At 42.6% G+C, this 64834-nt stretch overlaps 1 non-coding gene across 1 annotated transcript; it reads left to right on the forward strand.

Moving 5' to 3' along the window:
- Window positions 1-14849: 14849 nt before the first annotated feature.
- Window positions 14850-14956, forward strand: LOC138790407 (U6 spliceosomal RNA). The gene has a single exon (XR_011363065.1). It is a non-coding gene; the product is annotated as a U6 spliceosomal RNA (small nuclear RNA).
- Window positions 14957-64834: the final 49878 nt, after the last annotated feature.

Consider the following 64834-nt stretch of genomic DNA (forward strand, 5'->3'; position numbering starts at 1 on the left):
AGATGGGGCGTCTTCAGGTTTAGTGCCTAGGGCAGCAACAGCTGTTAATATAGCCCTGTCAACAACCTCTGTCTACTCTCAGTATCAGCGATGGTGTTAGTCAATATGTGGTGGTGTTATTCAGTAGCAGTGGTGGTTTTAATCAGTATGTGGTGGTATTAATCAGTAGTAGTGGTGGTGTTATTCATTTGCAGCGGTGGTGTTAGTCAGTATGTGGTGGTATTAGTATCAGCAGTGGTGTTAGTATGTGGTGGTGTTATTCATTAGCAGCAGTGGTGTTAGTCAGTATGTGGTGGTATTAGTAGCAGTGGTGGTGTTAGTCAATATGTGGTGGTGTTATTCAGTAGCAGTGGAGGTTTTAATCAGTATGTAGTGGTATTAATCAGTAATAGCGGTGGTGTTATTCAGTAGCAACGGTGGTGTTAGTCAGTATGGTGTGGTGTTTGTCAGTATCAGCAGTGGTGTTAGTATGTGGTGGTGTTATTCATTAGCAGCAGTGGTGTTAGTCAGTATGTGGTGGTATTAGTCAGTAGCAGTGGTGGTGTTAGTCAATATGTGGTGGTGTTATTCAGTAGCAGCGGTGGTGTTAGTCAATATGGTGTGGTGTTATTCAGTAGCAGCGGTGGTGTTAGTTAGTATGGTGTGGTGGTATTATTTGTTACTTATCTGGTACTGTGTTTTATTGGATTTAGTAAACTGGATTTAGTCAATAACAGTATGGTGGTGATGGTTGTGGTGTGGCGGTAATATTTTCCCCCTTGTGTACTGGTATTATTGGTCATAGTACACAGGATCTGGTTAGTAACAGTATGGCGGTAATGTGTATGGTGATAATATTTCCCTCCTATATACTGGTATTATTGGTAATAGTCTTGGTATACTGTATTTGGTCAGTAATAGTATGGCGGTAATATGTGTCGGAATATTTGCTCTTTATATACTGGTGTTATTGGTGGCTGTATGACCTATGTATCTAAGTATACAGTGTTATGCAAAAAAAATTGTCTTATAGCCCAATTACACAGGCCAATTATCAGTAACAAGCGCTCCCAGGAAGCCCCATGTAAAAGTGCCAGAGATCAGCTGACAAGCAAATGCCTCATAGTCGGCTGATTTGATCTTTTGTGCATCTGTAAAAATCATTGCTGTCGGCCGCACATCTCTGTGTATTCCTGCCCTGCTGATTAGCAATCGTTTGCAGCCCTATGCTGCCCCATATCACGCCGTGTTACTGGACTCTTATTAAAGGGGTAGTGCGTTGTAAAGCATTTATTCACTAAATAACACACATGTAATGTGTGTTATTTAGTGAATAAATGCTTTACACCTCACTACCCCTTTAATGTTACCATAGATAAGTATGGTGACTGAAGGGTAAGCCCCAAGAATGATGTTCCCTGGTGGGCCCAAGGCACTCCAGTCTGACACTGATCAGGGGTGACTGTTCTTTACCTAGTCCGGACGTTTCAAGCAAAAAAAGTTTTGTTTGCAGTGGAGAAAAGTGCGACTAAGCCATCTCGGGGAAACTTCAGCGGCTAGCTTTGCCAGGTTATGCAATCCTGGGGTATGTACTACCAGCTCTGGCACTCCATGATCTCTGTGCCAAAGGGAGGTATCTCCTAAACTGTGAGTACGACTACCTTCTATCAAGATTCCTACAAGTCAAGTCATTGTGGCAGTGTACGGTTACTAATTAGACAAGGCCCCTTAGTAGCCTCCCAAGTCAAGACAATCCTAAATGCGCCTAACTTAACCTCCTCAAGCCTAATTAAACCCAAAGTATACAGTACTGAGTTGTCCACTAAAGGAAGGACAATTGTTCCCTGTACATATCTTTTTGCACTTTACTGATAACTATTGTATTTTTTGTAACCTGTTCAATTGGGTTAAAGTGACTCTGTACCCACAATCTGACCCCCCACAAACCGCTTGTACCTTCGGATAGCTGCTTTTAATCCAAGATCTGTCATGGTGTCCGTTCGGCAGGTGATGCAGTTATTGTCCTAAAAACTACTTTTAAACTTGCAGCCCTGTGCCAAACTGGCATGGCCTAGAGTATCTGTGCCCTAACTTTGCACCACCCCTCGGTCCCTCCTTCCCACCCTCTTCATCATTAGGAATGCCACTGGCAGGAGTTTTCCTATTCCTCTGCAGTGAACACTGCACCGGTGCCTTAACGATTCAGCCCATGTGCCGTGTTCTCACAGCTGATTAATATGAGAATACCTGCCTGGAGCATTCCTAATGATAGAGAGGGTAGGGAGGAGGGATGGAGAGATTGTGCGAGTCTAATGCACAGACACTCTAGGCCACGCCAGTTTGACACAGAGCTGCAAGTTTAAAAGTTGTTTTTAAGGACAATAACTGCATCACCTGCCGAACGGACCCCAGGACAGATCTTGGATTAAAAGCAGCTATCCAAAGGTACAAGTGGTTTGGGGGGTTCAGAGTTGCTTTAAGTTCTGGACTTTGTGGTTACTTCGCACCTGCACCTACACCAGTCCTAGCCTTACAAAGCCTAGTGTCTGTGCACCCAGGGGTGGGCATACCACTCCTGGCTACCGTGACAAGTGCCTAGTTGGTACCATTCAAATGGAAAAGAGCACTGGGCGCTCCCAGAGCATTGGGTTGTTTTTTCCTTCTCACTTTTATAAGTGGATCTTATCTGTAAAACCAGCATCCATAATTTAGTGATTTTGAGACACCATGAATCAGAAAAAATGAAAAGATCATATTGAGAGATCATGTGCCAGAATACAACACTCTGCCCCAAACTATATTTAGATCAGATGATAAAATATTTAATCAAATGCAACATTCAATAAAATGTAAAATTAGACCACTCAAGGGCATCAAAACCTCAATCCAGTAAAACTGCATGCTGGAAATACATGTTTATCTTGATGATGCCCTTTTCATAAGGATTAATAGCACAATGTGGAAGTCAAACAGCCCAGATACAGCTGAGAACAGACCTTGACATATGAACACAAAGCAGAGCTTTGCAATAATATTTCTGCCCACATAAACACAATGTATTGTAGGTTAACACAGATTAGTTTCATAATGCTGTTATATTTGAAGCATCCACATGGGCATACGTTTAAGCAGGGCCGGCTCCAGGTTTTTGTAGGCCCTTGGTCTAGAGTGCCTCAGTAGGCTCCTTTGTATAGCAAATTATGTTGCATCATTGTTAGAGGGTATCAGGTCTCTATCTCTCGATTCTGCATATTATATACTTATTATTCTCCTCCTGTATGAGTGTGTATATATCTCTCCATTCTGTGTAGGTATACAGCAGTGTATTATATACTTATTACCCTCCTGTATGAGAGTGTATACATCTCTCCATTCTGTGTAGGTGATCAGCAGTGTATTATATACTTATTATGCCCCTGTATCTGTGTGTATATATCCATCTCTCCATTCTGTGTAGGGGATCAGCAATGTATTATATACTTATTATCCTCCTGTATGAGGCTATGTTCACACTACGTAAAACTACGGCCGTAGTTCTCGCCACAGAACTACGGCCGTAGTTTTGAGGAGTTGAACAATGCCTTATTTGCAATGGGATCCCGGCAGGAGCGTACACACATCGTATGCGCTCCGGCCAGGATCCCATGCGGTGCCGGAAAAACCTGACATGTCAGTTTTCTGCGGCCGGAATTCAGTGAATTCCGGCCGCAGAAAGACCTGTCAGTTCACACAGTAAAGCAAGCGGCTCCGGCCGCTTGCTTCACTGTGGGCTATGGGAAGCTCTGATGCGGGCGCGCACTGATGCGCCTGCGCTGGGCACTCCGCTGAGAGTAGTGGTAGGTGGTAGTACCGGGTAGGATCCCGGCAGCTGCCTGCCAGATGTTAGGTCACGGTTATGGCACCAGGGGATGCAGCTAACCAGCAGGAACCTGACCATGCGGAGCCCGAGCAATTCTTTGTTGTTCTTAGTCAGGGCACCAATAATTACACCAATGCCAAGGTTCAGAAACAACAGTAGTTGTGTATTTATTATAATGGTGGTAACTAGTAGCAACAGTCTCTCCGGATGAAACCGGGTATAAGGCAGACTTGGATAAGGCAGAGTAATGGGTGATGCTGCAATAGGCTGTGATGATAGTGTACTGAATGATGGGAGTAGTAGTGAGATTGAAGTTGAGATGTTGGGCGGAATGAAACTGAGATGAATACTTGCTGTTGAAGATTAGAGAAGATGATGAGAGGAATGACTGAAGAACGGCGCCCAGATCTTGTGGTTAGGATGAGAATCTTGAGAACTTGAGAATAGAACACAGCCAGGAACACTTCTTGTGGAACTGGAGCAGCAGAGCACACGTATCTCTCTCCTGACAGGGGAGAGAGGACACACACACAACCTGTCCCCCTGAAGGTGGAAGACAAGACTGAGGCAGACAGGAAGTCACATGGTATCCTCAGCCAAAGCTCGATGGCCATTGGGGTTACCATGGAAGCAGGGGCAGTCACGTGACATCCAGCCATTGCATCATCACACCATTAGGACATATAGGACCAAATATACATGAGAAGTACCATACTTGAACACTTGGGGGCGACATAATACCCTTAGGCACTGATAACTGAATATGCATACAAGAAATGAATGGAATAGCAGACCTGAATAATGAGAGAGGTGACACGATACACACAGTTTGCAGTGGACCATAGCTTTCCAGAACAGAACTGGCTACAATAAAGGTGCAGAGATAAAGTGACAAATAAATACTCTGTTCTGGGACACTGCACGCCCGCATCAGAGTCCCGCGGCCAGAAAGATCACCCGGCCGGTACTTAAGTACCGGCCGGGATGATCCGGGCTGAGACCGGCCATTCCGTTTCGTGTTCACGTAGTGTGAACATAGCCTGAGTGTGTATATATCTCTCCATTCTGTGTAGGTATACAGCAGTGTATTATATACTTAGTATCACTGTATCCTCCTGTAAAAGTATGTATATATCTATCTCTTGGGCATACAGTATATATATATATATATATATATATATATATATATATATACATATATATATATATATATATACACACTCTTACAGGAGGATAATACGTATATAATACACTGCTGTATACCTACACAGAATGCAGAGATATATACACACTTATACAGGAGGATAATAAGTATATAATGCACTGCTGTATACCTACACAGAATGCAGAGATATATACACACTTATACAGGAGGATAGTAAGTATGTAATACACTGCTGTGTACCTACACAAAATGGAGATATATATACACACTCATACAGGAGGAGGATAATAAGTGTATAATACACTGCTGTTCCCCTACACAGAATGGAGAGATGCTGTGAAGGGTCCTGGGGGATACTGGGGGAAAAAACGTAATTCAGTAACTCACAGGTGATGTCTTCTTTAATCTGAGGCGTTTGCTCTCCATTTCCTCTCCATCTTGCCCAGGCCTCCATGATGATTTCTTTAAGCTACAATTCTTCTCTTCAGAACCTGCCAGACAAACATCTTAAGCTCCGCACATTTTCAGCAACTTCCTTCCTACCCATAGGCTCCTATACCATAGTAATTTTGCTGCTTGGTGTCATGTACAGTAAAGTATGTGGGTCCCGTATGTAGGATCCTGTGCTGTGCCCCCAATATAGTAATAATGTCCCCTGCTGTGCCCTCCATATAGTAATAATGTCCCCATGTTGTGCCCTCCAAATAGTAATAATGTCCCCATGTTGTGCCCCCAATATAGTAATAATGTCTCCTGCTGTGCCCTCCATATAGTAAAAATGCCCTCTGTCCCAATAGTAAATGCCCCCTGCTCTGCCCCCATAGTAATGTCCCCTGCCCTGTCCCCATAGCAATGTCCCCTGCTCTGCCCCCATAGTAATGTCCCCTGTTCTTCCCTTATAGTAGAGTGGCATCCCGTCGCATCCCCTTCCCTGGGACTCAGGGTCGGCAGAACCCCCCGATGCTGACCCTAAGTCCCAGGGAGGTGATGCGACGCCACTCTCCTCCTCCATGACATCCTGGGCTAGACCTCCCTCCACAGCGCTGGATGGATGGGATCTCCTCAGCAGGCGCAGAGCATCTGCTGGAGGATCCATCCCCGTGGCGCAGCAGAGACGTCATGGAGGGGATGCGGCTAATCATTACTCGGGCAAGTACCCGAGTAAGCCGGGTGCTGATGCCGGCCCTGGGTTTAGGGTTTATATGGATTTTATTAAAGGAGAAGTCTGGGGCAAAGCTAATTTTTCAACAAGTGCTGGGGGGGGGGGGGGGAAGATAAAAGAAATAACGTGCTCTTACCTCCAGGTTAGCTCCAGGGCTGGTGGCTGCATACTGCTGCTTGGTCCCCGGCCGCTTCCTGGTCCGAGTCGTGACGTGTGCGGTCCACTCAGTGGCCAAGGCTACAGCTGCTGACAGGTTGAGTGGACCACACACGTTATGACCCCAGTCCCTGCTCAAGCAAGGAAGCAGCTGCTCTATAAGCATAACTTATAGAGGATTTGTGGCCTCTTCTGACATGCCTGTTTTAGCAAATACTTGTATTCTCTGTGAAATAACAATTCTGAATAGTCTAGTATGCCATTCCAATTATTTCTTTAAGAAATGTATGTGTACGTAGTCAGCTGGGTGTTACCAGTTATGGAGTGTTCTAGTTGTAGGAACACACTTCTAAATAGTAACTATTTAGATACATATTTCTAGTCAGAATAACAGATGAGTGGCACAACACAAAGCTATAAGAAAATATATTTCAGAGTTGCTATTCTCTAGGGAATGCATCTATTTACTAAAAGAGACCACTTTGGAGAGACCATAAGTGCACTGTAATATACCATATACTATATTGAAACATTAGCTTTGTGTTTTATAACTTAAAACTTTTTCTTTATTTATTTGAGCCTTTTATAGCTTGATTTTGAGGGTGGGTGATAGTGTTTGTTAGTACTTTTTTCGGGATACATACGACTTTTTCATCACTTTTTAATCCATTTGTATTGGGTGTCTAGGCTGGCCATGGAAAAAAAGATGGAACCCCACTCTTAAATTAAAAAAAATTATTTATGGGAAAAAAATAAGTGTTTCTATAACCATCCAGACACAAAACCATGCGGAAGGAGCCTTATACTACCAGGGTAGAAGGAGTCTGTTAGGTTACATTCACAGCGTGTCAGTACAGTAGCGTGAAGATTTAAATGGTTTTGGAGCTCCCGGCATCAATACGGAACATGCATGGAATGTGATAACAAGACCTTATATAAGCCAACCTAAGCCTAATACCTGCCTGCTACCGTCCAGTCCTGAACCACCACATTTTGATGGTACCGTGGTGCTTATTGGTTTTACAGGCTAACACTAAGCCCCAGCTCAATAATGTCCAATGCTAATAAGAAAAAAACAAAAATAAAACACATAAACACCAGATTTAAAACAACACCTGGTTTGGCAGATGTTCCATATTCAAAATGACACTTCTACCCAAGCTCCTCTACTCTTTCCAATGCATACCCGTAAACAGGGCCGTCTTATCCATTGGGCAGGGTAGGCGGCTGCCCGGGGGCCCTTGTGTCCTAGGGGGCCCCTGCCCTCTGGGACACACCTGTATTTTTAGCTTTATAAGACGCACTTATAAAACTAAGTGCGTCCTATAAAGCAAAGACGGCTTCCAAGCAGTGCTGAGCACCGCAAGGAAGCCGCCCCCTCTATTGCCGCTCACTATGCATATGCATAGTGAGCGGCCCTGAGCCACCCCCTCTATCGCTTCTCAGCTGACAGCCGATCAGAAGCCCAGGAAAGTGCAATGAGCAGCACTTTCCTGGGCTTCTGATCGGCTCAGCTAAGCGGCGATAGAAGGGGCGGGCAGTCCAGGAACTCACCCGTCCGGCGGCCCCAGCAGCTCCTCTCCCGGCAGCGCGTCACTCCCGACATCCTCCGGCACAGGCAGCGGGGTACAGAGACGCTGCCTGTGTCCTGGATGTATTGTGCAGCCAGACACTTCCGGCACAGGCAGTCTCTCTGTACCCCGCTGCGTGTACCGGAGGATGACGGGAGTGCGCGCTGCCGGGAGAGGAGCTGCTGGGGCCGTCGGACAGGTGAGCAACTGGTTTGTTGTTTTGGGGGGCACTGGCTACTATGGGGGAACTGGCTACTATGGGGGGCACTGGCTACTATGGGGGAACTGGCTACTATGGGGGCACTGGCTACTATGGGGGGGGGACTGGCTACTATGGGGGCACTGGCTACTATGGGGGGGGACTGGCTACTATGGGGGCACTGGCTACTATGGGGGGCACTGGCTACTATGGGGGCACTGGCTACTATGGAGGCACTGGCTACTATGGGGGCACTGGCTACTATGGGGGGCACTGGCTACTATGTGGGCCACTGGCTACTGTGGGGGGCACTGGCTACTATGGGGGGCACTGGCTACTATGGGGGCACTGGCTACTGTGGGGGGCACTGGCTACTGTGGGGGCACTGGCTACTATGGGGGCACTGGCTACTATGGGGGGCACTGGCTACTATGGGGGCACTGGCTACTATGGGGGGCACTGGCTACTATGGGGGGCACTGGCTACTATGGGGGGCACTGGCTACTGTGGGGGGCACTGGCTACTATGGGGGCACTGGCTACTGTGGGGGGCACTGGCTACTATGGGGGCACTGACTACTATGGGGGGCACTGGCTACTATGGGGGGCACTGGCTACTATGGGGGCACTGGCTACTATGGGGGGCACTGGCTACTATGAGGGGCACTCACTACTATGGGGGGCACTGGCTAGTATGGGGGCACTGGCTACTATGGGGGACACTGGCTACTAGGGGGGCACTGGCTACTATGTGGGCACTGGCTACTGTGGGGGGCACTGGCTACTATGGGGGCACTGGCTACTGTGGGGGGCACTGGCTACTATGGGGGGCACTGGCTACTATGGGGGCCACTGGCTACTATGGGGGGCAATGGCTACTATGAGGGGCACTGACTACTATGGGGGGCACTGGCTACTATGGGGTGCACTGGCTACTATGTGGGCACTGGCTACTATGGGGGGCACTATATGGGGGGATTGGCTACTATGGGGGGCACTATATGGGGGGGATTGGCTACTATGGGGGGATTGGCTACTATGGGGGGCACTTTATGCAAAGATGTGGGGGATTTGATGGTGGTGGTTGGGGGGGGCCAATTCGCACCTCTGCCCAGGGGCCCATAAAACTGTTAAGACGGCCCTGCCCGTAAAGATACCAAAGGCCTTCTTCAGGGCCTTGTCTTCGGTGCAGATCAAATTTGTGTGGGGCTCCAAACCTGCCTGATTGAAAAGGACTTTGCTATGTAGGACCAAGGCACAGGGAGGGGTGGCTCTCCCAGATATACAGAGTTATTACTTGGCAGCAACGCTAGTTAGAGCAATTGACTGGATGCGTCATGGTGCCCTCAAACAATGGGAGGGTATAGAGCAATCCTTCACCGACACCCCCCTGGGATGCATCCTACTTAAATGATCTCAGGCTCCATCCCTCTATTGGCCCTTTGATACTTGCCTGTAATGAAGCTATAGTCCACTCTCGTTTCCTCCCCTTCCTCTCGCCCATGCTGCCCATTCTGGGACACCCTGACTTCCCACCTGGTCTAACGGATCCCGTGTTTCGAGCCTGGCGTAGAGCTGGGAAGGGCGTGGCTTCCGAATTCATAGTCAATTCTGACTGGGCAAACCTGACTGATCTCCTGGCACGTTCCGAACCGGCGCCTTTGGGGCCTTGGCGTGCCAACCTCCTTGCTCACTATCTACGGTCCCTACCTCCACCAACCCAGATTCCCTCATCAAAGACACATTTTGAGGCAATGTGCTCCGGTGTGGGTGTCCTTCGACATTCTCTCTTGCTGATTTATGTGGACATGATGTTGCCGCCTGACCAAACCCACCCCCCTTCCTGACTAAATGGGAAGAGCATTTGCAGTTGTCGTTGACCCCGTCCCAGCGGACCGATATTCTCACGTTAGCAAATAAGTGCTCTATTAGTTCCCGCTTCCAGGAGGCAGGCTACAAGCTGACCTCCCGCTGGTACAGGGTCCCCGTTAAACTGCACGCAATTTGGCCAGATTCCAATCCTTCCTGTTGGCGATGCGGCACAGTGGAGGGCACATTCCTTCACATTTTTTGGTCCTGTCCCTCTCTTACCCCCTTCTGGGATAAGGTCCAAGAGATAGCCCGAAAAGTCTCCGAGGCCACAATAGCCTTCACCCCGGCGTTGTTTCTTCTCCATCACACCGAGATGTCCACCAAGAAATACCGGCGCTCTGTTTTGAGATTCCTGGTAATGACTGCCAGAGCATGCATTCCCTTGCATTGGAAGCGTACAGATGCTCCCCCTGTTGCACTCTGGATACGGAAGGTTAACGAGGTAATGAGAATGGAGGACATGACCTCCTTCCTCCATAATGCCAATGCCCGGTTTTACCGGACCTGGCTCCCATGGATGGAATTTCAGCAGACAGCAGAATATTCTGAATTGCTGGGTGGTGAAGCTACTCCTGATGTATGAGGGATACGCCTTTGGCCCCTCTGGATCGCTTTTGTCCCCTGGTGTCACCCCTCCCTGATGTCTCCTCTCCCTGTTCCCTTTCCCTCCCTCTTCTTATCCCTTCCCTTCTCCCCGCCCTTGCCTTTCCCTCTTCCCTCCTTCTCCTCTCTTTTATCCTGTGCTCTATGGCCCTATGGGCTTGGAGTGGGCTCTTCCAGCCTGCTTCCCTTTGTTCATTTTCTATTTGTAGGTTTTAAAGAAAACTGGAAAGTAGGAATTGGGGGTTGACGGGGGTTCCCTCAATGTCGCCTGCTTTTTCTTTTGACATTTACTTTCATTTGCTATTCGTATGAGGTTTAATTTATGTAAATGCATCCTGTTGTTCCATTTATTGCAGTGGCGGTTATGGGGTTGCAGCCCCTCTGTTTTACCTGCCAATTGTGTTGTTAAATAAAGATTTTATTTAAAAAAAAAAAAAACTATATAGAATTACCACAGAGCTAATAGTATAGATAACCATGGAAACTATACAAGAGAGTACACACATCTGTCCCCAAACTTGCAAAGTTTGCTTTGCCTCTAGGGCCTTAGGGTATTACTACATTGGCCAATGATGGCCCAATCAATACTGTAATCTGCTAGATCGGCGCTCTTTTATTGGGCCTATTACATGGCCTGATAATCGTTTAGCAAAGGCTGCACAGACATCGTGCCCCCGTGCCCAGTTTGGCAGGCAGCTTTAGAGCGGCCTGTCTGAGCCGACAGACCGCTCAGCCAATCACTGGCTGGAACCGCCGTGACCAACTGTTTGTTGAATCATCATCTGACAGCCGCGTATCGCTATTACATGTAGTGATGTGCGGTTGGCGAATTATGATTTTAGGTCAGGGCCTAAAGAAATAAATCGTTTCGTCAGCTGATCATTTTCATTATTACATGAAGTAACAATTGGTCAAATTGGGTGGATTTTCGTTCCGTGTAATAGGGCCTTTGGTTTCAAGGAACCTGCGGGACATACATATTCACAACCGCAAGGTCCATTTTAAAAGTCAGAATTCCCTTACAATCAATTGGTTTATTTTGAAGTTTTTGACTAAATAGGACTAGGTTGAAGAAAACATAAGACATGCATGTTGCTGTAGTTAGATTTCAGCCCACAATACCAGTTATACACAGCAGCATTGCTAATAACTTACCTGCTTTACTTACATTACACTCTGTGATTTTCAGTACTTTTTTTTCAGTAATAAAGTCAGGAGAAAAATAGGCTATAGAAATCATTGAACTGTGTCCTGGTGTACCAGACCTAGCAGAATGTACCTTAGAGAGACATCTAGTGGACAGTGAGGGGTACTTTCTAACATTATTGAAAAGTTAGAAGAGGAATCAGCACTGCACTGCTGCATACAGTATGTTGGTTATTTAGTCAGCTGCAATAAATAAAATATGCCCAGTGGGAAAATAAAGAGATATCTAGCCTATAATAATCTGGGAATTCTTCACAATGTATACAAAATGGAATATTACAAGTGTTAGAAAATAAACTCTATAATAAAAAAAAATTTCTAAAAATATTCTAAACTGATGTCAGTATAGGTAAGATGTATGTTGACTTTATCACAAGATTATTAAAAAGAAACCAACTAAGTAGAGAGAGTCATGTAAAATATTCTAGATTGCATCACTTACTATGGTGATCACCATGTGCAATGGCAGGTATCCCTTGAAGTACTTTAAAGCACTGGACTCTGGACCAGTAGAGGGATAATGGTATAAGGTTATTTTTCATGGCTTAGTATTGACCCCTCTCCAGTAAAGTGAATGGGAGCTGAGCTGCAGTAACCTGGTGTCACTACTACACATTCATTGTGTATGTGCTAGAATCATATCTTCCCCGAACAGCTGCGGATAGTCCATCAATGTATAATGCTGGAAATAGAAAACCCATTTAATTAGTGTTAATATGTTATTTTTGTGTTTTTTTGTGAGGTTTGGTTACTCTAATGTAAATACTGTATATTCCACTTGATCTAACCCATCCTAACCTGGCATTTTTTTATAACTATGTTTCTTTCCCTCCTCTTCTAAGAGACATGACTTTTTTATTTTTTGAGCTACAGAGTTATGAGAATTAGTTTTTTGAGGGACTTATTGTACTTTTTTTTTGCCCCCCCCCCTTTGATTTTACATTATAATGTATGGCAAAACAGAAAAAGTAATATTTGTGGGATGAAATAAAAAAAGTGTCTCTCTTTTTATTTTATTTGATTGCTCCTTTATTGGATTTAGCATTATTTTAACTTTAACTTGGACAAGGGAGATATAGTGCAGGAGATGTATTTAGTTTACAGGAGCAAGGGCATATGAAGTATGGAAATGGGAGAATATAAATGTAATATTATGGTTACTATTTTGCATATATTTACTTATTCTAAGAGCTTGGTTTTCGCCAGCTTCTCCAACAATAATGTCCTTTAAAAATATAGGCAACAAAGTGCATTTTATAAAGCAAAACAATGGTCTTGTCTTTCTGGGACAGAGATAGAGTGAATAAGATATTTGAGATTTTTTTGTACTGTTTTTTTGGAAATACAGTTTTTTCTTTGCTATGGAAAATTTAGTATTAAAAAATCCTAAATCTTAAATTCTAGATATTAAAGCCACTTTTTCTAAGTAATCCTTTTTCCATAATATATATTTTTGTAGCACTTTTCTGTAAAATTCTAGTCATCAACTAACATACATGATCACAGTTCTAATAAGATGTTTTTAAAAGGGGAAGTATTACAGACATCTTTGTACTCTACATCATTCTTTTCACTGTCTTGCTAACTGAATACCAGTTGAATAACCAGTGAATAACTGCGATTCTGAAGAGGTAATGTTTAGATACAAAGGGATTTTCATCTGGATTTTGTTCTTAGTGACTGTATTGTCCTAATCAGCTCAGAACAAGAACTTGGAGTATTGCCCTGCTAGTCTTAAATCTTTTTTTGATAACATGCCATTTGGCATCGCTATTATCTAGAAGAAGACTAAAATATATGGATAACCACAAGGGTGTAGCATGCTGGGAAAAGCAAGTATGTTATCCTTACGGAGCCTTTACAATGGAATAGGTTGATGGCTATAGTGAATGGCTAATGCTGCTGATACCTAAAAGACTATGGACACCTTTGGGATTGGCATTTTTCTAATTAAATTAATGTATTTTGTGATAGATCATTTTTCTAGTAATTTTCCCTTAAAATGATTTGGCCTATGAAGCGTTATGCTGTTTTATTTACCTAAACGCGGGTACACACAGCCAAGGTTAGGTCATCAAATGGAGATATCCATCTGCCTAATGGGATTTTTACTCTTGGAAGACTGAAGTATAAAATCTGCTTACCATACATACCTTGCCAATTGTGTTATCCTGGTCTGGCAGATAAAGCTTACAGTAAAAGCCAACAGCAAATTTGAAGACCTGGTGAAACTAGACCATAAGCAAAATTGATTTTGATTGACTAAAATTTGAGGGAAGATTATAGAACAAGCCATTACTAATATGATATGATGATAGTGGATTTAGGTGGAAGTTCTCCCATCAAGACAACTTTTTATTGAATTGAAGCAGTACGTGTGTGGTGCCGTTAAAATATAACTTGTCCTATATAAAAAAATCTTTCATATAGCTATGTGGGCAAAAAAATATTAACTTGACTCTCTCAAAAACAAGAATAGACCAAAAACTCATTCGTTTAAAAAGAGTCAATTTACTGTTTTGTTTTTGCCTTGGACATGCAACGTTTGTACAACTGTATGCTATTCTATGTTATGCTGTGTACAGTGCCATAGCTATAGGGATCACAAGGGTCGGAGAAACCAATGATGCATCATTCCTTCCATGTACTATGCCTCTTATTGACTTTGCAATGGCTGCATACAGCACAGCAGCATCAGACCATGGAATCCATCCTGTGGGTATATGAAAGCTATTGAATGCATTGGAGACATAAGGCACTAACTTTCATGTAGGACAAATCCCATAGTCTGAAGCTGCTATTGGAGATGTTATGAGTGCTGTATGCAGCCACTGCAAAGTCAATAAGCGGTACAGTACATGGGAGGCATAAGGGACCCCCACCAGTCACTAGCCCCTAGATCCAGTAAGGAGAAGTTTGAATCAAGGTGCATTGAGTTTAAGCTTTGCTGCCTATCCAGTGTCTATAAGGCTGACAGACACAGATGTGCGCTGTACTTGCTGTTTCCATCCCCCTATAGATTCAGTGTGTGCAGCAGGGCTCCCACTCAGTCTCCCTGATCTAAAATCCTCCTGGGACGTGCTTGCTTCGGCAGCACATATACTAAAATTGGAACGATACAGGGAAGATTAGCATGGCCCCTGCGCAAAGATGACACGCAAATTCTTGAAAGGGTTCCATATTAAAAAAATATATATATAAATCAAAAAATAAAATAAAATCCTCCTGGGACCCCCAGTGACCACACATTTAGCATCTATTCCAGCAGTGGGGAATGTCTGGCCAATGTGATCCTTTGGTCCAGCGGTGATATGGACAGGTTGCCGATACACTGCGGAGCAGGTTGCCCAGTCAGTGCCAGTGTACACACAGTGCATAGGAGCATTGGGGCCTCCCTTGGTGTGAGCCGTGCTCCATGCTTCTTTGCACTATGCAGGGCCTGCGTCAGCAGCCGGTTTACCTGAGCAAGTGCTGGGGCCCACCTCATCCCTAGGGGCCCAGTCCCGCCAGAACTGTTTTCTTTCCTCACTCAGACTGGCTGGAAGTAGGGAACATTCACCTCCCTTCCCGGCCAGCCAGCGTCTCCTCCCTGCTGCAGATCAGTGGATCAGCACTCCTTGCATCTTTCTGCTCTGGCTCAAACCTGATTAGAGGAGGCCAGAGCAGCTCAGCTTCGGGGCCAGGAGATTGGTGAGCGTACAAAGGGAAAGGGGAGGGGGTGGGGAGTGTTTTGTGGAGTGTTTAAAGGCCATGTGACTCTCCACTGTACTGTTACCAGAACATGATGGGAGTTGTATTTTGGCAACAGCATAAGAGTCACTTGTTGGGAAACAGTGATTTGTAGGACTGTATATTTAGTGCAGTTTTCTAGCATAACTCTCCAGTTGCAGAAAAACTACAACTCCAATCATGTGTTGCTCGCAGGACATGATGGGAGCTGTCATTTGATAACAACTGAACAGTCACTCGTTGGGAAACAGGGATTTGGGGGACAATTTATGAGTGTGGTGTTCTCTAACATGTGACTTTCCACTTGCTGAAAAACTACAACTCCCCCATGTACTGTTGGCTTTGCATAAAGGGAGTTGTAGTTTGGCAACAGCTGAAAAGCCACTGATTGGGGAAACAAAGATTTAGGAGGACAGTTTATTTAGTCCAGTGTTCTCCAACAAATGGCTCACTCTCCAGTTGTTGCAAAACTACAACTTCCATCATGCTACTGGCAGGTCATGATGGGAGTTGTATTTTGGCAACAGCTGAAGAGCCACTGATTTAGGGGGGCAATGGCACAATTTATCTATGGGGGCAGTGACAGTTTATTGGGGAGGGGCAGGCAGCAGCAAGGCTTATCTAGGGGGGCAGTGGCACAATTTTTTTGGGGGGGCAGTGGCACAGTTTATCTAAGTTTATCTCTTATTGAAAATAAGAGACTAAACACATGAAGTCTGCCCAGTACAGAGAGTCACGGCTGAATGTGTTCATCAATAACGTGACTGCCCTCTCTGTGAGCGCAGATGACCTGGGACATGGGACTCCCTGTGTTTAGACTCTTTGGGCAAAAAAGGAGTTAGAACACAGGAAGTGCAGTGTTTTCCATGATAACTAAAAAAATGAATGTAAATTGCAAACTTGCTTTATTTTACATCTTCTGTTAATTTGGCTTTTGAAAGTTATAACGACTGAGACACTCTAAGGGCCTTTCATCCATCTTTAACTTTTTTCATTGTTGCCAATGTCTACCTTGTCTGCAGGGTGATCACTAGCCCCTCACTGCAGGGTCATCACTAGTAATCTATCAATCCAATCTGTCATATGTCAAATTTGAGCAACAGGAAGATAACATGCTATGGGCAATTCTTAGCCTTTGTGGCAGATTAGCCTCTCAGTCCCCCACTACCAGCACCTGCCTGGCCTCCCCTGCATTCCTATTCTTCTTTACTGGGGCAGACTTTCACCTGGCAGTCAGAGGCAGCGTCTTGTTGTACTGATGCCACCTATAAACGGACATCCTTCTTCTCTGCCATCTTGGCAAAAATGACAGGGTGGCAGATATGGATTATCCTTCCTTTCACTCTTTCCTCTATTCAGCCTTCTGCCTCCATGCTAAACCAAATCGAGTGCCTTTTTAATTCCATTCCTTTGCATTTTATGAATTGATGTCAATGTTGCAAGTTGCTTGTTTAGATCCAGGATATAATCTTTCAAATGTGCAACGTGCTTATATCTTTTATAGCAGTATGCACTTTTAAATGGCTGCTTGTGGACTGCATACATTGTATAGAACATTCTTATTGAGTATAGCTTGGATAACAATGGCACAAAAGAGGCCCCTTATAATACGTGTTGCATTTTGCTGTGATTTTGTGTAAATTGTAGAAGTACTACAAAAATGACACATGTAAATGTTATACCCTTTCACTACCAAGCTATTATTTACTAAGACTTACAACATATGAATAAGAGTCATGATTTTAAAAGCCTCTAATTTTGGCTCTTAGATAACCCACTGGCATTTTAATGTACAAACAAGCTACGCTGCATGCTAGGATGAATAGATTTTATTTTTACAAGCAGTGTAGCCAGTACTCCACACTCATCCAGAGCAATCAGCCAGCACATGCCCTTCCCACTATGAGTAATCTGTCATGTTCTTTTCTTATAAATAGTGCAGATTTATGCTGAGGAGGCATATAATGAATGGCTTCTATCTCCCCCAGAAACTTACAAAACCAGCTCCTGTGCCAAAATACTAGGTTACTGGCTTTACTCTGTGTTGAATGATGTTCCTGGACACAGGAATTTTAATTCTGATTAGAGAAGAGTATCATAAAATATCCCGGTGCTAATATTTTATTACCAAGAATAATGTGAGGTATATTTAGTGCACTACATCCTTGTCCTCGAGAACATGACCACAGTTGTGATGTTACACCAAATCCAAGCAGGAAAATCTTCAATGGCTCCTAAAATATTCTTCTGGGCAGAAAGTTATGTGTCCTTCCACCTAAAGGACTCTCTGCTCATCAAGCCTTTTGAGAAATCGTTTATTTTGATCTTACAACATGTTCTAAAATCGTTGTTCATTGTTCACAAAAAATTCGCATATCGTTCCGTGTAAACAGTCGTTCACCAATTTTTCCTATGTGCGAGATAGGCTTAAGCGATCGCAAAACGAATTTTCCGTATGATATATCGTACCGTCTAAACGCTGACCGTTATAAAAAAAAAATCGACAGCGTAATACAGACAACCATCAGCCGATGATCGTTGTCATCGCCTGATCGTTGATATAGGTTTGGACCTATAATTGTCGGCTGCCGGCCGTGCATAGCTACGTGTAATAGCGGTGCGTGGCCAGTGGCTGACGATATGCAAACAGAATACTTTACCTATCCACGCTCCAGGGCTCCTCCGGTGCTCTGCTTCTCCCGTGTCCAGCGTGCTTCAGCTGACAGGCCAGTGATTGGCTGAGCGGCCTGTCAGCTGAGACAGGCTGCTCTGAAGCGTTAGCGCGTGGGACCCAGGAGAAACAGACCGCAAGAGGAGCCCTTTAGCGTGGATAGGTAAAGTATACAGTTTAAGCAAGGGCTACAAGGACATTGGTAACAATGTCCGATCTAGCAGAACGGTGCTCGTTTACTGTTATTTTCGGGCCCCATTGGCCCGTCTAATAGTACCCTTATTGTAAGTTTGCTTATCTCTAGTAAAAATATAAAGCAGACACATGACATTGTGTCATAATTACAAATAACATCATTGATTTAAAAAAAAAATTTCCCTGCGTATTTTAATCAGCTACAGATCAGCGTCTGTGAACATTTCTATACCATTAGTCATAGGCTTGGTGAGGGAATTATCTTGTCTGTTTAAGCACTGGGGCATAACAGTATGTGGACCATGTTATACACTGATGAATTTCTCAATTTTAATGAGTTAAGCATATTAGCTCTGCCCCCAATTTAATGCTTGAGTTAAAATGGAGCATAACTTTCCCATTCTAAAATAAGATCTTTCTGTGAAGAAGAATAAAACCCTCTTTGTTTGTTTTGTCTCTGTGCTAGAGAAGATATCAGCCAGCTAGCAGGAGGTATAGACATGTTCTTTGTGCTGTACATGACGTTCTCGCTACATTTCACCTGCTATCCCATATTAAACTAGTTCTTTAGAGAAGAACGTGTTTCGCTCTGTTGGAACTATTTTTTTGTTTGCTCTTTCCACCCAAATGTCAGTCTGAGGGTATTAGACGATCTTCTTGTTAAATTGTGCAAACAATAAGCTATTAAATAAGTAATGACAGGGGCTATATTGTCTGTCTTGTCTTGCCAAGATGTGAGCTGGATGAAGAGTCCTGTTTTGGCTAAAACAATTCAGCTTCCTGTTGTATTCATTCATTTTCATTCATTCAGTCCTAAAGTGTCACTCTTGTTATAAGGTCAAAGTTTAAAATAAGTATAAGTATAAAATCTAAATCAACAGTAGATATAAAATAAAGCAAATTTGTAATATACATTCATTATTATTTTTGTTTTGTTATCATGCTGTAAAACAAAGCAATACTTACCTGTATCCAGGTCCAGTCTCCTGAAGGCAGCTTTCTAGTCTTGTGCTGGTTGTAAAAAAAAAAAAGAGACCAAACACAGGAAGTCCCGGTCATCTGCATGCTTGCTTACAGATGTTATAAATAGATTTTTCACCTTTTATATATATCACGGACGTTTCACTTGAAAATTAATTTAAAATATACCTTTTAGTCACAGTCAAAAAGAACAAAAGCCAGTCCTGTATTGAGTGTTATGTTATACTTTTTTGCAGTCATCACCATCACACTATATCACCATTTGATTGAAAAGTTCATTTTGTTCAAGTTCAGAATATTGCACCACAGTATCAGGTCCCTCTTATTGCGATCCACTTTGCATTGCACTATAAAAGTCTATTGCACTTCTCTACTTATTATTGCACTTAGTTATATTGCTTTCAGATGCACCAATTATTGCAGCAGTCCCATTAATATCTCTCTGCTACTATTCATATATTTTAAGATTTGTTTATTGCATATGAGCATACACTTTATTATATTTCTGAAGATTTTTACTTCCCTTTGTAGTTCTCAACTGAGACTTTCTTCAGGCCTACGGCTCTGATGATGGACGGGACTTCCTGCATTTAGTCTCTTTTTTTCAACCAGCACAAGACTAAAAATCTGCCTTAAGGAGACTAGACCTGGATACAAGTAAGTATAGCTTTCTTTTACAGCATGAAAAAAAAAGAACGACAATTGCAAACTTGCTTTATATCACATCTACTATTGATTTAGAGTTTAAAAATTATAATGACAGTTACCCTTTAATATTCATGGCAAAATAATATGTTAAGCTAAGACTCACTGTACACTGTACACTCTGCTGTGTACAGTGTCTCTAAGGGCTCAATATACAAATAAAACTCGGCCAAATCAGTGGCCAGATTTTTAGAGAACATATAATTTCAGGCGTTTTTAGAATGCAAAGTCTAATTATGAAAACAATTACTAGATATTGTTTCTGCATTTATACCAATATGCTTTTTACTTAAGTGTATTAGTATAATTGTAATTATTATAACTGTGAATGTGCAGATGTAGAACCTGGGAATTTTACAGTTCTTGTATATGTATTTTATATTTATAGGTCTCCATTAGATGCTCTGATCAAGATTGTTCCTGGCTTTAAAATTCTAGTTACAGCCTGTCCTAATAATTCAAATTTTCTTTTCACCGTTTATTTTAAATTTATATTATAGATCTATTCAAAACAGATGGCTAAATTGGCTCAAATATTCAATATTTCATCTGTTAATTTTAACAGTGAGAATTTATCCATTGTTCCATGTAAGGTCCATCTGAGTCACAACCTTTTGTCAATGGTCCGAGTGGTGACTCACTGCCTTGGAAAAGTGATGAGGATGGCACCCCCATTGACATTCACATATTTCATCATATAACATTTTATTTATGGTTAATGTGGTACAGTATCACCTTAAAGGGGTTGTCCGGCGAAAAAAAATTATTCACAGAATAACACACATTACAAAGTTATACAACTTTGTAATGTATGTTATGTCTGTGAATGGCCCCCTTCCCCGTGTTTCCCCCCACCCACGCTAGACCCGGAAGTGTGGTGCATTATACTCACCGCATGTCGTGTCGTCCACGGTCTCCGATCGTCAGCAGTGACGTCTTCTTCGGGAGCTTGGCGGATCTTCCCGAGTGCCGGCCACCCTCTGCAGCGTCATCCGAAGCTCAGCCGCGATTGGCTGAGCATAACTGTGCTCAGCCAATCGCGGCTGAGCGGCTGATGACGCGGCCACGTCATCAGCTGCTCAGCCGCGATTGGCTGAGCACAGTTATGCTCAGCCAATCGCGGCTGAGCTTCGGATGACGCTGCAGAGGGCGGCCGGCACTCGGGAAGATCCGCCAAGCTCCCGAAGAAGACGTCACTGCTGACGATCGGAGACCGTGGTCGGCACGCGACAGGTAATGTATAGCGCACCACACTTCCGGGTACACGGGTGGGGGTGGTGGGACACGGGGAAGGGGGCCATTCACAGACATAACATACATTACAAAGTTGTATAACTTTGTAATGTGTGTTATTCTGTGAATAATTTTTTTTCGCCGGACAACCCCTTTAATTATAGCAGTTAAAGGGGTTCGTTACTTTATAGCAAAATAATGTGCACATTCAGCCAGAATACTAAACCATATGTAAGTTTAACTATGTTGATTATCTTATTACAAAAATCGAGGGAAGGTATATAGCAGTCAGCTTGTGATCAACCTGAACCCTTCTGACCTATGCAGTTTATATTTAAAAGAAAAGAAACAATGTTAGCAGATTTCAGGCTGGTCAGAAATAACAGGGACCATGAATTCTGCTGCATCCTATTCAGGAAGGGAACAATATAAGATATCTCATAGAAACATGATGGATTCATTATTTGTCAATGGAAACCTAAAGAAAGACCAAGACTACCCCTTTTTTCTGTAGTGCTCAGCATGGTGGCTCCCATATTATAGAGACATATTTAATTGATCACAGTCTCAGAGATATATATATATAGGAACACTCAAATAACACATCCTAGATCTGAATAAATGAAATATTCTCACTGAATACTTTGTTCTGCACAAAGTTGCTGACAACCAAATCACACACAGATCATTGATGTAAATCAAATTTATTAACCAATAGAGGCCTGGATTTGGAGTCACACACAAAATTAAAGTGGAAAAACACACTACAGGCTGATCCAACTTTGATGTAATGTCCTTACAACAAGTCAAATTGAGGCTCAGTATTGTGTGTGGCCTCCACATGCCTGTATTACCTCCCTACAACGCCTGGGCAGGCTCCTGATGAGGTTGCAGATGGTTTCCTGAGGTATCTCCTCCCAGACCTGCACTAAAGCATCCGCCAACTCCTGGACAGTCTGTGGTTGGTGGATGCAGCGAGACATGATGTCCCAGACCAATTGGATTCAGGTCTGGAGAAGAGCGGGTCAGTCCATAACTTCAATGCCTTCATCTTGCAGGAACTGCTGACACACTCCAGCCACATGAGGTCTAGCATTGTCCTGCAGTAGGAAGTACCCGGGGCCCCCCGCTCCAGCATATGATCTCACAAGGGGTCTGAGGATCTCATCTCAGGACCTAATGGCAGTCAGGCTACCTCTGGCGAGCACATGGACTGTGGGGCACTCCAAAGAAATGCCAGACCACACCATTACTGCAAAACCGGTCATGCTGAAGGATGTTGCAGGCAGCAGATTGCTCTCTACGGCATCTCCAGACTCTGTCACGTCTGTCACATGTGATCAGTGTGAACCTGCTTTTATCTGTGAAGAGCACAGGGCGCCAGTGGCAAATTTGCCAATCCTGGTGTTGTCTGGTAAATGCCAAATGTTCTGCACGGTGTCGGTCTGTAAGCACAACCCCCATCTGTGGACGTCGGGCCCACATACCATCTTCATGGAGTCGGTTTCTAACCTCTGGTCAAAAACATGCTCATTTGTGGCCTGCTGGAGGTCATATTGCAGGGCTCTGGCAGTGCTTCTCCTGTTTCTCCTTGCACAAAGGCGGAAGTAGCGTTCTTGCTGCTGGGTTGTTGCCCTCCCATGGCCTCCTCCACGTCTCCTGGTGTACTGGCCTGCCTCCTGGTAGCGCCTCCAGCCTCTGGACGCTACGCTGACAGACACAGCAAACCTTTTTGCTACAGCTCACATTGATGTGCATTACTTGTATAGAAGAAAAATTGAGAGTGCACTCACCATAAAAACTTTCTTTATTGAGTCCTTTAAAAATCGCAATCCATAGCAGACAACGGCATGGCACGCCAGCACCCTCCACTGATCGTTACAGCTGTTTCGTACTAATCACAGCACTTCCTCTGACGTCACCTCTTCAGCTGTGTCTGCGGCTTAAAGGGCCAAGCCACTGACGTCAGTAGAAGGGGTGTTACAATGATAAAAAAATTATTATATAGAAATACATAAAAGCATATTATTACAATCCAGGGACAGTTACAAAAACATAGAAAGATCAATTCTATCATTTAAACCACATAAACCTTGTGCATTGGTGGAGAGAATCCATCGCGCTTCTCTCTGTAGTAGCACCTTATTTTGGTCTCTACCTCTTTTTCTTTGGACACATTCTAGACCCATAAACTTTAACCCCTTAGCGACCCATGACGTATCTAATACGTCATGGCGCCGCGGGGGGTGTTCAGAGCGGGGTCCCGCCGGGACCCCGCTCTGAACGGCGCTGATCCCGGCTGACACGTGCAGCCGGGCAGTGCCTCTGTTAGCCGGCGAGGGTCCCGTTGCCGCGCCGGCTAATTAAGCACTTCAATGCAGCTGTCAAACCTGACAGCTGCATTGAAGGGCTTCAGACATCACATCCCTGGTGTCTAGTGGGTCGGATCTCCCCCCCACGATGCGATCGCGGGGGGGAGATCCGTTCTTCTGGCCGTGCCGGGCCTCAGCGTCGGAATGACGCTGATCCCGGCTCGGCAGTAGATTGCTATGGCCTGCAGCAGGCCATAGCAATCTATGACCGATCTCATGGATCTTTGCTGTGTATATACACAGCATTGATCTCTATGAGAGATCATTGCTGTGTATATACAAGCCCCCCAGGGGGGCTTCTAGTCCATGTAAAAAAAAAAGTAAAAAAGTGTTTTTATTAATAAAAAATCCCCTCCCCTAATAAAAGTCCAAATCACCCCCCTTTTCCCATTTTATAAATATAAATTAATAAATAAATAAATAAACATGTTTGTTATCGCCGCGCGCGTAATCGCCCGAACTATTAATTAATCACATTCCTGATCTTGCACGGTAAACGGCGTAAGCGCAAAAAAATTCCAAAGTGCAAAATTGCGCATTTTTGGTCGCATCAAATCCAGAAAAAATGTAATAAAAAGCGTTCAAAAAGTCGTATATGCGCAATCAAGGTACCGGTAGAAAGAACGCATCATGGCGCAAAAACTGACACCTCACACAGCCCCATAGACCAAAGGATAAAAGCGCTATAAGCCTGGGAATGGAGCGATTTTAAGTGACATATATTTGTTAACAATGGTTTGAATTTTTTACAGGCCATCCGATACAATATAAGTTATACATGTTATATATCATAGTAATCGTAACGACAACATGCATAACAAGTCAGTTTTACCATAGGGCGAACGGCGTAAATGCAAAACTCCCCGAAATCAAAACAAATTCGTTTTTTTTTCAATTTGACAGCTCAAATGATTTTTTTCCGGTTTCACAACATATTTTATGGAAAAATTATGCCTGTAATTGCAAAGTACAATTGGTTTCGCAAAAAATAAGCACTCATATAAGTCTCTAGGTGAAAAAATGCAAGCGCTATGGACTTTTAAACATAAAATGGAAAAAGCAAAAGCGCAAAAACGAAAATTGGCTTGGACCTTAAGGGGTTAAAGATGAGATTTCATTATTATGAACTTCTCTCATATGCTGTATTAAGCGTGGTACCCCTTTGCCTGTGCGGAGAGATCTTAAATGTTCATAGAATCTCCTGTTTAGTTTCCTCACTGTTTTGGCAATATAAAACAGCCCGCAATCGCACACTAGAGCGTATACGACCCCACTAGTGCGACAACAGATCATGTCTTACATATTGGCAGTAACACCTTCTACTGTAACAGACTTACCAGGGAGGAAGTTATCGCACCAAGAACAGGAACCACATCTGAAATTGCCTTTTGGGGTCATACCTGAGAGCCAAGTACTATTATTTTCAGACAATAGTTTACTGTGTACTAAAGCGTCCCTAATATTTTTAGCCCTTTTAAACATGATCAAAGGTACATCTGCAAAACATTTTGAGAGTATTGGATCCCGTTTTACCATGAACCAGTTGTCTTTTATCACTTGTTTAATTTTCTCTGCTAATGGGGAAAATTTGAAAGAAAACGCAAAACGTGTCTTCACACCCTGCGTTTCTTCCACTTGCGTTTTCTGTATGTTTTTATTGATCTTACGTAGTAAGGACGATTGTTGTTTATTAAATGCTTCATACCTTGCTTTTTCTAATTCTTTTTCAGGATAGCCTTTCAAGATCAAGCGTTGCATAAGTTCGTCTGACTTTTCAAGGTAAGTGTCATTGTCGCTATTGATCCTTCTTAACCTTAAGAACTGCCCATAAGGGACAGCTCTTTTTGTATGGTTAGGGTGGTAGCTTTTATAGTGTAAGAAAGTGTTTGTAGCTGTCGGCTTACGGTAGCTTGCTGTATGCAACACATCGTCCTTGATAGTAACCAGGACATCCAAGAACTCAATTTCACTAGTGCTACTTTTACTGGTGAATCGCATGTTCATAGAATTATTATTCATATATTCGACAAACTCATGAAATTCATTAACCGTTCCACTCCAAATTACGAAGACGTCGTCCACGAATCTGTGGTACCTTACGATGTACTTCGCAAAAGGATTATTGGGGGAGAACACCATCACTTTTTCCAGTATTGCCAGGTAAAGGTTTGCGACAGCTACAAACGCTTTCTTACACTATAAAAGCTACCACCCTAATCATACAAAAAGAGCTGTCCCTTATGGGCAGTTCTTAAGGTTAAGAAGGATCAATAGCGACAATGACACTTACCTTGAAAAGTCAGACGAACTTATGCAACGCTTGATCTTAAGAGGCTATCCTGAAAAAGAATTAGAAAAAGCAAGGTATAAAGCATTTAATAAACAACGATCGTCCTTACTACGTAAGATCAATAAAAACGTACAGAAAACGCAAGTGGAAGAAACGCAGGGTGTGAAGACACGTTTTGCGTTTTCTTTCAAATTTCCCCATTAGCAGAGAAAATAAAGTGATAAAAGACAACTGATTCATGGTAAAACGGGATCCAATACTCTCGAAATGTTTTGCAGATGTACCTTTGATCACGTTTAAAAGGGCTAAAAATATTAGGGACGCTTTAGTACACAGTAAACTATTGTCTGAAAATAATAGTACTTGGCTCTCAGGTATGACCCCAAAAGGCAATTTCAGATGTGGTTCCTGTTCTTGGTGCGATAACTTCCTCCCTGGTAAGTCTGTTACAGTAGAAGGTGTTACTGCCAATATATAAGACATGATCTGTTGTCGCACTAGTGGGGTCGTATACGCTCTAGTGTGCGATTGCGGGCTGTTTTATATTGGCAAAACAGTGAGGAAACTAAACAGGAGATTCTATGAACATGTAAGATCTCTCCGCACAGGCAAAGGGGTACCACGCTTAATACAACATATGAGAGAAGTTCATAATAATGAAATCTCATCTTTAAAGTTTATGGGTCTAGAACGTGTCAAAAGAAAAAGAGGTAGAGACCAAAATAAGGTGCTACTACAGTGAGAAGCGCGATGGATTCTCTCCACCAATGCACAAGGTTTATGTGGTTTAAACGATAGAATTGATCTTTCTATATTTTTGTAACTGTCCCTGGATTGTATTAATATGCTTTTATGTATTTCTATATAATATTTTTTTTTTTATCATTGTAACACCCCTTCTACTGACGTCAGTGGCTTGGCCCTTTAAGCCGCAGACACAGCTGAAGAGGTGACGTCAGAGGAAGTGCTGTGATTAGCACGAAACAGCTGTAATGATCAGTGGAGGGTGCTGGCGTGCCATGCCGTTGTCTGCTATGGATTGCGATTTTTAAAGGACTCAATAAAAAAAGTTTGTATGGTGAGTGCACTCTCAATACAAGTAATGGATGAACTATGTTTATTCGAGTAGTTTGCACTATCTGAACTGTAGCCAGATTCCTTTCCCCTGATTACCTGCACAACCTAATAAGAATCCCGTCCGTAGTATCCCGTAGTGCCGACTACTTTTTCTACATTTTTGCTGTTTCTTGGTTTCACATTGATGTGCCATCCTGGTTGAGCTGCACTACCTGAACCACTGGTGTGGGTTGTAGAGTCCGTCTCATGTTACCACGAGTGTGAAAGCACCACCAACATTCAAAAGTGACCAAAACATCAGCCAGAAAGCATAGGTACTGAGAAGTGGTCTGTGCTCCCCCCCTGCAGAACCACTCCTTTATTGAGTGTGTTTTGCCAACTGCCAATAATTTACACCTGTAGTCTATTGCACTTGCACAACAGCATCTGAAATTGGTTGTGAATCAGTGTTGCTTCCTAGGTGGATAGTTTGATTTCACAGATGTTTGGTTTACTTGTGTTCCTTTTATTTTTTGAGCAGTGTATATATTATATATATATATATATATATATATATATATATATATATATATATATATATATATATTTTGTTGCTAATACACTTGACAAGTATAATGAGCACAAATTGAGGTGGTCTCCAATATTACATGTAATTAATGTCTGAAATTATTTGAAACATCAGCATGTCTACATAATTGTTTTTGTGAAGACCTTTTAATTACAGCTGTTTGGTGCTTTGGAGCCATAAGTTTATTTAAGGACAAACAGAACCATAATTTCCAGGCAAGAAGTCAGAAATGATTATTCGTCATGAGCCATAAAACTCTGCGCAGGCTAATTCCTATGTGTTTTAATACCATGCCGTTATTTGGAGTTTATTTTAACCTGCTAGCTTTTTGTGTTACACTTCCAGTACTAAGTACACTTTCCATTGTTTAACCCCTAGACAACCCATGACGTACGGGTATAGTATGGGTGCCTGTGTCTGAACGACCCATACCGAACCCATCCACCAATATTTGCTACGTAGCTATGAACCTGAGCTTGCTTTATAGTGGGTGAAGACCGGCTGCTATCAGCCCTCATCATTAATGATGGGCAGCAGTGATCTAGCGGTGTTTAACCCCTTAAAGACCGGACCAATTTCCATTTTTGCGTTTTCGCCTTTTCCTCCTTGTGCTTAAAAGGCCATAGCACTTGCATTTTTTCACCTAGAAACCCACATGAGCCCTTATTTTTTGCGCCACTAATTGTATTTTGCAATGACAGGCTGAATTTTTGCATAAAGTACACTGCAAAACCAGAAAAAAAATAAAGTGTGGTAAAATTGGAAATTTTTTTTTTTTTGTTTTTTTTAGTTTTTATGCTGTTCATCCTGGGGTAAAACTGTCTTATTATATACAGTACTAGAAAATGTACCCGGCGCTGCCCGGGTATAAAGTGTCAGTGTGTTAATTAGATTTGTTCTAAGATGCCCAGGAGGCCAAGCTAAAAGTATTGTTTCATCAGTTAATCAGTAGAATTAGTGTATACCTGTAGTGCATAGTTGGAGGGGTTCTGTATACCCACAATGTATAGTTTTTAGGGGTCTCCCATATCTGTAGTGCATAGTTGGGGGGGCTGTATACCGATAGTGTATAGTTGGGGGGGGCTGTATACCTGTAGTGTACAGTTGAGGGAGGTCCTGTATACCTGTACTGTATAGTTCGGGGGTCCTGTATACCTGTAGTATATAGTTGGTGCTGTATACCTGTAATATATAGTTGGTGGAGGTCTTGTATACCTGTAGTTTATAGTTTGAGGGTCCTGGATACCTGTAGTGTATAGTTGGTGGAGGTCTTGTACACCTGTAGTATATAGTTCGGGGGTCCTGTATACCTGTAGTGCATAGTTTGAGGGTCCTGTATAACTGTAGTATAGAGTTGGTGGAGGTCCTGTATACCTGTAGTGTATAGTTTGGGGTCCTATATACCTGTAGTATATAGTTGGTGGAGTTCCTGTATACCTGTAGTATATAGTTTTGAGGTCCTGTATACCTGTAGTGTATAGTTTGGGGTCCTATATACCTGTAGTATATAGTTGGTGGAGGTCCTGCATACCTGAAGTATATAGTTGGTGGAGGTCCTGTATACCTGTAGTGTATAGTTTTGGGGTCCTGTATACCTGTAGTGTAAAGTTTAGGGTCCTGTATACCTGAAGTATATAGTTGGTGGAGGTCCTGTATACCTGTAGTGTATAGTTTTGGGGTCCTGTATACCTGTAGTGTAAAGTTTAGGGTCCTGTATACCTGTAGTATATAGTTTGTGGAGGTCTTGTGCACCTGTAGTGTATAGTTTTGGGGTCCTGTATACCTGCTGGGTCGTATTTACCTGTATGGCAGTGTTATTCAGTCACAGTGTGTCGGTATTGGTCATGTCTGGTATGGCGGTGTTATCCAGTCACAGAATGTATGTATTGGTCAGGTCTGGTGTGGCAGTGTTCTCCAGTCACAGTGTGGTGGTATTGGTCAGGTCTGGTATAGTGGTGTTATCCAGTCACAGTATGGCGGTATTGGTCAGGTCTGGTGGGGCGGTGTTATCCAGTCACAGTATGGTAGTATTGGTCAGGTCTGGTAATGCAGTGTTATCCAGTCATAGTATGGCGGTATTGGTCAGGTCTGGTGTGGCGGTGTTCTCCAGTCACATTGTGGTGGTATTAGTCAGGTCTGGTATAGTGGTGTTATCCAGTCACACTATGGCGGTATTGGTCAGGTGTGGTAAGGCAGTGTTATCCAGTCACCGTTTGGTATACCTGTCCTGTAGTGCCCTGTATATACATGTACTGTATAGATGGAGTAGAGGGCCCTGTATACCTGTATAGATGGAGTAGGGGGTCCTGCATACATGTACTGTATAGATGGAGTAGGGGGTCCTGTAAATACATGTACTGTATAGATGGAGTAGGGGGTCCTGTATATACATGTACTGTATAGATGGAGTAGGGGGTCCTGTATATACATGTACTGTATAGATGGAGTAGGGGGTCCTGTATATACATGTACTGTATAGATGGAGTAGGGGGCCCTGTATACATGTACTGTATAGATGGAGTAGGGGGTCCTGTATATACATGTACTGTATAGATGGAGTAGGGGGTCCTGTATATACATGTACTGTATAGATGGAGTAGGGGGTCTACCAGTTATTACTGTGGATGTTGTGAGGCAGCTTCCCTAGCAACCATTGCTCCCTGTGGAAATGAAAGCAGTAATCCTATTGGTTGCTAAGGCTCCAGCTGCCGTGTCTGCTGCAGCTAATTATATCACCTGTGTTTGCAGTGAGGAGATTTTCCCATTCATCTCTATGGGGCGCCTCTCTTTCCCCTCCCCCGCCCCTCCTGTACATCTGGCGGGGACGGGACCTTCGCAATAACCTTCCCGGGCACCCTATGTATCTGTGTGCCAAATTTGGGGTCAAACCGTTCAGGCGTTTGGAAGTCTATTTGGGACAGACAGACAGACAGACGGACAGACTTTGATTTTTATTATATAGATGTTCCTCTAGTCGGTACCATTACAACAATATGTAACTTGTATAACTTTTATTTTATTTAATGGCTTTTAAAAAATTAATGTTCCTTAAAATCGCTCCATTCCCAGGCTTATAACGCTTTTATCCTTTGGTCTATGGGGCTGTGTGAGGTGTCATTTTTTGCGCCAGGAAGTGTTCTTTCTATCTGTACATTGATTGTGCATATGTGACTTTGATACAGTTTTTCTGGATTCGATGTGACCAAAAATGCACAATTTTGCACTTTGGAATTCTTACTGTGCGAGATCAGGAATGAAATAAATTAATTGTTGGGGCGACTACGCACGCAGCAATACAAAACATGTTTATTTATTTTTATTTATAAAATGGGAAAAGGGGGATAATTCAAACTTTAATTAGGGGAGGGGATTATTTATTAATAATAAAACACTTTCTTTTTTTACACTTATACTAGAAGCCCCCCTGGGGGACTTCTAGTATAACTACACTGATCTCTCATTGAGATCTATGCAGTATAGTTATAACATGAAAAACATCTGTCATGAAGTCTGGCAATGCTAATCACATGGCAAAGCCCACACGGTCAAGTTACAAAACATCTCAGAGCCCACACAGTTAACCCCTAAACGACCACAGGCGTATATTTACACCCTGAGGTCGTTAAGGGAGTTCAGAGGGGGGGCTGCGCGGTGACCCCACTCTGAACCGCTGCGATCTGCACCCGGGATCACGACGGTTCAGAAGGGGGTCGCCGTGTGGCCCCCCTCTGAACTCCCTTAACGACATCAGGGTGTAAATATACGCCCGTGTTCGTTAAGGGGTTAACTGTGGGCTCTGAGATGTTTTGTAACTTGACCGTGTGGGCTTTACCATGTGATTAGCATTGCCAGGCTTCATCACAGATGTTTTTCATGTTATAAATGATCTAATGAAGGCTGGTAATGTTCGCCACATGGCAAGGCCCGCACAGTCATTTTAGATAAGAATGCAGAGAACATTTACCTTAAGTAGCCTAGTAAAGGCATGTTTGGTGCTGATGTCCCTTCAGTGATCACTGCAGTAGTGCTATCTATGGGTATCTATATGCTCTTGGTATTTCACACAATCTTTTTGAGGCAATTTTTTGTTGAGCTTCCTGAGACAAAGCCTAAAATGGATTTATAAGGAAGGGAAATTATACAAAAGACTTTCCTGAAATTGTTCACTTCTAGCAAATCAGACCCAGCAGCGTGTCACATTTCCCTGAACAGGCAGTTTAGTAGTTAAAGGAGAAGTCCGGCAAAATTTTTTATTTAAGTATTGTATTGCCCCCCAAAAGTTATACAAATCCCCAATTTACACTTATTATGGAAAATGCTTATAAAGTGCTTTTTCCCTGCACTTACTACTACATCAAGGCTTCACTTCCTGGATAACATGATGATGTCACAACCCGACTCCCAGAGCTGTGCGGGCTGTGCCTGCTGGAGAGGATGATGGCAGGGGGACACTGAGGGACACAGGGCACTGGAGGGACACTAAGCATCCCTCTGCCATCATCCTCTCCAGCAGCCACAGCCTGCACAGCTCTGGGAGTCGGGGCATGACATCACCATTTTATCCAGGAAGTGAAGCAATACAATACTTTTTCACCAAACTTGTCCTTTAAGTAAGCAAGTAGAATCATATTTACCAATAAACGTCGTAAGTAAATGGTTACTTCTAGTCGTTTGCTATACACTCAATTCTGCAAAGAAAGACATCAAAGCTATCAAAGCAGTCTTCCTGGACAGCTTTCATTTTAAACAAAATGTCTGCATTTTGCTAATCAAGCAGTGATCCAAAAAGATGGCTGAAAAACGGCCAAAAAAAACAAAACAAAAACAGATTTGAGAACATAGCCTTAAAGGGAACCAATCAGCGCACTTGGCGGGATGATTGACAGGCAGAGAGGCCAGTAACGGACCTCTCTGCCTGTCAATCATCCCCTCTGAGCGCGCTGACAGGCAGAGCGCAGTGACTAGATACGAGCGGGGAGCCACCCACCATTACTTGCCTGCTCATATCTAGTCACGAGCTGGGGAATAAAAGTCATTTTCTCCGTTATAAAGCACCTGCTGCGGCTGCGGACGGTACATGCCGGGCCGCTCCAGGTGCTTTATGCAATGCTCAAGGGAACCATATCAGCCCAAACGGGCTGATTGGTTCCCTTTAAAGTTATTTTAAGTTATTGGGTAACCAGGAAAAATATTGTATTATAACTTGAAGCTGGAGTAACTTGTGGATATTATAACTCTTTATGTATATTTCTAAAATGTCTGCAGGTGTTGTTTCAATACTAAATAATCCAAAAGCATAAATATATTAAACCTACACAGTATTTTTAGGGGACATGATACACATAATTACTCACAATGAAGAGGGCTGGACAAAGTTGATGAAATATTTAAAAACAGTTCCAGCACATTACAGCTATGGAACATCTAGTTCTACAGCCACTATTTGGCAGAAATACACTTCCATAGTATATATAAAGTACAGTAAGTCTGGCTTGAGCCAGTGATTTAGTTTATAATACGTGCAGGGAAGACAAGCTAAAGGGAACAACCTGCCTGTATTTAACAGCTCAAATAAATTAGACTTGTCATCTACAAAACAGAATCATTTAGAGAGAGCATTGTGTCTTCAGGGGAGCCATTTAAAAAAAATATACTTTTTCCATGGTTATCATCCAGATAAGTGTCACTGTGAACATTTGTAACTACAATTTTGCAAAAGGCCGGAAAAAAAATAAATCAGAAACAAAGAAAAAAACATAAAATCTCTACTTAGGAGTTAAGTAAGTGCTCTGTTTAAAATTATGAATGCTGTTTTTGGATCCCACAAATATGCCAAAAGATAACATACTGAGGCAAAAATGATTGATTACTACCATGATAGGACATAGCCAAATGAACAACATTTAAACTTAGCATCAACTTTTTTTCTTTTGTAACTAAAGGTGCCTGTATATCGTATACTGAAGTCAGCTAAACCTTACACCAGCAGGTTTGGTCTTTAGAGTAAGGGGGGTCTCCCGATTTTGCATTGACAGATGATGACAGTGAAGAGGAAGGTTGGGCATTCTGGATTTTTGTTGCCTGACCCTTTTGTTTTGGAAACAATAAGGTACCCCCAGAGCAGTCTAAAGCCCATATTACACTGGCCGATCAGCAGGAGCAAGCAAGCGTCAACCTGTCAGATCAGCCCTTGCTTGCTCCTCGTTCTCCGCTTGCTGTCGTCTTATGTACTAGAGCCGAGTGGGCAGGTAAGAGCGAGGGGGCCACAGGGAGCTGCGGGAGGGACTCCCCAGACGATCTTTAGATCGATCAGGCAGCCCATAGGAGATAACGGTGGTCTGCTGCCACCGTTCCTATTACACAGACCGATGGCCAGGAAATCATCGCTATCTTTCAAGTTTTTTTAACATTGAAAGACCAGGATTAGCCGACATCGTTACCTTTTAACAGGAGCTATTACACCAAGCGATTATCCTCTGTAATGGCCAATAATCGGCCTAATACGGCCAATCATGCTTTGTGTAATAGGGCCTTAAGGCTGCGTTTACACACACAGATAATTGACCAATTTACCAGACAGGAATGAATTTGAAAAGAGGAGAAATTTCAGTCTTTCTTTTATGACCTGTTCTCTGTTTATAGTCTGTTCCTGGCATTGGCTTCAAAAAATCTGTCAGAAAAATTGGTCAGTTATCTGTGTGTGTAAACGCAGTCTTAGCTGTGGCTTACCATTGACCACCCTATAGAAAAAAACATGGACGTTAGGCCCTGGTTAATTATTTTTTTTTTTTGTATGTTACTCTTTTTACCAGTTATCACTATTCACTACTTGTTTAGAAGTTGCTCAGTACTACAATTCCCAGAATATGTTTCTTTCCTTTGGCCTTTCATCATAGTTAGGAATGAGTAAATTTATAGTACTAACGAAGCACAGCACTTCGCTAGGCTTGGCGGTCTGTTTTATTTAGGGTATGTTCACATACAGCTGTCATTCTACAACCGACCTGCAATATGTGAGCATACCCATAGGGTATTTAAAAATTTACTGTGTACATTATTATATGCTGTGTAAATTAATATGCATAAAAAACACATACAGAGGTAAGCTCCGGACATAGAGCCTCAACCAGAGGTAGAGGTAAATGTCCACACATATAAAAGAAATATCTGCAAAATCCGAAAAAGGTTGATTAACTGAAATGTATCAGACACCTGTTACTTTTGTCTCCATGATATCAGGCTGTTTTTATGGTGTGGACCAGTAAAGGATTTTTGTTATTAAAGGGTGCTAACACACACGACAGATACGCAGCAGATTTGATGGTGCAGATTTGATGCTGTGTTCATCTATTTACATCAAATCTGCTGTGTATCTGCTGTGTATCCGCAGCAGAAAATTCACTGCGATACGGTGTGTGTGAAGCTACCCTTAAAGATATTTGTTGTGTTGGACATTCCTCTTCTATAAATAAAAAACACACACAATATGCAGTGTAAATTCGGCAACATATACAGAGTCGGTGGAGGCAGGGCTTTTTTTGGAGTATATGAACTGTATTTTTTTTAACAAATTGCATAACAAAGTAAGTATACAGCGTTTGAAGCATATATAGATATACAGCCATTTAAAAAAACAACTAATATACAACATTGGGTGGCATTAACGTTGTACAGCAGAGATACTGTTTAGAAACTCAAATATGAAAATTAAGTCAAACAGAAACAAAAAACAAAGACTACAGAAATCTGTTATATTACCTCTATAATTGAGTTATAGGATTGTTAGTGAGTTAGGCCATTTTTAGTGTCCCCAGGGTCTGCCATGCAATACAATGTAGTGTATTTAAAATGCATCCTCCAAAGGTATTGGTTTTGCTATGAAAGATTCCCATTAGGCCATAAAGCCTTTAGTAGATTTTTCCTTTGTTCTCAACACATCTAAAACTTCCCAAATGAAGGGCATCTCTTAAAGCTGTAGTAATGTCCGATTGGGTCAGTATGGACTGTTGTAACCAATGACTAGGGTGAGGTGAGATGAATACCTTTGGAGTGAATGAGCCCATGAGTAGGCTTGGTGTCTTTCACTATATGATGAAAGAGCAGTGTTTTAGGGCAGTGTTTTTGGTAGTGTGCTGGAGCACCAGTAGGGGGGGAATTAAAGTCGAAAATTGCTTTGTGCGGTAAACAAAAGTGGATTTCTTTTAACTGTATATTTAATACAGTGGATAGAGATGAGCAAACCTCAAGCATGCTCGAGTCCATCCGAACCCCAAATTTCGGCATTTGATTAGCGGTGGCTGCTGAACTTGGATAAAGCCCTAAGGCTATGTGGAAAAAATGGATATAGTCATTGGCTGTATCCATGTTTTCCAGACAAGCTTAGAGCTTTATCTAAGTTCAGCAGCCACCGCTAATCAAATACCGAACGTTCGGATCGACTCGAACCCGGTTCGCTCATCTCTAGTAGTGGATAAGACACTTGAACAATTTGTCCGCACCTCAGAGGGTGTTGAGCCCTGCAGAAAAACCATACTCTGTGTCTGTGTCAATAGTGTGTGTTGGTGTATGTTAGTGGTGTCTCAAGTGATTGGGCATAGTGTTTAGATAATGGGTGCATGGCGGATGGATGACGGGCCCGCTAAGGCTCTGTCGCCCGAGAGTCTGCGAAACCTGAAGCCGGTCCTGGGTAGCAAAGCTACGAACTTGGTTATATTGCAATACTTGGGATGAGGGCAGGTCATACTTAGTGCTGAAAGCTTCCCAAGAAAAGAACTTGCCAGAGATAGTGTCAAGGAGTCGGTTTATTTGTGTAATCAGTTTCTCTATAATATGAAATCCAGGTTTTCTCCCACTCTAAGAAGAGGGCAGAAGTGGGAAGCGGCTGCGCAGCTTCTAGGGATGCACGGATCACTTTGATGTTAGGCCCGCACAGTAAGCGGGCAGAACATTAAATTAAACAGAATGTAGGAGCAGTCCCTTAACATTCCAGGTTATTATTTTTATAAAATGTTATCATAAAAGTAAAATGTGTTGGGGAGGGGGGTGCCTGGGGGTAAATATAGACATAATAACCCTTAGCTTCAGAAAAATGGAGGAGGTAAGTAACAAAAACGGTCAACCCTAATAAGATAAACTTGACAAATTCAACGGGACTGGATAACTCATTAGGATGTATGGGGGTCTCCAAAATTTCCTCCCAACAGATAATGTCAGGGGAGAGAAGGGTCAGGCATGTTGGATTTCAACTGCCTGACCCTATTGTTCTCAGAGAGAGAAGCCACCATCAGTCTGACAGAGGGGTCGGGAGTAATAGCTGTTAGTCAACAGCTATTGATAGTGTATGGCCTGCTTAAAGAGTCAGTCTTATTTGGGTAAAAGAGACCTCTAAGTGACCTTAAATAATATCACTGTTTTGGCACCACCATGTCCTTTAAGCAGCTTACATGCCTTATTGAGTTACTGCTTGTTATCCTTGTACTAGAACACGGTTTAAGACAGCTTTCTATCAAAAATAGAAGGTCTTCTAATCTGCTGCTATCTTCTAGGAACAGTACATTAAATTCAGTCTAATTATGTTAATTAGATTTGATCCTGAGAAACTTTTCAGTCTCTGTGTTGCCTTGCCTTGAATCAGGCGCTGTATTTTGTCACAAACGTGTTCCTGTTATGTAACTCTTCACTATCTCTTCTTAAGCTGCATCAGTTATTTAAAGTAACACTTCATTCTGTAGATAAGGTGTACCTAAGGACATGTGCGGGATCATGTTTTTGGACAGTTCTTAAATTAGCATCCTCACATTACTAATTTATTAATTTACTAATAGTCGGAATCAGTTTTATGAGATTAAAAACTCTAAAAATAGATTGTATGAAAATTTTTTCAGTTCAAGATGTACAAGTTTAAAGATGGAAGATGGATAGAGAATTAGAGCTGCATAATATAAGGGTTCTTTAAGGGGTTTATGTCATCTGGACATAAACAAAATAAAATAAATATTCAATTAACACTTGAGATTAACCCCCCCCCCCCAACTCCATCTTGCCTACTTATGCCTAGTACAGGTAATTGGGAAGCTAAAAACTGCTAAATCAGCTGATTTATTTAATTCCCATAATTCCCATAAAGGTTAAAGGTAGTCTCATAAACATCGTAGTTCCACAAGCTGCACTGTTTACATGACCTGAGAGTTCCGGAAACACAAATGCTTGTTATGCTACGCTATTTACATACACTGCATAAATCAACCTATAGAACTGTACATATGTGCTAAAATGTGTAAAACAGTCGATTTGGCTGTGGCAATGTCATAACTGTACCAAATAGGCATATCCCTTTAATTATTATTATTATTTATAAAACGCCCTTAATTCCAGAGCACTGTACAAGTGATAGCAAACAGGAACATTACAAGATCAAAACACATTGAAGTCAAATGGCCGACAGATACATGGGGAAAGAGGACCCTGAAAGAGAGTTTACAATCTATAAGACCTATTCTCTGTCTAACCCTTGTAAAGTCCAAACTTTAGTTGCCACAGTGTCATGTTCTTGCTTGCTTAGGCCTCAGCCCGTAAAGTATGGCAGAGAATGCGCTTATGTCCATGATTAAGAGCTTGATTTTATGTTTTCTTTGTACCTCTGAACCTGTCTGATCTCAGCACTTACTAGCCCTACTGGGCTGCAGACAGTTTAGACTGTCGTAGTGATGGACAGTTGCCTTTGCCACTCATCTGTTACTGTTAGGCTGTGTTCTTTGTGGTCTGGACGTCAGAGGGCTGGTCAAATCACGCCCTGGACCGGGACTCTGACATCCTATAAATCGTCCACCATTGCTCTTGGACATCGCTTACGATAGACTCTTGTAACTTAAGCTGGTGTTTTTTAAATTGAACTGTATTGCTTGGATTTCTGACCTCTTTGTCTGTCCTTCTGAGCTCTTCCTGCTATTTTTGAATTGTTTTCCTCTGTCTGGTTTGATCTGTAGATGCCTGACTATTCCTTATTGTGTTTTTCTGTCTTGTCTTGTTCTGTGCTTCACTTGCCTAGTGAAGGGAATGTCACCCAGTTGTGGCTGATTGCCTAGAGTCTTGGTTTTCTGTGGTTTTTTTTTTTTTTGTTAAGATTGACAGCACAGTCTTTCTCAAACCCCAGATTAGTAACTGCCTAAAACTAGAGCTGAGACTATACAAAGATTCATTTAGCTGACGGCAACTTGCAGACGGAAATAAGGAATAAGCAAGTCAAACTTCTCTGATCTTCAACACACCTAATCCCCCAAATATCAGGGAAGAGGCCCCCAGGAGAGTTACCCAATCCTATCAAAATAATAAGCCTTACCAACTTTCATCTAATGTGGATAGGCAGATTTAGTTAAGTTATCAGAAATGAAAGATTGGGCTTCATTGAGTACTTACAAGTCATAATGGAGGGTGGAAGGAAACCCATAGAAACATGAGGAGACAATACCAAATTCATGGAAATGTTGCCTATGGTTACAGTATAACCTAGGACCTCAGTACTCAGGAAAACAGTAGTAACAACTAAGCAACCATGAATGAAGCCTGAGGAACATACAGAATCAGGCTAAAATAATGGAACAGCACATTACTATTGAACCAGATAGCTGAAGGCACAGAAGCCATCATTCTCCTTATATTCATCTGTGTTCTGTCTAAAGATGTGTGTGGTCAAGGAGATGGTAGAAGTTGTTTAGTAGGCTTTTATGAAAACTATAAATGCATTTTCACCCGCTGAACATTAGATGTGATACCTCTTGGTTCATTACTTTCTTAAATACATCCATGGAGGAAATATATAAAAACGGTAGTACATCAGTCTACAGTATATCTACATCATCTAAACACACAGAAAAACAGTATGGTTTTGATTAAAAGGTTTTCTGGGAAAACAGAAGAAACACACATGTCTAGACCTAAGTAATACCATAGCAAACACACTAACATAAATATTGATTTTCCAGCATTACATATAATTAGAAGTCTGCTTGTATGATTTCAGAAAACATTGTATCCCAAAAATCCTGCCAAGGTTACAAGATGGTTGAGGTCAACTTTTCAGCCATTCAACTTCAACTAAAAATAAAAATCAATTCCTTCATGGTATAGAGGAGAATAAAAGGCTTAATGAAATAGAGGAGTGCACATTTTACAATGTGTTTTATGTTATGGTTTAGCTGTACAGTTTATCTGCGAGACAATTTGTGTCTGTTAAAATGCTATAGTTAGCAATCATACTAATCCCTGATCTGAATCATAGCCCACCAATGTGCCCTGAAGTTAGAAGTAATGAACAGACAAATGTTATAGGTTGTAATCCTCCTATTTAGTGACTGCACCTCCAGTGGTTAGCAATGTTGCCTTACAGCGCTGGGGTCTTAGGTTCACATCCAAATGGGGGAAAACACCTGCAAGAAGTTTGTATTATCTTCCTGTTTTTCTAAACGGCTCTTCCCCATTTGGGTTCAGGGATTCAACTGTTTCTTTCAGACATAACCTGCCTACAGAGGACTTATCTGCAATCAGAGACACTGACTGACAGCTGAGCGAGCAGGAGGCCGGGCAGCATTGATTATTCATGAAGAGGAGAAAGGAGTTATGAGGTGTGCCAGAGTGTGGCACAAAACTCTTCAACACTTTATTACAGTAGGATTGTGCATAATCCACAGAACATACGAATTACCAAAAGGCACCATCTTTACTAGGGGACTGCCAGCTACAGCACACTGTCAGCACCTTTGGTAGGTTCCAGGTGCTGACAGATTCCGTTTAATGTGTTTTGTAGTATAAATTAAGAAAAAATAAATAAAGTTTAAAAAAAATAAAACATAACTTTGGGCCTTGACAACCAAGACTAGCAATTGGGAACTGTATTTGAACAAGGAACATATCAGAAACTTAGCGCAACTAAAAAGGTATAGTATGATTTGAGTGCTGCCAGCTTCTTTTCAACAGACAAGGCAATTCACCTTGCACTATGTAACATCTACTTCATTCTGTGTAATACAGCACTGACACCTCAAAGAAAACTGTCAGCCAAAAATATCTGGAAAGCTTGTCTTAACATCTATCCACACCAACAGAGCGAACCGTCACCTTATTTTTATATCACGTAAATTATTTTTAGATCAAATTTTATATATCACATAAAGCTTGCCTAGAGTCTCCATCAATGTTGGAAGCATTTTGTAATACACACAGTGCTGCTCTATAGTCCCATAATGCCCCATTCTTTTCACCATACCTAACTGTGTCTCAATTGCTGTGTGCCACAGTTTGGAGTAAAAGTAAAAAGTGCAGCAGCCATATTGTCTACATCGTCTACAAAGTGGGCCAGGGTATTGTTGCCATAACATTTTGAGATAAAAAGTTTGACAATAACGGCAATGTAGTGACCAGGCCAAACAATGCTCTCGTACATACTGTATAGATAAAGCTGAGTTTGTCAATGCAGCAGAACTGAGATTGTCTAGTGATCTTCATCATGACATGATGTGATAAATCAGTGATTTTAGTGATTAGTGAAATTAGTGATTTATGTATACTATCTATCTACCTATCTCTGTCCACCAACCTGACACAGTGAAGGCCCTTTAACCCTGAGCAAAACAGGTAGAAATTTCGAGCAGAACTCACACCATGGTCTTCTCGGAGTGCTGCCTGTCTCAGTCTTTCGATGGGAGGTCTTGCACACCTCCGCTTTCTGTTCAAAGAATTAACATGTCAAAGAGCAGAGGTGCATGAGACCTCACATTGAGACAGTGAGGCAGGTGGGATTCAGAGTGAAGTCTACAGCATGAGTTCATCTCTGAATTTCCGCCTCTTTTGCTCAGTGTGAAAAGGCCCTATAGGCTGTTTCTACATTATTTCCAGCACTTCATACGTTAAGTTCTTCCAAAAACAGCCTAGCCTTTAGTAGTCTAGCAATCTGCTGATATACCAAAAATGTTGTTTTACTCATGGTACATAGACGTGATCTTGTTTGGTCTAATACGGCATCTTTATTCCAACCACAAGGATAAGAACAACCACATTTGTTCTCAAGTGAACAGAATGTGAAGCTTTCAACTCTGTACCATGTACAGTAAACCATGTGTGTAAAAATGGTCTGGTCTGGTCTTCTTCAGTATTTACACTTATCAGACAAAGCTTAGTAGTTACTGACTCTGGTAATTATGTAGAGTACATGGTATTATGTGGGGTACATAGTATTGTCTTGTATTGTAAAGTCTTGTGTTTTTAGGCTATGTTCAGACGCTGTACGAGACCGGCCGTTGCGTGATAATATATATATTATTATACATTCCAAACAAACAAAAAACCATGACTACTTTATTCCACAATCTGTATAATGATAGTGAACAACAATTCTTGATACCGATTGCTATTCAGCAAACCCCAATGTGGGCCGGACACTCACCATTCATGGCAACTTTGTACATGGCATCAATGTCCTGACTGTATGGTTAGCAAGAGGTGGCTATACCAGGATGTGCAGAGTAGATTACTGATAATGACAATTCAGTTTTTAAATACTCCTGAGACAGACATAACTTTTCATTTTTGGATCTGCAGTGGATGGATAGAGTAGTGAATGGATAGAGGCAAGTCGTACACATTGTGCTCTTTAGTAAGAACACAACTGTGAACTCAATTTAAAGGGCAGATAACAGCCCCCTGGACATACAATGAGAGCCATTTTAGTAAAAATTCAAAGGCAAGTACAGCTGCAGTGTAAGCAGGTGATTTTACTTTGGGTAAATATTATTTGTAGCGCCGGATTGTTTGAGCTGTACTTTTCAAACTCAACTTAATATATGTGAAGGGGGCCTAACATTTTCACAGGGAATCTGTCAGCTCACTATCATGCTCAGCGCTCCACACATGGGCAGATAGCTGATGGGGAGATAAATCAAATAATACCTGTAAAAGTAAAACCTGATTTTATAACTTTGCAAAAAAAGCCATCAGCTAGGAGACAGATATAATTTGTTTTATATCAGCCTATATGTACAGCTCTAAGTGTGATATAAAGTTGACAGATCCCTTATTTTGTAGTACTAATAAAGAAATAAGGGGGGAGATTTATGAAAGAGTGTAAATATACACCTGGTGTAAACTGCCCACAGCAACCAATCACAGCTCAGCTTTCAGCTCTGGTAGAATAAAAAGGGAACTGTGATTGGATGCTGTGGACAGTTTACACCAGGTGTATATTTATACCCTTTTTTAAAAATTAAGTTTAAATTCATGTTGCTTTAAATAACTTTTTTTTGTTATATTTACTGTGATAAAGAAATTGCCCACAAGAGGGCAGCACTCTATTACTTTCTAGCAACGTATTTCTTTAATAATCCGGCTTTGATAGTAATGACAGATTTTCCCTTCGAATAAATTTGTCAATCTGTTTATACATAAAATAATGTATTTGGCTACATATAATTTATTAACTGTTAATCTTTTTATTCCACAAAATCCTTTGTGTTCTTACATTATGTGTGCTTTATTATTACAATTATGGTGATACCAAAATGTTTAGAATTTACATTTTATTGCTTACGACAGTGAAAGCATGTTTCATGGAAGATTTTTACATTACTGCTTTCACTACAGTTACAACTGTATCAGGTTTCCCTTCTGTATATGGGGCAAGCAGTAGCGGATTATAATAGTTCCATTTCGGCCCATGGCCACCCAAACAGACCTATATTTTCAGTGGTGTGTTGCCTCCTGGTAACAGTTCCTCCATGATTTACCAAAAATCAATGTTTTCTTTTTCTACAGAGATTTTGCTCAAATCACGGCAAAACTGCAGCCAGGAGACAATTCACTAACATTACAGAACATACTGAAGGACCTAAATATGTGACTACAATCAGTGAAGAAAGGAGGATACCTTGTGGAGGAAGATACGGGGCAACCAGTTGGGAGGAGCGGGGGCAGGAGGATACAAGGTAACCAATCCAGTGTGGGGGCAGGGGGGGTACAGCGTGACAAGCCTGGTGTGAGGTTAGGGAGATACAGGGTGACCAGTCTGAGGTGAGGGCAGGGGAATACAGGGTGACCTGGGGTGGGGCAAGGACACAAAAGAGCAGGGTCATGGGAGAAGTGTGTGTATGTGTGTAGGTAAGAGGGTATTTTGGTGTAATTTGGGGTCTTAATTTTGGGGTCCAGTACCTGTATTGAGGGGTCTGGTTGAGGTCTGGAATAACGTTATGAACTGAATTTAGAGTGAGGGGGTTGTGCATTATAATACTTTAACCCCTTGACACCCATCTCCAGCCTTGTACTATAGAATAACATTACGCTGGGACTCAAGACGGAGATGGATCAGGAAGCTCCGCCTCCTAATTCAAGTGTACAGCAGGGAGCTGAGGCAATGACGCCTCTGCAGGTACAGACAGTTAGGAACGGAGACAATGGCGCCTCTATTAAGGTATTTAGGCACTAAATTCAAAATGAAAAGTGAGCACAGTGCTGCCTGAAAATCATTCTTCATATAACTTTACAGGTACATGGTAAATATGATATATTTAGATATAAATATTATCTATCCTGTACTATAAACACCACACTAGTGCTGCCATAGTTACAGTGGGGAAGGGGGCCCAAGCTTGATGAACAGCCCGGGGCCTAGGGTAACGTTAATCCCCGGGGCCAAGGAAACTAATGACCTCTCCTATTTCTGAGGAAAATTCATAACAAAATACTAATTAAGGAAAAACTATGGCACTTCCAGCCGTACATCATAATACAAGCAATAAATTTGCTGTTTGGACACCATTTAGAGATGCTGTTGGATTGTGGGTACAGAGTCGCTTTAAGTATCACTTTGCAGAAATCAATAGTACATGCGATTTTAAGAAACTCTGTAATATGCTTTATAAAGGGGTGTGAGTGCGCTCATGGAGGAGAAAGAAGGGCTGTACAAAACACTACATCCTGCAACTTACCTCACCAAGCTACCAGACCAGCACTGAGCAGTATGATCTGTAAATCCAGTGTTTCTGTGCCCAGTCTCCAAACTGCAGGGACTGGCTCTGTCCTCTTCCTGCTCACTCATCCCCTGGCCCTCCCCCTCCATGGATGCAGCAAACCTGTCTTCACTTTGTTCATCAGATAAGAAATGTAAGTGTTTGGGGGGGGGTACAGAAAGAAACTCTTGCCTACTAAAACCTAAAGAGTCTCTTATAATCACTTGTACTATTGATAACTACAATAATATATTAAAATGACAGTTACACTTTAAAGTGTCAATGTCATTAAATTTTTTTTGCAGAAATCAGTAGTACAGGCGATTTAAGAATCTTTGTAATTGGGTTTATTAGCCGAAAAATACATTTTTATCATGAAAACGCAGTCTTTATGGTTCTCTTATAAAGAAGGGAGGGGTTGAGGGAGATGAGGCACCAAAACAGGACAACAAAGATTTAATTTACAGCTGCATTACCGGGCTATCTCCTCTGAAGTCAGCACTGACTTCTCTGACCTCTCTGAATACTGGTTTTCACACAGGTCCCGCTGTGTAATCCTTTGTTCTCTGCTGGAGACTAATCTGCCTCCTCCCCCCCTCCCCTCTCCATAGGTTACACAGGGCTCGACTGATGTAAAAGAGTCGAGATTTCCTGATAATGAGAGGAGGGGGGGGGGGGGGGGCTGGGGAAAATCTTTTTGAATGCAGATAATGACACATTTGCCTCATAAACCCAATTACAAAGTGCTTTTTTTTATCGCCAGTGATTTCTGCAAAAAAAAAAAAAAAAAAAACACGACAGTGACACTTTAACCCCTTCAAGACTAAGCCTATTTGGGCCTTAATGACCAGGCTCATTTTTCAAAATCTGACCTGTCTCACTTTATGCGCTTATAGCTCAGTGATGCTTTAACGTATGCTAGCGATTCTGAGAAAGTTTTTTCGTCACATATGGCACTTTATATTAGTGGCAAAATTTGGTCACTACTTTGTGTGTTTTTTGTGAAAATATCATGAAAATTTTAAAAAATTAGCATTTTATGAACTTTGAAATTCTCCGCTTCTAAAAAAGAAAGTCGATTCACATAAATTAGTTACTAAGTCACATAACCAATATGTCCTCTTTATTCTGGCTTCATTTCGTAAACATATTTTACTTTTTTAGGGTGTTACGGGGCTTAAAAATTTATCAGCAAATTACCATTTTCGTGAAAGTTTCCAAAACCGATTTTTTTAGGGACCAGTTCTTTTTTCAAGTTGATTTAGGAGGCTTGTATACTGGAAACCCCCATAAGTGACCCCATTTTGGAAACTACACACCTTAAAGAATTAATCTTGGGGTATATTCAGCATTTTAACCCTACAGGGGCTGGAGCAAAGTATTCACCATTAGGCTGGGTTCACACTACGTATATTTCAGTCAGTATTGTGGTCCTCATATAGCAACCAAAACCAGGAGTGGATTAAAAACACAGAAAGGATCTGTTCACACAATGTTGAAATTGAGTGGATGGCCGCCATTTAATGGCAAATATTTGCTGTTATTTAAAAACAACGGCTGTTATATTGAAATAATGGCCGTTATTTACTGTTATATGGCCGCCATCCACTCAATTTCAACATTGTGTGAACAGATCCTTTCTGTGTTTTTAATCCACTCCTGGTTTTGGTTGCAATATGAGGACCACAATACTGACTGAAATATACGTAGTGTGAACCCAGCCCAGGCTGTAAAAAAATGGAAAATTAAAATGTTCCAATAATATACATTTAGATTAAAGTTTCTCATTTTCAAAAGGAACATGAGAGAAAAAGCACCCCAAAATTTTCAACGCAGGTTCTCCTGAGTACAATGGTACCCCATCTGTGGGCGTAAACTACTGTTTGGGCACACAGCAGGCCTCAGAAGGGAAGGAGCGCCAATTAGCTTTTCCAATGCAGATTTTGCTGAAGAAGTTTCTGAGCGCCAGGTGCGTTTGCAGAGCCCCTGTAGTGACAGCAGAATAGAACCCCCCCAAAGTCACCCCATTTTGGAAAGTACACCCCTTAAAGAATTCATCTTGGGGTAGGATGACCATTTTGACCCCATAGGTATTAGAAGAAAGTATTCAAAATTAGACAGTAAAAATGAAAAACGCGAATTTTTCCAATAATATGTTCGTTTAGTTTGAAATTTCTCAATTTTACAAGGAACAAGAGAAAAAAATACCCAAAAATTTGTAACGCAGGTTCTCCTGAGTAGAACGGTACCCCATACGTGCGCATAAACCACTGTATGGGCACACAGCAGGGCTCATAAGGAAGGGAGCGCCAATTAGCATTTTCAGTGCAGATTTTTCTGAAGAAGTTTCTGAGCGCCAGGTGCGTTTGCAGTGCCCCTGTAGTGTCAGTGGAGTGAACCCCCCCCCCCATAAGTCACCCCATTTTGAAAAGTACACCCCTCAAAGAATTCATCTTGGGGTGTGGTGAGCATTTTGACCCCACAGGTATTACAGGAAAGTATTCAAAATTGGCCAGTAAAAAAGAAAAACTCGAATTTTTCCAATAATATTTCACAAGGAACAGGAGAAAAAATGTACCCCAAAATCTGTAACGCAGGTTCTCCTGAGTACAACGGTACCCCATATGTGGGCATTAACCACTGTTTGGGCACACAGCGGGTCTCAGAAGGAAAGGAGCGCCAATTTGCTGGAGCAAAACCGCAGCTAATAATAGTTATTAGAATAGCGCAGTCACTAAAATAAAAAAAATGAGATTACAGGTAATGTAATCCGGGTAATCTGGAGGTGATTACGGGCAACCTGGGGTTGTTACGGACAACCTGGGGTGGATACGGACAACCTGGGGTGGTCACTGGCATCGTGGGGTGGATACGGACAACCTACTGTGGTTACAGACAAGCTGGGGTGGTTACGGGCAACGTGGGGTGGATATGGACAACCTGCTGTTGTTACAGACAACCTGGGGTGGTTACAGGCAACCTCTGGTGGTTACAGGCAACCTGGGGTGGTTACGGGCAACCTGGGGTGGTAACGGGCAACCTAGGGCGGTTACGGGCAACCTAGGGGGGTTACGGGCAACCTGCTGTGGTGACAGACAACCTGCTGTGGTTACAGACAACCTGGGGTGGTTACAGGCAACGTGGGGTGGGTACAGGCAACGTGGGGTGGATATGGACAACCTGCTGTGGTTACAGACAACCTGGGGTGGTTACAGGCAACCTCTGGTGGTTACGGGCAACGTGGGGTGGATACGGACAACCTGCTGTGGTTACAGGCAACCTGGGGTGGTTACAGACAATCTAGGGTGGTTACTGGCAACGTGGGGTGGTTACGGACAATCTGGGGTAGTTACGGATAAACTGAAGTGCTTAAAGGTAATCTGAGGTGGGTACCTGTAATCTGGCGTGGTTACGGGCAATCTGGAGGGGGTCATTGGCAATTTGGGGTGGTTAGAGGCAACGTGCGGTGGTCAGAGGCAACCCGCGGTGGTTGCTTGTAATCTGGCATGATTACGGGCAACCTGGGGTGGTTACGGGCAACCTGGGGTGGTTACGGATAAACTGAAGTGCTTATAAGTAATCTGGGGTGGGTACATGTAATTTGGGGTGATAACGGACAATCTGGAGGGGGTCACTGGCAACGTGCGGTGGTTACGGGCAACGTGCGGTGGTTACGTGTAATCTGGGGGTTACGTGCAATCTGGCGTGATTACGGACAACCTGGGAAGGTTATGGGCAACCTGTGGTGGTTACAGGTAATCTGGGGTGGTTAGGGGTAATTTGGGAGTAAACTGCAATTATTACTATAATAAAAAGTGTGTGTTTTATTTTTTTGTATGTTTGTCACTTTTTGTACTTTACACAGTCCTTTTCACTCTATTACTATGACTACTGTGATATTTTCTATCACAGTAATCATAGTTCAGTGACAGAGACCAAATTGGTCTCTGTCACTTTAAATTTTCAGAGTTGGCTGCTTCTGGAGCGCATGCGCACTTCAGAAGCAGCCTGGACGCCGAGGAGGAGGGACCTCCCAGGATCAGGTGAGTATAATGGGAAGGGGGGGGGGGTGACACTATCACTTTTTATCCCCTGTCACCAATCATTTATGGTGGCAGGGGATAAAAAGTGCTGATCAGCACATGGCACAAGCGATCAGCTGTATATAGTATATACCGCTGATCGCTTGTACCGGGGGTCCCCGATCACTGCCCCATGCTCTCTGCTACCTCCGGTGGTGGAGGGCATGGGACTTTGATTTATTTTTACATTTCCATCGCTGTGAACAGACATAGTCTGTTCACAGCGATGGTGGTGGCCATCTTGAATCTGATGGCCACCGGCGGAGGGGGGTTAGTGACTGTCCTACTAGGGGGGGGCTGATCTGGGGTCTGATTTTACTTATTTCATCTCCCCCCGCCGTGGATTCAAATGATGAAATGCAGCGGCGGCGCCGGCCCATTAGTAACCGCCGTATCGGCGGTCGCTAAGGAGTTAACTTCCGAGATCCGGACACGGCCCAGATCTCGGCAGTTGCGGCGGGTGCCCGGCTATCACTGACAGCCGGGCCCCACCGGGGATGACAGGAGCGCAGCTCCTGCGCCCCTGTCATCCCGAGGATGTACCGGCACGTTCATCTGCAGGAACGGGCTGCAGATTTGGACGTGCCGGTATGTCCATATGCGGCAAGGGGTTAAGGCTATGCTCACATATGGTGTCCCTCTGCTAGTGTTTCTTTTATGCACCTGTCCAAAAGTTCTCAGGTTAAACAAATGGTGGATGAAGTAGGCAGTTTTCCCACCAAGTGTCAGTATTTCTTATGTATGTATTACTACTATTGCACAGCTGAAAGAAGGTTATGGGTTAATTGTCTATTTGTACCATGTATTATGTGCTGGCCACTAGGAGGTGCTCTTTCTCTTTGCCCTATCCTCTCCAGCCTCTCTTTACACACACTCTGCCCTACCAATTATAGACAGGTACACAAAGTCCCCTGTAGTAGGAATTACTATGGTGGAGGAAATGGAGTCAGTCTAGTCAGATTTCTCAGTGAGAGAGGACACAAACAAGACAGTTCCTGCTGTAGTTAAGCCAGGGCCTGACTTATGCCAGGACCCCTGACAAGAACCAAGTTCTTCTATGCAACTATCTACTATTACTATGCAGTGTTAAGCCAGCAGTGGGGGAGAGCAGCCACCAAGGAATACTGTAGCCCACACCAGGAACTCCCGGGCCATTGCTGAGGGACTATTCTCTTTTCTCAAAACCCTGTAAGAAACAGGAGGAAAACACTGCAAGAAGCAGGAGGTACGTCTTTTAAATCCCCAGCTGAAGAAACTTACAAAAAGCCCTTATTCTCACAGTGTGGTCAGACAGTCTAAACTTGAGTACAAGTAACACTTCACTACAAGGATATTTACTAAAGTTCTGTCAGAGTACAAAAGCTACATTGGGCATAAGGCTCCTCTGGCAAACTCCTCTCCTCTCTACCTTCTACAGAGCACTACTACTTCTACTCTTTCCAAGCACCTACAACAAGCACTAAGTCAAGCAGTCAAGTCTGTGTCAAGATTATTTCTGTTTGCAAAACAGATGCTGTTGTATTATTAACCCCTGTAAGACAGAGCCCTTTAATGCACAAAAGTCCGGGTCAAATTAATGCAATGTTCCTCCCTGCCTTCTAAGAGCCATAGCGCTTTTATTTCCACCTGCAGGGCTGGTTGAGGTGTAATTTTTTGCGCCATGATCTCTAGTTTTTATTAATATCATATTGGTATAACATAAAGATTTTGATTGCTCTTTATTAATTTTTTTGTGACATATTATTTAATAAAATCAGCAATTTTAGTCTTTTTTTTTTTTTTTTTTTTTTTTTTTTAGTTTCCGCTTACGCTGTTCACCGTGCAGGAACAATAATGTTATATTTTAAAAGTGTTAAAAAGATCGGACAATTCCGCACGCTACGATATATAATATATTTGTTTATTTATTTTTTACTTTTATAATGGGCAAGGGGTTTTTTCAAACTTTTATTGGGAGGGGGTTTATAAGGTGCAGGTGCGAGCAGAAGCAAATTCCTGTGTGTTTGATAGATAAAAATATAACAACTTTACTGAAGAGCTTTAACCCCTTTGCGTCAGTAATCTGTATATATACGTTCCTACTGCACATACCCCGTGCAGTAGGAATGTATATATACGTTCCTACACTGACGGGGGCTTTCTGATGTGAACGGGATCGCTGCAGGGATAGCGATGCTGCTCACATCTGTGTCCGGGGCGGCAGGTAATGAGTCGGCTGCGGGATCGCAACGTGATCTACAACGATCACGGTGTTTAAGGTGCTCTGTGACAGATCAAGCATCTGTCACTGAGTGATCGGGACCCCCGCAGCACGTCCCGATCGCATGTGCTGACAGGCGGGGTAAGCTTCTGCTCTCAGGCAGGCTCTATACATAGATCGCCGATAACACTGATTTATGCTATGCTATGGCATAGCATAGATCAGAATATGCAATCTAATGATTGCAAATTTTACAGTAAATAAAAGTGTAAAAAAAAAAAGGGTAATAAAAGTTTTGAAAAGTAGCACCATTTAAACCAAACCCAATACCATCACAAGAAAGGGTCCATTCATAGCACCACTTAAATTTATATATTAGCCCCCAAGATAACAGGACATATAGTGCCATCTTTGTGTATCCTCTTTTGTTTTAGCAAACATTATATTACAAGATGTAGATACAAAATTGCTGCTTAGTAGTACATACTGTATAGAGTATGTATACTGTACATAAAAAAAACATTAATACTCAGCACTAACTCAATATATAATAATAATCATAATAATAATCATAATCTCATAATTGCTCAAAGCATAACAATGCACAGAAGAAAAGACTGATGTTTCAGTTATTCATACAATAACTATTATAATTACTGTCTATTCAAAAGAGGAAATCATTTCAGAAATTAAAATATATACATTTTTTACCTATCCAAAAATAACCTCTTTCTTTAAAGAGACAAAACAGGCAATCAGAGAAAAAAGATATAAGCAACCTTGATTTTTTACATTTTCGTTTTCTTATGTTGTGGAAAGCCCTGTTTAAAGGGTTTTTCCTGTAACACTGTGATTGGTGTCTATTCTCAAAATGTAACACCCTCGGGTTGGTGCTTTGTTAGTTAATGCCAGTGGAGCAGTCCTGACATTATTTCTTCTACCAGCCTGCGGTATTTAAATAGTACCTATTTAATAGTACTGACCATTTATATTTTTATTATACAGCTGGGGCTGTATAGAAAACAATAAATGAGTACATCATTGAATTGTGTACGCCTTTAAGACACTCATGCAATTGACTGAGCACACAGGCATCTCTAAACACTATCTGTGCTATCTCCGCCACACTGGAAGAGCAGCAGCAGTGGTGGAGCATAAGTTAGGTGAGCTGTTTATTTTTATTTTTTTATTATGTTATTTTCATGGGAGCCAACTGCTATATAAAAGCTACACGATGGGGAAGAGTTGCTAGGGGGCATTTACTATATGGGGGCCATCTATCTACTGTACAAAGGTCTGCATATGGGGACCATCTACTATATGGGACTGTAAAGAAGGGGGTCACCTACTATATGGGGACTGCAGTAGCGAAAATAGGCGGGGGCAAAGGGGGCGGTCGCCCCCGGGCCCACTCAGGCAGGGGCCCACTAAGGTCTCAGACAGTTAATGCTGTCTGCAAAAGCTATTGCTTTTGCAGACAGCCTTAACACATGTCTGTCCTGGCCGGGGCCCCCAAGAAGCCAACAGCACCTGGCAATAGCGGGCCCCCTCAGCTGTCGGATGCCGTGCCCGGCCAGGGCTGGATCTTCTCCCTGCTTCTTCCTCACAAGCTGCTGCTGGCCCCTCCCCCTCATACCACACTCTGTAGGACAGTGAGGGGGAGGGGAGAAGCAGCAGCGTGTGAGGAAGAAGCAGGAAAAACATCCAGCCCTGGCCGGGCACGGCATCCGACAGCTGAGGGGGCCCGCTATTGCCAGGTGCTGTTGGCTTCTTGGAGGCCCCGGCCACTACAGACATGTGTGGGGAGGGACCAGCAGCTGGAGGGATCCTGCCGTCCATGGCTGCCAGAGAGGGACTGAAGTCATCCAGCAGCAGCTCTGACAGTAAGTGAGGCTGCCGAGCGCTGGAAGGTGTCAGGTACTGTGAGAGGAGTGACAACACACAGACAGACACAGACACACAACCACCCACACCACTGACCAGACACAGCAGCTATATACAGTATATATATGACCAAATAATCAGGAGGAGCTATATATATATATATATATATATATATATATATATATATATATATATATAGCTCTGGGACCATCTTGTACTCAGTATGATGGAGGTCACACAGCTTTCCAGAATCTTCTATTCAGTATAATGGAGGTCACCCAGCTTTCCCAGTATCCTGTAGTCAGTATAATGGAGGTCACCCAGCTTTCCCAGTATCCTGTAGTCAGTATAATGGAGGTCACCCAGCTTTCCCAGTATCCTGTAGTCAGTGTAATGGAGGTCACCCAGCTTTTCCAGTATCCTGTAGTCAGTATAATGGAGGTCACCCAGCTTTCCCAGTATCCTGTAGTCAGTATAATGGAGGTCACCCAGCTTTTCCAGTATCCTGTAGTCAGTATAATGGAGGTCACCCAGCTTTCCCAGTATCCTGTAGTCAGTATAATGGAGGTCACCCAGCTTTCCCAGTATCCTGTAGTCAGTATAATGGAGGTCACCCAGCTTTTCCAGTATCCTGTAGTCAGTATAATGGAGGTCACCCAGCTTTTCCAGCATTTGTACTCAGTATGATGGATAGATAGATAGACATACAGACAGACAGACAGACAGGAGATAGATAGATGATAGATAGGAGATAGATAGACAGACAGAGAGGTAGACAGACAGACAGATGGAGTGATAGATAGATAGACAGATAGACAGACAGACAGGAGATAGATGGATAGATAGATAGATAGATAGATAGATAGATAGATAGATAGATAGATAGATAGACAGACAGGAGATAGATAGATAGACAGACAGGAGATAGATAGATAGATAGATAGATAGATAGGAGATAGATAGATAGATAGATAGATAGATAGATAGATAGATAGATAGATAGGAGATAGATAGACAGACAGAGAGGTAGACAGACAGACAGATGGAGTGATAGATAGATAGATAGATAGATAGACAGATAGACAGACAGACAGGAGATAGATGGATAGATAGATAGATAGACAGACAGGAGATAGATAGATAGACAGACAGGAGATAGATAGATAGATAGATAGGAGATAGATAGATAGATAGATAGATAGATAGATAGATAGATAGATAGATAGATAGATAGGAGATAGATAGATAGACAGACAGATAGACAGATAGATAGATAGGAGATAGATAGATAGATAGATAGATAGATAGACAGATAGACGGATAGATAGATAAATAGACAGACAGACAGGAGATAGATAGATGTCTAAAAGCCTATTACCTATACCACTATTATTTTTAGGCAAAGATAATCTGGTTAAAAGGGTTCTCCAGAATTAAAAGAAAAACAGCATAATTGTTTTCTTCCAAAAACAGCGCCACCCCTGCTCTTAGGTTGTGTGCGGTATCACAACTTGACTCCATTCACTTTAGTTGAATACCACACACAAACTGAGGACAAGAGTGGTGCTGTCTGTGGAAGAAGGTAGCTATATTTTTCTAATCTTAAGCCCTTTTACTTTTTTGCGGTTCTATATTCCAGATGTAGAAGCCTCTTACACGGCTCTTTATTCTTATTCACTATCAGAAATGTAGAACAATATTCCCTTTATTATTCAGAAATCCTTGTCACCTGCTGAGGTTTCCTATGGGTAACCTTGGTTGGGGGCCCACTCAGACTCACTCGCCCCCCCTAGGCTGAACCCCTAGCTACGCCCCTGGGGGACTGCAAAGAAAGGGCCATCTACTTTATGGGGACTGCACAGAGGGGGACACCTATTAGATGGCGACTGCACAGAGGGGGGTCACCTGTTATATAGGGACAGCACAGAGGGGGGCCATCTACTATATGGGAGCTATACAAAGGGGACCATCACCTATATGGGGACTCCAGAGAGGGGGCTTATGGGTGCTGCACAGAGGAGCCTAATACTATATTGGAGCTGCACAGATGGCCTAATACTATATGAGGAGGTACACAGAGGGCATAATATTATATGGAAGGTGCATAATACTATATAGAAGCTGCACAGAAGGACCTAATACTATATGGGGGATGCACAGAAGTGCCTAATACTATATGGGAATTGCACAGAAGGGCCTAATACTATATTGGAGCTGCACAGAGGGGGTGCATGGAGAGGCCTAATATAATATGGAAGCTGCACCGAAGGGCAGAATACTATGTAGAAGCTGCACAGAAATGCCTAATACTATTGTCAGGAACTTACCTGACAGCGCTCCAGCGACGTCCGTCCCGGTTGGAGCGCAGCACCGCCTCCCCGGTTGGGGCCGCGTGATGTCACGGAGACCCGACGGCGTCCCTGGTTACCAGGCGCGCCGCGGGCTCCAGTGACATGCGGCCGCCCAGCTGAGCAGTGTAGTGCTCAGCTGGACGGCATCAGTGCTCAGGGTAAGTGGCAGATGTCTCTGCCACTCATTCTGCAGCACTGCAGCTGATTGTGGTCAGTACTCAGGAGTCCAGACCAATCACCTTCTGGTCTGGGCTCCTGGTCCTGTATTTAAAGAGCCAGCGGTCAATTACTGATCACTGGCTATTAGGTTAACTCCCTGGTCCCAGCTTCCCTGTACACTCCTGCGATCCCCGTTCCTAATCCCTCTGTTTTGCTCGACTTGTTACCTGACCTCCTGCCTGACTATCCGATTGTTTGCTGATTTTGTACCGCATTGTCCATTTGGTTCTGACTTGGCTTGTTCACTGTCCTTCATTGTGTTTGTCTGCCCTGTTGAGTGTTCCACATATACAGCGTAGGGAACGCCTTTGTGGTTGTCCACGGCCACCTAGGGCCGACTGAGGCAAGTAGGTAGGGACAGTAGATGGGTTCAGACTCAGGGCCCACTGTCTTGTTGTGTCCGCACCTTCCTGTCCTAACCTTCCTATGGGAGTTGCACAGAGAGGTCTAATACTATATGAGCGCTGCACAGAGGGCCTAATACAGCACAGAGTTGTACCCATCTACTATATGAGGGCACAGAGGGCCAATACAAATGACCATAGTGTGATGTAAAGAGATGAGCATGGTGTGAGAATGAGGAGCCTAAAATGTTTGACAGATTCTGCAAAAAATAGTCGTGGCTGGGAGAAATCCTCATGATGGCCCAGGCCGAATAGAGAAAAAAAGGCAATTTGAGCAACTTTAATCAGAAAAGACCCCCTGTGAATTCACACAGAGAAGCAATCTGTGAGTCATTAGCTGTAACTACACTGTAATCACTTATATAGTCTGTTGGGCTTGTGTGCAGCTGATAAATAACCTAGGGACCCCGCAACAACTCGGCAGGTCACTGTCCACAGGGCAACAAGGTATAGCCGGCCCCTTAAAATAAAAGCAGGTGTGCCACCATACCTGTGTACCTCTATATGAGACCTCTGTAAGGTGACTGTATGAGGCGATATTGGTCTTTGTACAGTGGATTTTATTTAGGAGTTGAGTAGAAACATTAGTAGGTGTTTGTAATTTTTGTACCTTGTGAACTGGTACTGTTGGCATTATTCATTTTAGTTTACTGGATTTTGCCAGTAACAGTAAGGTGGTAATGTGGTGTCCCACCACGGGTGTTGCTGTTGGTTACACCCTTAGTAAAAACCTGTACTTTTAAGTGTAAGTTGTGATGTAGTAGTACCAGAGTTTCGCCCCAAGATGTCGGTATTGCCAGTATGTATGCTCAGTTATTGCACAGCTGTAGTACTCAAAGGGTTATTGTTTATTTGTGTGTCACATGGATCTGTATGACAATGAGAGTTCTTTCTTCTTCTCACCTATCATCTCTCTTTGCTTCTCAAATATGCACTCCTCACCCACTCACAGCGCACCTTACAGGGGCTGTAGGAGGAAAGTCGCATGGGTAGAGAAAGTATAGGGTCTTTTTGTCTTTAGACTCTGAGAAGGAAGGACACGAGCCAGAACGCTCTCTACTGCAGTCCAGTTGGGCCCTGGCTCCTGTAAGGTCCCATCTAAGTAGTGGTCTAGACGCAGAACACATGTACCTAGACATCTTTTCTTCTCAAGCAACCTCACTCAGCACTATGTAGTGTCAAACCTTCACTAGAGAGGCCAAGTCAGGGATCATCTCAACTAACACTGTGGACAAGGAGAAACACAGTGCAGGACAGTATCCATAAAGAAAGTAAAGGAACTGATCGGGATAGAGCAAAGTTTCTAGAAGCCTATTAACTCTATCTCGCAGCACAGGTGTAAGCAGGGAACCCTCAGCATTCCGCTCATCAAAGATAACAAGGTCAGGGGCTTGTGTCGCCCTCTAGGACGGGTCACTCGACGGCAATAGGTGGTGCAAAGACCAAAGAGTCAAAACACAGGAACAAGTATTCTCTCTCTTCAAGTATTCTTTTATTTCTACCTCCAAAGTTCCGGCAGAGCACAGTACTACATTGGGTTGGGACTCTCTCAACATCCTCCTCTCTACTACTCCTTTGATCTTCTCTTCTACTTCTCAGCATGACACAATCAGCACGACTGTACCTCTCTCTCTACTCTCAGTACAGATCTGGATCCATAAGTATTAAGTATCTTATCAAGTGTAAAGTATTGTATCAAGGCAAAGCTGTAAGATCTCCTGCCTACCTCAAGTATCTTCAGAGTAAATAAGATTTCATTTGTGTTAAAGAGACTCTGTGATTCCTTGTCAAGCACCAACACAGTACACACACACTCCTTGGGACATCTCCCCTTTCTGTGGATGGCAGTACCAATAGTGGTCACTACTCCACTCTGGACCACTGTGATAAATAACCAAGGGACCTCGCAACAACCCGGCAGTTCTTTGTCCACAGGGGAACAAGGTATAGCCAGCGCCTTAAAATAAAAGCAGGTGTGCCACCATACCTGTGTGCCCAACCGGCCCTGGCGACACAACATAAAATCACTGGGCCAACCGCCATAGAAGTGGCGTCACACCTAACCATCTACCAAGTGAGTGGTCACATCTCCTCCATACCACTGGAGGGGTACACCACAGGTAATAGTAGTGGCCATGGTGTGGCAGTAATATTTGCCCCTTGGTAATATTGGTCTCTGTATACTGGATTTGGTTAGAAACGGTATGGAGGTAATAAGTATGATGATAATATATGCTCTTTACATACTGGTGTTATTTGGTAACTAGGTGCTAGGAATGAAACTCAGTGCGGGTTGGATGAGATGCCCCCTGGGCATCTAGGATCAACTTTGGTTTCACTGCTATGTCTTAAAGGGACAGAGGAAAAACGACCCCTTTTGCCATACCATGTAAGTAAATGGGGCGATTTTTGGGCTAGGTGCTAGGAATTAAACTAAGTGCGGGTTTGATGAGATGCACCTTGGGCATCTAGGCTCACTTTCAGTTTCACAGATATCTCTTAAGCTGGTAGAGAAAACCGACCACTTTTGCCCCCAATGGAAGTCAATGGAGATGTTAGTTCTATTCTATGGGAACATAGAAAACCTCTCTGAGCAGTTAAATAAGACATTTTTGCCCTTAGGTGCTAGGAACGAAACTCAGTGCGGGTGGGAAGAGATGCCCCCATGGCATCTAGGATCAACTTCGGTTTCACTGCTCTCTCAAACGTGCAGAGAAAAAACAACTCCTTTTGCACTCTCATTTAAGCCAATGGGGCGATTTTTGGACTAGGTGCTAGGAATGAAACATAGGATTGGATGAGGTGCACCTTGGGCATGTAGGATTACCTTCAGTTTCACAGATATCTATTAAGCTGGTTGAGAAAACCAACCTCTTTGCCCCCAATGCAAGTGAATGGAGATGTCAGTTATCTTTCACAGGAATGTAGAAACCACCTGTGAGCAGTGTATTTAAGTATACAGTGTTACAATGCATGGTAAAGTGTCTTATGTAGATTAAAGGAGAAACCAGACGTTTTAAAAATTTATCAGGGACAGGGGCAATTTGATAAAAAGTACGAACTTACCTTTGCCTGCGGTGAGACTGGCCTCGGGACCACTGCCGAGCTCCGGGATCTCCAGCGCTGACACGACTCAACGAGTCAGTGACTGGGGCGGGATACCACTCCAGTCACTGATTGGCTGAGCGGCCACAGCTCATCAGCCGGGACAGGCATTTTCCAGAGTTATGTCATTACAACTTGGGGGAAAATGCCTTCTGGCGGGGTCCCAAGGCCAGTCCCCCCACTCACCACAGGCACGAGGAGAGGCAAGTACGTACTTGTTATCAAATACCCCCTGCCCCAGCTGGATTTTCAAAACCGCCTGACTTGTCCTTTAAATAAATCAGGTGGCTGAAAGGTGGGCTCCAAAAATTATTTCTTTTTAATGGGCCCAAGGTACTACAGTCTCTAACAGGTCTAAGTAATGGTGGGTTTACACAGGCAGATTTATCTGACAGATTTTTTTAAGCCAAAGCCAGGAACAGACCATAAACAGGGAACGGGTCATAAAGGAAAGACTGAGATTTCTCCTCTTTTTAAATCCATTCCTGGCTTTGGCTTCCAAAATCTGTCAGATAAATCTGCCTGTGTAAACGCACCATTAGGGACACTTGTCACCAGAGACCTTTTTAAAAGGTTCTCCTCCTTTTTAAAGGTGTCTCCTGCACAGAGGCTCTGCATAGACATGATTTATTTATAGTTAAAAGAAAAAATCTTTGTTCACACATGCATTACGACTTCCATTTATGTCAGGTGAATACCCTCATGAATACCAGTGACTTTCCATGGGGTTTGCTAAGTACTGTCAACATGCCAGTCTTTGTAGCTGAAAGAATCTTTTTCAATTGTGGCTTTAATTTTTTATAACCAATGCAAGGTTCCTAGGAGCAGACCTATTCTTAACAACCAATACATGAGCACCTGCTGCTTATAAGGATGGACACATGGAACCTTAACATTTTCAGCTATGCATTCTTTAAGAGCTTTCAGTTGTAGCTTTGTCAGTAAGAATACACTTCCAGAAGGTTAAGCTGCTTCAGGAAACAATTTAGTCATATAGCCATAAAGCCACAGCAGGCTATTTCTGACATACATCAGCAAATTCTTCATATATAGGTGGTAATTTAAAAGATGCTTTAAGATCTACAACTTTTTTATTAAGCTGTTTTCCTATAGTCATTGGTAAGTGGACCTCTAGAGGAAAAGACATCTCTTTGTTTTCCAAGTCAACGGTAGACTTGCAACCCCATAATCATTTATTATTGATTATTGAAAAATGTGAGAATAATACACAGTTGAGTTACATTATTATGACCACCAGCTAAAATCTAGATCCCTGAGCAGTACAGACAGCAACTTATAGAGTGACTTTATAAGGTCCTGGTCGATTGTCAAAGGTATGAGGAGCCATACTCACGGCAGTGCATCCCACAGCTGCTGGAGGGTATGCGGGAAGGATCCATCGAGCAAACACAATGATCAAGGTGGTCCAATGTGGGCAATGCAATGAAGAGGCCTAAACAAGGAAATGTCATACCTGACATTCTATTTTCAGGATTTTGGTGTCAAAAGTATAGTAGCTAGGCCTCTCTAGTCTTCATTCCGGGAACACCAACAGATCAGTGTTACATTGATTTGGTCTTGAAACTAGTGATACAGTGATTTCTCCGAAGTCACGCCAACCGCAACTGTATATTGCTTGTACTACTGTGAGCAACCTGCACAGCCTGAACGTACTACTATGGCCTGCACATCTGGAAAATTTTTTGTTGAGAATTGCAATAGGGACTGCCAGCAGCCTGCCTGCCCAAGTGCATTTCACAAGGCACACCTCAACCACACTTATAGCATGCCTAGTTGTGTAAATTCATGTATTTGTTTGTGTGTGTGGTGCTCATACACAATGATAAATATATCCAAATGTTTGGTATATTCGTAAAGCTTTGTTAAATTTTTTTCATAAAAAAAACAAAAAAAAAACAAACAGACACAGACTCTCTAGTCACTATCCCTCGAGTCGATCGCCATTTGAAAATCCCACCGTTCACGGTCCCAGTCATCCCCCGTCCACATCTTTAGTTCTTCTTTAGTGTCGGGTTCCTATGGAATGAACAAGAGCGAAAAGGCTGCCGATACGCGTGAGGGGAGGAAAGAGGCAGAACGGCTCCAGACAGGTAACTAACACACATTACAAAGTTATATAACTTTGTAATGTGTGTTAGTTAAGAGGTAAAAAAAAACAAAAAAAAAACGCGGGAGTTGTCCTTTAAGGGTAGGTTCACACATAAAGGAATTGCGTATTTGTGTATTTAAGGGTGTAAGTGACAGAAGCAGTGTCAGTGTGACTGCAGGGGTCCCGATCAGTTTCCAGAACTGTCGGAGGTATAATACTGACCTCTGTGCAGTCCAAACAGCAATCTTTCCAGACACTACTAGGAGAGCACCGATCTCACTGAGCCATGATATGAAATAGCATAACATTCACCAGTATGAGCAATCTAATGATTCTTAAACCCATTCAGGACCGCGGACGTAACTGTATGTCTTTTTTGCAGCGCATTGCCGCTCAAGGACGTAGTTACGTCCTGGGATTAAATGGGCGCAGAAGCTGCGTCTGTCATTCCGCGGCAGGTCCTGGCTGTCAGTGATAGCCAGGCACCCGCTGCATCTACCGCGACCTGCGCTGAGCGCGGATTGTGGCAGTTAACACTATAGGTGCTGAACACTATAGTGTTAAATAGAGGGAAAATCTTCCCTCTATTCCCATCGAGGCCGTGCCGAAGCAATCGCACTGCCCCGATGGTTGCTACGACACCAGGAGGCTTCCCTGAAAAAAAAAAAAAAAAAAAAGTACACATATTTAGTAATTCCACGTGTGTAATGACGCTGGCAATAAAACTATCACATAACTGAACCCGCATGGTGACCGCAGGAGGAAAAAAAAAAATCAGAATCTCAGAATTGCAAGGATAAGTTATAATACCACGGAGGTAGAACCACATAAAGTGAGACTGGTCAGATTTTAACCCCTTAGAGTCACTGTCGTAATTTTTTTTGCAGAAATCCATAGTCCAGGCGATTTTAAGAAACTTTGTTATTGGGTTTATTAGGCAAATATGCCATTATCTGCATTTAAAAAGCCTTTTTCCCAGGTCCCCCCCTCCCTCCTCTTTTCTATTCACTGCAAAAAAATCAGGAAATTGTGACTTATTGCATCAGACATACCCAGTCTGTTCTAGGGAGAGGGGAGGGGGGAGGAGGAAGGAGGGAGTTAGCCGACAGCAATTCAGAGGTCAGAGATGTCAGTGCTGACTGTCAGAGGAGATAAAGGGTGAGGTATTTGTAGATTAACTCTTTGTTGTCCTGTTTTGGTGTTTAATTTAGCTCTCTCCATAGGAGAACAATGAAGACAGAGGGGAGAGCTTCAAACTGCTTTTTCATGACAAAAATGCATTTTTAGGGTACAAACCCACACACCGTATACACAGCAGATACGCAACAAATACGCAGCAGATTTGTTGGTACAGATTTGATGCTGTGTTCAGTTATTTAGATCTAATCTGCTGCGTATTTGCTGCGTGTTCGCTGCGTATCGCAGTAGTAAATACGCTGCATATACGGTGTGTGGGTTTATACCCTTAGGCTAATAAACCCAATGACAAAGTTTCTTAAAATCACCTGGACTATTGATTTCTGCAAAAAAAAAAAAAAAAAAAAAACGACCGTGGGCGTACATTTTCGCCCTCAATGCCTGGGCCTTAACGCATAAGGGCGTAAATGTACGCCCTGGCACGGGCTCACAAGCTAAGCTGGTCCCATGCCGGGTGAGGACTGGCTGCTATCTGCAGCCAGGCCCTCACCCTTAATGTCGGGCAGCCGCGTCCGCCCGCCATTAACCCCTTAAATGCCACGTAAGTGTCCAGAGCATCTCCAGGCACTTACCGGGCACTTAGCGTGTCTGCGGGGGTCCCGATTGCATTTCCTGACTGCCGGAGGTATGCTCCTTACCTCCGCACAGTCTGATCTTCCATCTTCTAATTCAGTCTGCCACAGGCAGGCTGTATCAGAAGATCACAAATAACATTGATCCCTGCTATGCTATGGCATAGCAGTGATCAGTATTACTGATCTAATGTATGAATGTAAAAGTCTCCTAAGGGGTCTTAAAAAGTGTGTGTGGGGGGGAAATCAATAAAAGTTTTAACACATGTCCCAAAGCCCCTCCCGCAATAAAAGTGAAAATCACGCCCCCCCCCTTTCCATTTTATACATAAAACATATCAAAATAATACATTTAATTAACATATAATATACAGCAGCATGCGTAATAGTCTGATCTATTAAAATAAAACAATATTGTTCCTGCACGGTGAACGGCGTGAACAAAAAGGCGTTAAAAAAACGCAGAGATTGCTTTCTTAAAATTACATTTTATGTTTAAAAAATAAACAAAAAGCGATCAATACATTTGATCTAGGAAAAAATGTTACTAAAAACTAGACAACATGGCACAAAAAAATGATGCCCCATATGACCCCGTAGGTGAAAAAATAAAAGCGCTAGAAGAGTCACAATAGGGCCATTTTAAATATACCTATTTGCCAAAAAAAGTTTTACTGCTAATAAAAATAGTAAAACGTTAGAAAACCTAGTAAACCTGCATATCACTGTGTTCAGACCGCCCTTTATAATTACGGAAAAATGCCATTTTTACCGTAAAGTGCATTACGAAAACATGGAAACCCCCCCAAAATTTGCAGAATCACATTTTTTGGACCCAAATTAACCCCATAAATGATATTTTTGGGGTTCCATTATTCATTTTATGGCAGATTAAAAGATGTCATTATAAAGTAGACCTGAAAAAACACAAGCCCTCACATGGCCCTGTAGGTGGAAAAATTAAAGAGTTATGGGTCTTAGAAGGCGAGGAGGGGTCCTTCAAGGGGAATTCCAAATAAGAAAAACTTGTTCTCTATTAATGGTGCGTTCACACCTACAGGATCTGCAGCTGATTTTCTGCAGCAGATTTCATTTATATAACTGAACACAGCATCAAATCTGCTGCAGATCTGCTGCAGATCCTGTAGGTGTGAACGCACCCTAAAAGTACATTAAGTTATATACTGTAGATGTGTCTATACAATGTATTACCGTATCTGTGCGGTTCTGCCACACTGGCAGCTGAAAGAAATCGAGGAAGTGAAGAAAAATGTCCCTTTGCCAATTCACATTGTCTCCTGCTTCTTCTGCTCTGCCACCTTAGGACACAAATATTCCATGATGCAGACAGGGGGCAGGGTGTGATGTCACAGGAGGCCTGGCTGGATCCCCCAATCCCCTGAGTGATTCATCATCTCTAAATGGCCAGAAGCAGGTTGCACTAATTTTACTGATTGTGATGGGTGGGGGACTGTGATGAACAGCTGAGGGAAAGAATTGCATTCTGGGAACTGCTCAAACAGGAAGGACAGAAACACAATACAGAACAAAAAAAAACCAAATAAATGGATTTTTGGTAGTTTCAAAACTGGGATAGACAGGTAAGTAATGCTATATGCTTCTGCAGAAGTTTCATTTTTTAACCTCTACCTGGAGTTCCCCTTTAAGGGGTTAAAAATGGGCTCTGGTCCTCAAGGCACTATCTGGACCGGTCCTGAAGGGGTTAAAGACATCCTGTATGGGAACTTATAATGTAAATCATTAAATAAAATGTTTTTAAAATGTTACAAAGCCCTTCTCCCAATAAAAGTTAAAATTGCCCCCTTTCCTACTTTACAAAAAAATATATAGAAAAAATAACAACCACCACATTTGGTATCGTATCATGCGGAATTCTCCAAACTATTCAAATATGATAAAATTATTCCTATATTATAATATTGTTGGGTTTTTTGTCACATTATAAATCAGAATAAAATAATAAAGAATTATAAAAAAATAAAATCTACACCAATATGGTACCAACTAGAGAATAGAGCAACTTGATGCTTGAGTCTGATCGTTCTGCATTTGATTACCAGTTGCCCTAGGGAGTCCAGGAACAAATGGAAGCCTATGTTCACATGC

The sequence above is a fragment of the Dendropsophus ebraccatus genome, chromosome 4 (genome assembly GCF_027789765.1).
Source record: "Dendropsophus ebraccatus isolate aDenEbr1 chromosome 4, aDenEbr1.pat, whole genome shotgun sequence".
Classification (NCBI taxonomy): Eukaryota; Metazoa; Chordata; class Amphibia; order Anura; family Hylidae; genus Dendropsophus; species Dendropsophus ebraccatus.